Below are 72089 nucleotides of genomic sequence, written 5' to 3'. Positions count from 1 at the left end.
TCTTACTGAAACTAAAATAAATTAAGTGCATACATAAAAGTGAAGATACCAGTTTGCCTTTAAGAACAACAGTTCCTCACTCCTAACACTCAAATGATTTTTTTGTGGTTCTCATCTTGATACAATAAGGTCAGTCAGACATAAGGATCATCTTTTGCTTCCAGGCCCTAACATCTACAGCAGTGAAATAAAACCTGCAAATTCTCTTTTTATACAGGAGGTGAAACTAAATTACCATAATGGTGCCTTGAGGTCTTAATGTTTTTGAGTTGTGCACTGAGAGCTGTACTGGTGGATCAGTTGGCAGGATTTCTTGGGCATCCTTGTCCTTTATGGTGGAAATCTTTGTGTTTGCACAGTGGTGGGGGAACTGTCTGCTCTGTAGGGTGCATCCAGCTTTCCAGCAGTGTGCTCAAATATAGCCTCTGCAGCATGAGTACAATTCAAGAATGCATTTGCCAGGGCATAGGGGGAATAATAAAGACAGGAACAGGAGAGTACTGCCTGAACGGTTATCTGTTTTACCTGAACTTGAGCGTGACCAAGTGGTGGCAATTACCTAGAAGCTATTAATTGCTTTTAAATAGTTCTCTGTTGACAACTGGAGAGTGGGGGAGGATGTATACAACCACTCCTGTTAGGCATAGCTTGCTTACTGTATGAGAGTGAATCTAGGTCACAGACTGCAGTAAAGGCTAGATTTGTTGGGAGGGAGGATGCACTACAGCTGTGTCAGCCTTCCTTTCCCTACCTCTTTCCATTCATTTTAGGCTAATCCAAGTGTGGTCCCACATTGTCCTGTCTCATTAGGATCCTCATGCTCCTGGTAGCCAGGGAGATGGAAGACTTCCTCGCAGACACTTTGCATTAAAGTTTTGGCACTAGTTATTTAGTGCTGGAACATGGTGGTGCGTAATGGTCCAGCAGTTCTTGGACCTCTCTGCCCAGTGCTGAATCGCACCTGGAGATAAGTCTCAAGCGGTAAAACAGTTGGATGCTTCTAAAAAGCAAACTGTCTTCAAGTTAACCAACACCTGAGCCCTAATACAACAGGGGTGGATGGGGGAAGCTGAAGTATATTTTTAAAATAGAGTTAAAAGTAACTGGGAACAAAGGCTTAAATCTGAATTAATAACTCCCTAGCTGAGGTTGCATCACTCCCTTTTGGTTCCTTAGGGGGATACAATTTGAAAGAATCTTGAATATAGAATCCATTTACTTTGCTTTCAAGAGTGCTTGTGTTATGTGTTCTGACATTGGGTCTATCAGCTGCAATACATGTATTTCAACTATGTGTGTGAATCAAATAGAATAGCAGCACAAGCATTCCTGTTCTCTTTTAAAGAAAAAATGTCTAATGCAGCCTACAAAAAAAGTTAAGTGAAAAATTGCAATGAAGCATCAGAGAAGAACAGCTAGAGAAACAAGGACTATTCTTGCATAGGTTCTGTAGCTTTTATTTAGCTGGGTAAACAAGTGTGTATGTTGTCATGTATATAGTGATTCATAAATATGGATAAAGGCTACAAAACTAACACTACCATGAGGAAATAAAAAATAAATCCTATGAAATAGAGATTTCCTTTGAGAAAAGGAAACTAATAAAAAGCACAGTATTTGCTTTCATTAGTACATTCAGTTACAGTTGTGAACAGGAAAGAGATGGTATGCAGTTATAAACAAGCAACAGACAAGAAGAAATGGGACACTCAGCAATATATTTTCCTAGAAGATAAGGCAAATTAACTTGCAATAAATTCTAACAAAAGGTACAGCTTTGTAAAGCTTTCAAGCAAAGTCTTTTTAATAGAGTTTAAAAGTCAAGAAAAAGTCAGAAAGGAAGAGAAATAATCACACTGGAATGATACAGCATTTAAAAAAAAAATTATTCGGTCTTATTTGCCATGAGAAAAGAGCAAGGCATCTATGGGCTAAATAGAACAGTGTGAAAGCAGAAAATAAAGACTCTAACTGGAGTCGGTGTCAATTTCTAAGAGAAAAATAAGTTTCATGCTGTTTCTCTCATCACTTCAATGTTTTATTTCTTGAATACAGTGCAAAAACACTCGCAATAACAGTAAATTGGCTATGTAAATTAGAAGAAAAACGAATGCGTTGCTGTGCTACAAAAAATTTTTTTCCAAATATGAGACATCCCAGACATCTGTGCATAGGCTGATTTTTAAAAACAAAAATAAACCCCGAAAGGTAAGAGATGAGTTGAGAGGGGAGGGGGAAGCCTAGTATTGTATTTGTAGTGAAATTAAGTGATTGTTGTAAGGTAGATGTGAGGCTATCAACAGTTCACCTCAGCAAGGTTTTGCCATATTCATATATAAATAAGAGCATGAACAGAAGGCTATATAATTATAGTAAACTATAATCAAGTTATTGCTGGTGCAATCAGATCCTGGCACATGAATAGCCTTTCTTCCTCTGATACTTGTCATTTACGGAATTTTCTGACTACTGTAAGTAGTAGTCAGTAGAAAAGCAGTAGAAAAAAAAACTGAAAATCCATTCCTATTCATGGACCTTTTAGATGTAGTGCTTCAAGAATTGGATAAATAAGGCAGTAATCTTTTGTAGACTGTGCTTTTCACTACAGAAATGGAAAATACTGTTAATATATCATAGATGACCTTGTTAAGGTCTGCATTGATGATCTTTTTGCAGTGGTTAACATTAACAGGATCATTATTTTAGATTGGGTATTCAGATTTACTCTTATAATCATTTTGGAAGTTACTAAGACGTGGCAGGTTTTTTTTTTTTCCTCCTGCTCATATCCTAGTAATGCCTGGTGCAAAGAACAGTATCATTGGATTTAATTCCTAGATTCCCCCATCTTGGTAGGTAGCATTAATGATCAAGCTTATCATGTAGTACTATTAAAAGATTGGTTTTATCTAATTTTAAAATAAAATATGTTAAATTGGCAGTTGTAGTATTAAGGTTGCTGTCTATGTATTGATTAAGAAGTGAAACTCTGGTGATACCCTTTAACTGCCTACACCTAACCCTAAGTGATAGTAGTGCCCAAAGCTGAAATCTGTGTTCGAATCTTTAAAAATTGGTATTTTTGTGATTATCTTTCCAAATTGCTTAGTTCTCTTGAGCTGCCTGGGGGCTCTAAACAGAAAATCTGTCCCAGAGATAACAGAGAAGGGTCAGATTCATGTTACTGAGTTTGACATCAAATGCTGTTCAACTTCTAAATTTCGCCTCTTATAACAATTTCACAACTGGCATTTTATTTCAGTTGCATTAACTTCTAAGCATAGTAAGACTAAAAATGTCAAAGAATCTGCTCCTCCTTTGCACCTGTAGGAGGGAAGAGAGCACTATTCCTGCTTTTTAAAGTATGTTATTTGATTTAAAAAAAAAAAAAATCACTAAAGAATAAAACATTATAATTAGGAATATAGATTAAGCACATAAGTGATTTGAAGTGTTACCAGTGGAAATACCCTTTGAACATAAAAGTACATTTAACAAAGCTCAGTGTGGTAGTCCCCTGGCATGAAGTTAATTCCTCATCGTTTGGGAGTCTCTCTTCTATAATGAGAGCAGATAACGCATTACTGTTAAAGGGTATTCTTGAAGAACTATAGAGTATTTTGAGGTAGCTTCATTGCTCTGACATATCTCAGCTTCAAATGATTTCCAAGGCATTTCAAAGGAAACAAGTATGCAAATCTACTCCTGAATTATGATTGACTGAAAGATATCTTTGAAAAATACCCAGTGATTGTAATATTAATGGTTTACAGCAGTTGACTGGAATGGGTAGTGTTTAGCACTGAATAGAGCCAGGAAGTTGTTCAACCCGTGGGGTGGGATAATGGAAGAGTCCCACCCTCCATTTGAGTGTTTCCGTTAATGTCACGCTCTGATAGCATGGAGTCCCACCAGTGCCTAGCTAGCTGCTTTCTCTGGTCTTTGTTATATTATGCACTGTAAAAGAGGTGCAGACTACTTAGAGTTGCTCTGCCCTCCGCGATCATTCAGAAATGGATGTACATCTTGGAGTCAATGTGGAGGATGCATTCATATCACCAGGCCCACCAGCCTCCCCCTGCCCAGGGCCTGTGCCCCTGGCCAGGCACCATGGTGGGACATGGCCTGTATCTGCTGGGTGGTAGCTGGGTATGAGAGAGACAGGAGCTTGGGCAGGACCCTGTGCTCAGGAGCTGCCTCAGAGCCCTGGCCCTCAGCTTTGGCCCTGCCCTAAGCCTCACTGTGCCCTGGTACCAAGGGACACCATGTCGCCCGGACATTGTGGCCTCCCTGGGCCTGCACCAGACTCACTGGGGTGCAGTCAGTCAATGGCTGCTGCTGGTAGAACAGTCCTGTTGTAACACGCTTATGAGCTGCCTGATATAATGTCTGCCAAATATATTGCTGGCTCATAGAATTTATATGTAGAAAGTAGTAAATAATCAAATGGCTTAAGTAATGGAACCTTTCATATATATATATATATATATATATATATATATATAAATAAATAAATAAAAGGGGGGTTTAGTCTAAAGCCATCATCACTGTTTTCTTTGTAATTTCTCATTTGCTTGTTGTTTAGTCTGCCAAACCGATTTATAATTTTATTATCACTTAGTCCATGGTTTTTTGTCTTTTTTTTTTTTTTGTTATATAGGTCAATATAAGCTATGATAGTTTTTCATTTGTCTTCCTCATTTATTAATAACTTTGGAAAGGTTAAGGCTGAGCTTATCGTGGAACCCCACTATTTTCAGCACATCCCTGAAAGGGAAATTATCTCGTGTCCCTGTGACCTTCTCCTTAAAGTCATTGAGGCCACTGGAATTACTCACTTCCTTGTAATTAAGCATATGCTTAAACGCTTTGTTTGTGCAACTGTAGAACACATTTTTTTGCATTAATTTATATTGTTTTCTGTTGTGTAACTAATGTTTTCTACTTTTTACTGAAACTTTTTGCAGCTCTTTTTGAAAAACATTTTTGGTGGGAGTTCCTTACCTTAGGACTTGGCAGTATTTTTAGTGATGTAAAGTGATTCTAACACTATTTATTTATTTATTGGCAGGAAAGAACATAATTATTTGTTTCAAATACTTGAGGGTAAAATGCTCAAGAAAATTCTAAGTAGACCAAACAAGTTTATGCTTCAGAGTATGGAGTAATCCTGCTTTATTAAATAGAAAGTAAATCTGAAATCAAGTTTTCAGATATCATGTTATCCCCAGTGCTCTTCAGATAGCAATCAAGGAATAGAAACATTACTGAAGAATGCTTTCTATTCAAATGTACAGTTGCTTGCTGAGTAAGCATGTCACAATTAGAAGATTGCAGAGGGGCTGTGGTTGAATGGAATAAGAATACTTAGCTAATGTTCTTCTTAATAAAGATGTATTTGTGTACTTTTCCTTAAAGTCAAACTTATCTGTGAGGCATAACAATCTATCTTTGTCTCTGTTCCCCAATGTGTTAAAATTTCTAGTAGGTTTTGGTAACTTGTTCTTAAACATAGCACATACTTTGCTCAATTATTATGATGATAAACACCTTGTACTTAAAATCTGCCTGATGATCTACTGAGTGAGAGTGCAGTTATGAATCTCATGGTAAATAGGCAGGACCTTTGTCCGTTCCTCACAGAGCTGTCAATGAAACCATTAATGTGTTAGTGATATAGCACTGGAACAAGTCTGATGCTGCTGGCAGTAATGATATGCCCTAACTTTTTTTTTTTAATAATGGAATGAGATACCAGATAGATTGTAGCCAGTGAAATCAATAGCTTCTTATGCAAGGCATGAAAGGCCATTTTCTTAAATTTTCCTTTTATTGAGCATGGTCAGCAGAGAGTAGCTGAAATGTCTGTGATAAATGCCTTCATTTCTGCAGTTTTGGTATGGACAATCCCTTTATGCCTTGTTAGGAAAATAGCAGGTCTATTTTTTTTCCATTTCTGTTCTGTTTTTCTCTTACTTGGGAAAGGATTATACCTTGCATTAGCAAACTCTTGTGGTTTAGCCTTGGCAGGCAGCTCAACACCACTAATCTGCTTGCTCACTCTCCCCAGGTGGGATGGGGAAGAGAATCAGAAAGGTAGAAGTGCGAGAACTCATGGGTTGAGGTAAAGACAGTTGACTAGGTAAAGCAAAAGCTGTGTGTGCAAGCAAAGCAAAACAAGGGATCCATTTGCTACTTTCCACCAGCAGGCAGGTGTTCAGCTATAACCAAGAAAGCCAGGGCTCATTACATGTAATAGGACAAATGCAATCACTCTGACAGTGCCCACCCCCCCACCCCCCCTTTCCCCCAGCTGTTATTGCTGAACCTGACACCACAAGGTGTGGGACATCCCTCTGGCCAGCCTGGGCCAGCTGTCCTGGCTGTGTTGTCTCCCAGCTCCTGGGGCACCCCCAGTCCCCTCACTGGCAGGGCAGCATGAGAAGCAGGAAACTCCTTGGCTCTGTGCAAACACTGATCTGCAACAACTGAAACACTGGTGTGTTATCACCACTATTTTCATCAAAAATCCAAAAGTGTTGTATGCCTCTAAGAAGAAAATTAACTGTCTCGGCCAAAACCATGATACAAATAAGTGAATTACTGGTGGTTTTAACAGAATGAATACTTCCAAAGGTATACTTGATGAGAAATTCTGATAAGCAACTTTGGAGCTGTTATCCACAAAGTTGATCCAGAGGGCTGGAGCACTTGTGCTATGAAGAAAAGTTGAGAGAGCTGGGGATGTTCAGCCTGAAGAAGAGGTGGTTCTGGGGAGACCTAATTGCAGCTTTTCAATACTTGAAGGGGGCTTAAAAAAAGATGGAGAGCAACTTTTTATTTGATCAGGAAATGATATGGCAAGGGGGAATGGTTTTAAACTGAAAGAGGGTAGGTTTAGATTAGGTATAAGGAGGAAATTCTTCACTCAGAGGGTGGTGAGGCACTGGGAGCAGGTTGCCCAGGGAAGCTGTGGATGCCCCATCCATGGAGGTGTTCAAGGCCAGACTGGATGGGGCTTTGAGCAACCTCAAATGATTCTCATAAATCTCAAGTGATTCTGTGATATGATTCTATGATCCATAGAGAGCTCTGACAGATGTATGTGTGACTTAGGATGTGTTAAGGTAACTTAGGATAACTTCTAGTGTTCTTTTTTCTTGTCAGAGTTCTCTGCTTTCAAAATGATAATGTTATTAATGCAGTCCGAAAGCCTCAAACTAATTATTTGAAGGATCTTTGCAAACAGCTTGTGGTCTATCCTGTAGCTATTTAGCACTGTTAGTACTAGGATTTTACTGATATATTTCCTGATAACTAGGATTCATAGTCTGTATTTTTTACGCTATTCTGTGATGTGAGAATACTGTGACCTTTATAGCGTAAACCAAATGTCTAAATGCACTGATGTTACAAGACATGTCAAGAAAGATACCAAAGGTCTTTGGATTAGTGCCCTGATGTCATAAAGTAGTCATGCTCTGTGTTTAAATCCTTTTTAAATTAATTTCTATATCTATATCCTTCTACTGGTGCCCAGAGTTGCTCAGTTTTGAACAGCAACAGATTATGAACTCCTTCTTCTAAATACAATTATTTTATAAGAAACTTGATTTTCTAAGGCTGTTGCCCTATTCTGCTTACCTTTTTTTTGCCAACTACTTTTATCTGTCAGTCATATTTTCTGAACCCATTGGTTAATTCTGGACACATTTTAAAAGGGTATAGCTTTCAAAGATTCCTATATATTTTGTGTGAAGGATAGCTGAGTGTACAGCAGATAGATGAAAATAGTGTATTTCTACTGTTGGGGGAAAACAAATACAAATTATGCCTTTGTATACCTCAATAAGACTAAGCAGTGTGTGAGTAGCTTTAGTCTACTTGCAGTGCTTGTCTTTTTGCCTACTGGAGTTGTATTGGAGAATGGACTTGATTCCATTAGGAACTACAGAGGGAAGTTTAACCATTGAGTAGGACAACTAAGCACAGAAATACTTCTAACTGTTCACAGAATAGGAAAAATATTAAGCCTTAATTCAAATGTTCAAGTTTTTCTTTCACATGAAACCTTACTAAGTTGGTCAGGATAAAAGGATAGCACCTTACCGGCAATGCTCATTTTTGTTCTTTTCCATAATAAAGATGAGTTACAATGAAAAGTTTTCCACGTCTGCTGTTCCTGAAACTATGGTTAGAGTAATTTGTCTTCTGAGGCTTGTGACTAACTGCTTAAGCACAACAATTGCGAGCATGTATATCCATTTTACAGGTTTATAAAGGAACTAAATCTGTTCTCTGTAAACAAAGCAAGATGATTTTCACATCTATGATCTATGAATAAAAGTAAAAGAAGAAAAATGGAAAGAAAGCTAATACAATTGTCTTAGAGCTGTAGCACTTTCACTTTGAAAACAAGCATAGAATCTGAAACTTAGTTTGCCTCAGGGTATAGCACAGAATATCATGAGACAAATTCAGAAGTTGGAAGCCTTAATGCTGGGTCATTCTCCTACATGGAGGCACTCTAATATGGTAGTGGCGTTGTCTTTCCCAACCAAGAACACAAGGTTCATATTGAACATAAGGTACCTTGGAATGGTGTCTTTAAGACCCTTTAAGAGTTTACTTGGTGCTCTGTTATCTTCCTACACTGTAAAACAAATGAATAAAATTACATTTTGCCCTCAATAAAAATTAATTTTGGTTATCTTTTAATTAAACAAGAGCAAATGTCTTTATTTCTTCAAAATATAAGGCCTCCCATTTCCCACTATGAATATGTTTTAGGTTGTATCTTACTGATGGATGACAGTGCAATTTGAAATGAATATGTATAGTGGAAACTAGGATGTATTTTGAATAATAGAAACAATGGGTTCTGTCCTCAGATTAGCAAGTGCTAGACATTTGTGTGTGAAACCATAGGTAGAAAGAAACTATAGGTATAAACATCGTAGAGTTTGCTTGGTTTTGCTTCTGAACGGTCATAATACTGAAATCAAATATATCAATTGTGTTAATTATTAGTAGATGTTTAATGAATTTAAAGTGATTGATCTGCTGAAGTGTGAAAACTGCTTGGAGTGGAGCTGAAGTTGCATTTCACAAAGCTAACTTACAGAGTACCCGCTTTCTTAATGCATCATGGAGAGTTAGCAAAATACTTGATCTATCCACTTCTTTATACTGCATCACCAACCTTAATCTAACAGTTCTTTAGCAGAATAATAGCAATGGTTTAACCTTTGTTAGTGGAGAAGCTGAACAAGAAGATAATGCATCTTCTGTCCTCCTCAGAGAAAACTTCTGCACATTAATTCTAGTTGCGATTTCAGTCATAAACCATAATATAATTATATTTTGCAGTTATTTTCTTCACCCTATTAATAGCAAAGAGATCATTGGTGTGTTTTTTTAAAGACAAAAAGTGCATCTACTATTCTTTTGGGAGAAATGCAGTATTTTAACAAATGAATTCAGAATGAGAGCTGTAATAGTATGAGAAAATGGTGTGTGTGTGTATATATATTTTTTTTTTGATGCAGTGGGAGGAAATAATGTCTTGTTATTGTTCCTGACTAAAGGCTTGGTGGTTAAAAAGCAATTTTGTTTGATTTCTAGAGAGTTCATTATCAGCGCTTCACAATCTAAAATTAATCTTCATAACAGCCACACTGATAATCGTGGTTACAGTTCTCTGGGATGTGGGTGTAGATAAAATGAGGCACAAGTACTTGATCTGTCTTCTGTGGTGGTCAGAGCAATAATCTCCTTGTCTCCAGTATCTGATTCTCAGCATGTAAAAGTAAAACTGCATAACGGCGTGTTTTAAGGAGAATGTGGCTATATCTACTAATACTTAAAACCAGTGACAACAATAAAAGCCTACATGTGTTCCCTGAACACTGCTTGGAAAAGTTTGAAAGAAGACTTCAGTGGATACATCAATGTAACTGCAGAAGCAGTGCTCATTTATTGGCTTTGAGTGAATAAATATCAATTTGCATGCCCATTATGAGGTTTTGCGAGCATAATGTGTGCAGAAGCATTTATGTCGGGCACAATGAGTGTGCCTGTAAATCTTGAAAGTAAATGTTAAGAGCCAAGATGTTTGAAGTTTTGAGTATATGCGGAAATGGTTTGCTTAATAAGCAGCTCAGGGCTTGAATGCTTGTGAAATTATTTCCTTTAGGTTTTTGTACCGCTGCTGTCACAGTATTTGAAACTTTAACATGGTATCCTAAGTGAAATATCTGCCATTTTTAACTTAAGATCTGTTTTCCTTTTCTTTTATCCTCCTCTTGGAAGGAAAAGGTGGAATTTGCTGTTAATTTTACCATTTAAAACCTGAAAGTTCTACCTGTTACTGCCTGTGACCCAGCAAGTACCTCCATGATACAAGTGTTCTTTGTGGATATTCAACTTAGAGGTGTTTTATGATCTAGATGTTAAAAAAAACAACAACAACAACAAAAAAACGTAAGCACAAAATATTCCCCTCCCCCCATGCACACATCAAAAACAAACACCACAGCTGCTTAAATGTAGATTAGTTCCGTCTCACATAATGGCAGCTTCTACCACTATACAGATATATGAATATAACTGAGGGACGAGAAACTATGTGAACAAGCACCTGTTGTTGTCAGAGGATGTCACCTGTTTTTATTGTGAAATTAGTACGAAATTGTAGTCTTACAGAAGGAGTTACAAGAGGACTTTATATAACCTAGCTCTGTGGTGATTAAGATTATACATAAACAAGGAGATCTAATTCTCACTTTTTTTTTCAGTACAAGAATTGTGATAAGATTACTTTTCTTTGCATTAATACTTATTAATATCTACTTGGATGATTGATAGGGCTTGGCAACCACTGAACCTATATGGAAAGATGTATGAATGTAGCAATGTATAAATGGTATATGCAAGTAAAATAAAAATCTGGCAGTTGAATTCACTGCTGTCACTTCTATAAAGCTGAATTTGGCAGGTCATCCAAGAGGAAATTACAATGACCAATAAGCATTAATCAAAGCATGGGACAGGTTTAGTATAATATTCCAATTAAAAGCATACAGCAGAATTTCTATATTTCTAGGCTGAAAAGCTACTGGAAAAGGGAAAACATGGCACAAATCTTTGGGATAAGCATAGTGCAGGCTTTTAACAGATTTGCCCAGAGCATGGTGTAATTAAATTAAATTCCCTAGCATATGTAACCATAGTCATTCCAAGCAAGGAATAAACTTATGCATCATAAATCATTTGACAACTAGGTATGTTTAAAGTGTGAAAGTACTGCATAATCTTAGAAAGAGGTCTTATTATGATAGCTTCATCTGAATAAAGTTTTTACTAATTGGTAAGGAACTCTTGTGACAGAAATCAGAATTTGTAGCACTTTGAAACAAATAAACATGCTAACCAAAAGTTCTAAGTGTGAGATCATGTAAATATGCAATGACCTTCAATACACTGATGTATTTCACAAGTAAACATTGTGGAATTTGGAATATTAACCCTCCTAAAAACCTAAGAATTGATGGGAAAAGCTAATAAGTGATTATAAATAAATTTTCTTAAAAGTGGCATTTTGGGGGCTTAGAATTTGCAGGTTCGAGCAGACAAAGATGCGCAGTCAGAAGCTGGTGCATCACACCGGAGTCTGAAAATGTTTTATAGGGCAACTGTGGAAGCTTCTGATAAACCTGGTAAAGTCACTGGCCCATGTTGCTTCATCTGGAGGGATTTTATGGAGAAGCGGTGACCTGACAGGTGACGTATTCCAGCTTATCTCTTCTAGATCATATACTTGAATTCTCCATTGATTTGTTTTATTATTCCTTTCTGAACGCATTTTAAGTTATCACAAAAACGACAGGCTTCATTCAGCATATTCTCTCTTCATAAGTGGTCAGAGAAGTTAACATTTTCCTATTAAATATTATACCATAAGCATTTAATTTTGTCAGATTCTAGTGTACAGCTAATACTAGGTATTTTAAACTTTTCATATCAATCTTTCCCATCCCCCAACTCTTTTACTCTTGTATCAGAGAAATTGTAAAATACTGTGGAAAGCTATGTGAAAACACAAGTATATGACAGTAGAAGTGAAGAACTGCAATCACTGTTAAAAGTGTCAGTGCTGTGATGTGCAGCTCTGTGTCTTCCAGTCTGTTTGGGCTTGTGATATGCTTATACCAAGAATAAACACTTCCTCCCTAAAATGTTTCTGTCACTCTTGAAACCCCTGGTGGCATAATTCATACTGATTAAGAGCTCCCTTCTAATCTGAGAAATAGTTCGCAGGGGATATTTTTAAAGAAACTTAGAATATGTGAATGATACGGAAGAAGGGTCATCCCAGCATCTGGCCTCAGCTGGTCAGACAGCTAGGTCTATGCCACAGGAGGGGGGCAGTTGCTTTTTTTCTGATGATGGAAAGCAGAATGAAGGCAGAAGGCTGGCTCACTCCCCCACTCCTTTCCAAGCTTCTCAAGGTGCTGCAGGGGTGACCAAGGTGCTGCCATTGTCTCTCTTGAAACACCTTTCCACAGATCAGTGAATCTTATGGTCTTTCCATTTTGTGGGCCAGAAAGCTATTTTCGTCTGTTGAAACTGAACTCATAGTTGCAGGAATGTTCATATTTTGTAGCAAAAAAATGTTCTTCCTGTTGGTTTCAGTGCTCTGTTCCCTTCAAGGAGATGATAAATAGGCCAGTCCCAGAGGTACCGGAGACCAAGCTGCAAAACTATTTGTCAGGGGAAAACAGGGAGACTTGGGAGGGTTTTTTTTCCACATGGTACTTTCCTTACAAAAAAAGGTTGAACTGATCTGAGCCCTGTGGAGTAAGCCAGAGAAAGCCTGCCCCACAGCATTGATTATATTACAAGAGCTCTATAGTGCTTTTCTGAGTTCAGTAAAATGCCTGGTATCTGATAAGTCAAAAAGTGTGTGGCCAGTACTTCTCCCATTGCTGAGTTAAGAAAACTGGCTTGCTGCTTAAATCCGTCCATCCCTATGTTCACTTTTTCCTTCTGGGTATCTGATCAATAGAAGAAGGACTGTGACTTGAGAAAATCCATTTCTCTTGGATTTTCTCCAGAGCTGCATGTGAACTAGTACTGATTTTGTAATAGCTGTCTGTCGTGCTACATACGCAGCCCCAACCATTATCAAGTCAACAGCTTTCAAAGCACCCCATGACTGTCACAGGAAGAATAGAATCTGGTTTTGTAATCTTTATCTCATTTAAAAAACACCATGCCTTTTTTGTTGAAACTGAGACCCTTAGTACTTAAAATTGTTAAAGATCCCCTGTTATTTAATGTTGGATAAGAGATTGGTTATAGGATCTAGCCAAACTCCAGATCGATATAAACAACCAAAAAGTCTAAAACTGATCTGTAATATTGCAGCACTAAGTTAAACAGTGCATATTCATATGATTTTTTTTTTAGCGGAAAATAACATGACAGTTTAAGTATACCTGATTTTAAAAAGCTTCAAGGAGTTTCAAGGCAAAAGTGACCATATGTGCCCAAAATGCGATATAAAGGAAGGCAAGTACAAATTAAAAAAAAATAAAAAATTGACACAATCATGAGTCTAACTAAAGCCATTTCCTGTTTCTGATATACTACTGTGTTAGAATATCTTAAGTTGCTTTTCATTTTTTTTGTTCTGACTTTTAGTATAAATTGCAAAATCAGTCTCTCTGATTTGTAATTTCTTCTTAACTCTCTCATTTTAAACATTAATATTTGCATTTCTAAGAGTATTCATTATTATAAAGAAAACTATACTGCTCAAAGTAATGATTTGTTCCTGTTTTCCAAATTGTTTTTCCTATGACAAAATCATCATTTCTCTTGCCACTGTTGAATTGGTAATGTTGCTTTCTGTATAGCAACAAATTGTACTCGTGTGTCAGGAATATGCATCAGTGGCTTTTTCTCTTTGTACACAAAACGAGTTGTTTTCTCATTTTCTATTTATCATCTCTAAAAGCAAAACTACTTTCATGTTAGTGCCTTGATGCAGCCAGATAACCAGCAGTGAACCTTACAAACAGGATTTTCTAAGTACTTTCCTGACTCAGGGCCCTTAGGTCTGCAAAACCTTTTCCAAGCAGAGATAAAAGTAATTCTGTGGTTTCTACTGCCTTGGTGATGCTAAGGCTTTATGTTTTTGTTCAGTCCCTACTCTGAGAAAAAGAAATGGAAATTAAGTAGTAAAACCACAATGTAAATCAATGTTAGATACCTGACTTTTATTTATACCTTTCAGAAATTGTACCCCAGTTCTGCTCCTCCCGAATTAGAATTTCAATTTGTCACATTCCATAGAAACTTCATCTGAACTTTGATTTGACATAGTTACACAATTCATGTTTTCAGTGATTTTTAGTGTGAAATTAAATGCGACCTTAAAATCTGAGTAATAGTTCAGAGGAGTTGAATTATTTAAATCATATTTTCATACTCCCTTTGAAAACTGGAGTAAATAAATTTCCACATAGACCACAGGGATAGCTTAAGCCATGGTCAGCAATAATTGACTGACCTGTATTTCTTCAAGGGTGATGATAACGTAACTAATTTCAGTAAATGTCAAGTTTTTGATAGCTGCTTGGTAGCTTCCCAGTGAAGCAGGCTGGGAGATCTCAGTGGCAAACAGTTTGCGAAGATCAGTGATGTTTGGGGTGGCTCCTGGTGGAGGTTAAGGGGCTTTCTGTCTAAAGAAATTTAAACTTGATAGGCCCTGAGATGTGTCTGCTGGGAATTCCTGACTCGCTTATCTTGACATGGAGATCAAGAAATAGTTGTTCGCTCAGAGCTTCATCATTCACTTGAGGCAGATATGAGAATTCCCTATGCTTACTAGAATCTACAAAGCAGGACCATATTAGGGTGCAGAAGTCAGGATCACTGTTGCACTGGTGAACCACACTGTCAGGAGGAGCTGGAGGAAGGGAGGTTGAGGAGAAGGGTGGCTTAAGGAGTAAGTTGAGGGGAAGCTGAGACATGACACCACACTGCTACTCTCATCGCTGAGGGCTCTCAAGAGGGTGAACCCACTGAGCAGCCTTCTTTCTTTCTTGCCTATGCTGAACACCAGCTTTGAAGAGGCCTTTATTAGAGGGTGGTATTTTCTGTGTTACTGAAATTCTTGACTAAAAGTCAGATATTCATATCTGAACCTCCACTGTAGTCACACAGTGAAAAGTTGGGACAGTATGTTAACCACATATTTTCAGCCATGCTTTCTTTGAAATCCTGTGGTGATAAACTGCAAATTTATTATCTAGCTGCTATGCATGAAGTATACAATTACTTTTGATATGGGAATAGTAATAGAAGATAAGATTTATTGCTACTCTGAGAGGCTGATTGCATAGCTGTGAAGTGACTTCTGATCCTGGGAAGTAAAGGTTAAATGCAAAGCTACTGGACCAAACGTTGTCAGAAAGTTGGAGAAAAAGATATTGCTGCTGGGTTTAGTGGAAAGAAAATCATTATTTTTTAATTTGCTGTAAGTAATGAATGATAAATTTTACTTCTGAAATACTAGCTGTGTTTCGTGAATGAGGAAAAGAGAGGCTATAAAAATAACACAGCTAGCAGCTGAATGGAAAAAAAAAAAAAAGATTAGAAGCAGAATTTTTTCCCATTATGATGTCAGGCTCTCACTTCATGCAGAAAGCATCATCCAGTTGTGACCTCATGGACTGTAAGACTTAACTTGAAAGCACTGACCAAGCAGTCAGTGTTGTCACCTGAAATGGCAGTACGACATTACTCTTATCTGCTAAGGTATCGCTGCTATCTGAAATGAATGCATCTAGCTTATTTCCACACTACTCTGCACTGGTGTGGTCATGCCTTGAGAATGGTGTGCAGTATAGGCCCCACAATATAAGGACAGAAAAATATTAGCATCCAAAGAAGGACTACAAAGATGGCTAAAGGTCTGGAGGGGAAGGTGTATGAGGAGCTGCTGAGGTCCAGCCCAGAGCAGAGCAGGCTGAGGGGAGGCCTCATGGTGGCCTGTAGCTCCCTCACACGGGGAGTGGAGGGGCAGGCGCTGAGCTCCGCTCTCTGGGACAGCGACAGGACCCGAGGGAATGGCATGGAGCTGGGACAGGGGAGGGTCAGGCTGGGTGTTAGGAAAGGGTTCTTCACCCAGAGGGTGGTCGGGCACTGGGACAGGCTCCACAGGGAAGTGGTTGTGGCACTGAGCCTGACAGAGTTCAAGAAGCGTTTGGACAATGCTCTCAGATGCATGGTCTGATTTTTGTGTGGCCTTGTGTGGAGCCAGGAGTTGGACCTGATGATCCTTGTGGGTCCTTTCCAACTCAGGATATACCATGGTTCTATTCAGTGCTGTATTGTAAAATTTAAAAACCTCACAGTACAGGGCTTTCTGGTTATGTGATGCCTTGTCACAATTTAAATGCCAAAACCATTTTTGGTAGAATTCAGTTTTCCTCAAAGACTAATTTTGTACAAAATTTTTGCTTTCTGGTAAAAAAAAAAAAAAAGTTCTGCTGGAAAAAAATCCAAGCCTGAAAACAGATTTTTTTTCTTTTACATCTACAAATTTATAAATACCTGTAGCAGAAAGACTTTGCAGCTTAATAATGTCAACATGTGATGCTATTTCATTCCTTGTTCTCCGTAATCCAGCTTCCCTAGTCACTGTGAAACCTACATCTCCTTGCATTGCAACAGTGCAACACTGTTGGAATGTCTGTCTGCATGCACAAACACAGAAACCCATCATCTGTTATCGTTTTGGAAGCACTACTACTGGGAAGGGGGAAGTGGGGAGAAGGTCCAATAATTCCCATTTAAAAATTTTTTTTAGCCTTATTGATAAGGAGAATGTGAGAGGATATGGAAGAAGAAACTTCGTACAAATGTTCAGTGAACATGAAGTCTCTTGAAATTTAAAGAAATGGTTGGGTTTATTTTCCTGGTGATGGGTATCTTTTTGCTTTTGAAATTACTTACATCTCATTGGTAAACCTCAGAGCAAATGAGTTTGACTTGGTTTGCTGTCAGTTCAGTGACTTCAGTCATACTTTCAAGGCTTTACTATGACTGCACTGAACTGTACAGATGTTAATAGCAGCTTTCAAAAGCTGCGATAGGTTTGGTCTCAAGCTGTCACTTAGGACTGGAGTTCTTGTAAACAAGTTCAGCAGATGTCTGTGTCATCATTCATGTAATCCATTCTGCAGAAGCATTTGTTTCTGTTCAGGAAGGCTGAAAACATGGAGCATTTTTTTTTTTATGTGTAGGCATGCAATTGTGTAGTTCTTGCCCATGGAATACCACTACATTTGACACAGCATTTGGAACAAAACAGTATAGCCTTGACAATAAAATGAAGTTTAATATATAAATCATCTTACTGAAGTTAGTGATGTACTGACTTCCACATGCTTCAGTAAGGACACTTGTCAATTCATGGTGTAAGTATTCATTTAATTACTTACATATAACTTCACTAGCCATGTTTTGATCAGCTGAAATCAGAGTGAAGTAAGGTTTTATAACAAGTATCTTCTGATTAGTTTTGTATTTCTAGCAAAAGTACTTTTAACTGTGACAAAGTCAGTGAACCGGAGAAAGGAGAAGGTAAATAATTAAAAGATAGAAGAACTTAATGCTGCTGTGATTTTAGGGTTACAGTGTGCCAGACATTCATATTCCTTGGTACTACCAGTCCCTCTGAAGGAGAAAGTATCGGAGTAATATAATAAACCAGGACACTAGAGAATTTAGCTTTTCTGCTTGACACTGGTGTATTAGTGTAGCCTTCTTTTTGCTTCTCTATGCCTGCTTTTGAAATGCATGCGCAGTGGGCTCGTATACTGCTATGCCCAAGTGCACATGTTGGAACTGTTTCTGGCTATGAAATGGGAATTGTCTGAGAAAGAAGCTCCTTGAATTTTCATTGTCCATCCAAAATCTACAATGTAGACATAATTCACTATTTAACATTTTGCCTCTCTCTCTATATTTTTTTAATCCATGCATGCTGTCCCATCAAGGTAGCCCAATAGCTCTGGCCCAATAAGGGTAATTGGCATCAGATACAGTCCAGTGATCCCTAGACAAGTCCTTGGTGGGGCAGGGCTGAGGCTGGGCTGGGATGTCAGCATGGCATAATTGTTGCTGTTGTTCTGTTCTTTGGAATGATGAAAGCCTGTCATCTGAGTTTATCACTTTCTTCTATTCGTTGTGAACATTAGCACAAGGGAACAGACTGATAGCACTGATATAAAGTACATATGCACAAAAATTATCAGTATTGGGAGAATTCCTCCCAGCAACAGTTAATTATTCAGACACCGTTCAGCCTCTGAATGCGTGGTTCTAAGAGGATTTATCCATGGTAGTTTGAGACCTTATCCTCAGTCTGCATCTGTAAGTCTAGTTCTGACTTCAGCAAAACTGTAATGAAGTAGAGTGAAATTATTGAGTTACTGCAGGAGGTGGTCTGCTGAATTTAAATTGCATCTTGCCCTGTACCAAGTAAGGCTTTGTGGTATTCTGCTCAGCTATGGCTGTCCAAACAGTGGTAAGTCTAACAGCACAAGGCCCTTTATGATGTGGGGACAACTCTTCTGTCTGTGCTCAGTGCTTGGGCAGACTGCTGTGGTGCTCTGTGAGACAGCAGGAGGAAAAAAGAGTTGCTGGGATTACGAAAACTGTATAGAGAAACAGGGGATTTGGGCATTCAAGCATCCAGAGACCAGACAATGTGTTTGAAGAGAGAGTGAGTAGAAGCAAGAGGTAGTACAGCAGCAGGCTGAATGCCGCCGACTGGGAACAGCAGTGTGGATCACGGTTCTTTGAAAAAGTTGCATCTTTTTGATAATTAAATAGATTAAAAGTAAATGGAAACAATAAATATTAGATAAAATCAGCTTAAGTCTGAGGAAGTTGTGACGTAGTGAAATGGGACTTCAGGAAGTACATTGATAAAAATGTGTTCTATTGGCAGTCTTTCACTCAAGTCATCAGAGCCTCCCATTATTTTTCCACTGGAAACAAAGATGGTAAAGGCTCTGATTGTGCTGTTACAATGCTAATTAAATATCAAGGAAATCAACAGACTTGAAGAGGTGTGATCAGCCAAACCTAGAATCTGACAAATAACTTAGACAAACTGCTCAGTTCATTGGTAGTTCTAATTTTCATTGACTGTTGCTTATAAATATAAAGTGTGGATTTTTAATATTTCTTATTTCCTAAGGAAGGTTATTTATGTGCTAGCCTAAACTGTCAGCTTGCTTTGCATAAAAATAGCCTAGGTCTTTGTAAAACTGTCTTGAAAAATTTGTCTTCATGCCACTTTCCAGCATTGTGAATGCCAGGTTTTGACACTTTTCCTGACTGTTTTCTAACCGCCTTACTTCTCTTTGACTCCTTCATGCACTGGCCTGTTACCAGCACCAGGGCTGAAGTTCACACAGCAGGAGGCGGTTACCCCAAGGTGCACAGGAGAAAGAATTGTCCCAGCAGTTACCTTGGTTGCGCAGTATTTGGGAACAAACTGTGCCCTTGTGAGGAGGTAGGCAGCTAACAAAAGCCTCTAGAAATGATCTGGTTCTGCTGCCTTGACTGCAGGAGGTAGCTATTTCCCCTTCAGGAATAGCACCAGCTTGCTTCAGAGATGGTATCGAAAGGATATTGCTTTTGTAGCTGGACTGACTGGAATCAAAGTGTACTTTTGCTAAGGAAGCAGGAGGAGAGCCACGTGCGGGACCAGTGCATTGGCTGTGTTTGTGGCATGCTGTGACTCAGGCAGGTCATCTCTAAATGAAAATCACAAATTTGCTGTTTTGCTAAAGGAGAGTGAGGATAGCCAGTGAATGTTGTTAACATGCCTCTGCTTCAGGTTGTATGCAATCTTAGCTGCCCGATTACAGCGTGTTGTTGTGCTTGGAGCAATGTATCATAATTGTTTGGAGGTGAGCTGGAAAGGCAGCCGTTTAGTATGATGAGAGGTGAGATGAAGTTCTTCTGTGATAAAGACTTTTTCACCTGATAAAGGGCTTCCAGGAGATCTGAAATGACAAACATGTTCTGCCAATGAAATGCCCCATGTATCACTGGAAGAGACTCACGCTGGCTGATCCACCCTATCCCAAGTGTCTGACACCATATACAATTCCTTCTGGAGCTCTCCTCCTCACTTCACAGAAGTTATGCATTTAACAGTGGCTAAGGAAGAACTCATCAATAGATTATGGCTTGGAAATAAGGTGGAATGTTTGGTGATGGGGCAGGGGGAGGAATGTATGAAAACAATCTGTGTTGTTAAAATGCAGCTACGGATCCTGCTAATACATGGTTGTGAATCGTGTATGTGAATCTGCTTCAACAAGATTTTAGGGATTTCATACTGTTTTGGCAGCCTGATAGCTGTTTAACAGTGGATGTTGAAGCACATTCAGATGCTCAGCAATGTATTAGCAGGGCCCATAGCTGACACCATATGTTTTCATGGTATGAAAATTAGTTTTGGAGGGAAAAAAAAAAGACTGAGCAAACAGTAAGGAAAACCATCCTCACTTCCTAGATAGGAACAACAATGATGGGTTCCTTCAGATGAGTGTCTTCTGTGTGGGTAGGGTGGTCTCCAGTGCAGCTGCTGATGGTGATGAAGACATGGATGATGATTTCTCAGTGCTTTTTCCCTAGTACTTTATACTTTTCATTGGGACCTACTTATATTCCCTGTTGTTTGTTTGTGATGCTCTTAGCATTGTTTGGAGCCTGTTAATCAGGTATAAGTGTTGCATATTAATTGACTTTTTAATTCATATGCATGTCTAGTATTGGGTAATATTTATTAAGTATTTAAGAGACTTATCTCTGTTGTTGTGCACTACATTTAGTTTTCTCTAGCAAAAGCTAAAATCTTCGAAATGATGCAAAGGAAGGAGAGGGGATAAAGAGGGGCAAGTCGTGTGCCAGTGGTAGTTGCTTCCCTGGGAAGGTGCTGCAGCAGCACCGCTGGCTTTGCAGATGCCAGGCACGAGACCCACAGTCCTGCAACAGCTGCAGTAAAGGGGAGTTCTGCCATGGAGGCTCTGGGGGCACTGCCGGTGTGGTGTGGGCCGAAGGGCGAAGTGGTCCAAACAGCAGGCCCCCAAGGCGCTGCCCAACACAGCCCTGTAATGTCTTTTCTGACATGTAGACCTTACTGGGTCGTAGAGTTTGGGGCAGGACAGTATGTGGCCACAATGCTATTTGACCTCTCCTGACACTTATGGTCAGGGGCCTTAAATAAATGGAATATAGGAGGAGATGATTCCTCAGAAAAGCTTTGAGATATAGGTGGCTTCATGCTATCTGCTTCCTTCAGTACTTTATAAGGGTCACGTGGTATCTGATTTTGAGATGGCATTGTTATCTTGCCAACATCAAGACAAACAATGAACTATTTTTTGTGAAAAAAATTACTTAAGAACAACATGATAATTGGCTGGATAAATCAGCTAGTCTTCCTCTGACTTTTTGCTGAATTCTGGAAGCAACAGGATACAAACTGACTGGTATGCCTCTGCAATAGTTTCTTGTTTATCCTATTACCATATGCACTGCATTTTAATCAGTCTGATCTGTGCCCCACAGAAGTACTTGATGACAGGGCTCTGGGAAAGAGGGTCTTCTCTGAGGTACAGAACAAGAAAAAAAACTTATTCAAAAATATCAGTAGTGAGACGGTATTATTACCTCACCCTCTGCTGTGACTTGGAAAAGTGAGGTTTTCACTGAAGGTAGTTGTATGCTGCAGGTAGTGTCAGTGATACAAATGTAGATAAGAAATTAGTATCTGTAATAGTTGGAATAGACAATCCTGTTTGTTTCCCTTGTTTATAGCCAAATTTTTCACTCTTTTAGACTATAGTTAAACTTATTGAAGAAAAGGGAATCATGCACACACAAAGCACAATTCAAGTACTGTTGCTCTTTTTTTTTCAAGTTGGGTGTTTGGGGGGGATTTTTATCTTCTAGTTCTGTAGTTTCACACTCATAACAGTCAACTAAACTAAAAATGAAAAAAGACTTCTACAAGGAAAACAAGCACTCTAAAATTGATGTTTTTTGTTGCTGTTCTCAGAATATCTTCCCACAATGTTTTTTTCGAGTATTTTTGTTCTTATGCCTAGAAGAAAAAGTTTCTTGACAGCACTTTTTTGGGGCTTAACTCCTCTCTTCTGCTGCTTCCTGTCAGTTGCTCTTGTGAACTAGTCTTGAATTTTTCCTTAAAGCAAAGGAGAAATTTTCATTACAGAAAGTATAAAAGGGATACGGTGATCTGATTATGAAGGTTTTGTCACTTTTCACTCTTACTGCAATGTTTTTATTATTATTTTTAATTCAGTCAAGTCTAGTGCTTTGAGCCAGATTTTTCAAGGTATGTTGTGACTGGGAGACTGAAAGTTTTTGACTGGTGCTGAGGTTATTGCTCTTAAGAAGACACGGACTCATTAATTCCCTGTGAAGAGCACAACTTTTTCAGCTCTTGGAAAATGTCATCTTTTTCACCTTTTAACAAGAACAGTGTGGCAGTGGCAAAGAAGTTAGTGCACCTGTGTTTCTCTCTGACCAGCAGGAACTACTGCAGTATTCAGGAGTCTGTGTATCTCATCTTCTCAGTCTTGCTTAATTCTTTTGCGTGATCACATGCCCTTTTTCCATGAACTATAAAGATTACTAGCTGATACCAGCTTTTACTCACTGAAGTCCCCATACATACTGTCAATGTGAAGGTGAAAACTGTTTCCTACAATCAGTGGTCTTGAGCCTTAGAGTCTCTTGAGCTTCTCTTAGTGTTGACTGGTATGGGAAGAGTATCATAATTAAAACTGTCGGAATGATCTATGATGAATAATTTATCAAACAAATTCCTCAGTTTTGTCTCCTAGGAATACCTCTAAGTAAATTGACTTCTGTTTGTTTTTTGAAAGTAGCTCATTGTCCAAGGAAGTGTTTATCTTCCATAATTAATAGTCAATGCTGCCTTTCATCTGCTACTGTTCTGGCTGTTGCTTAGCCTTGATTGGTCTAAGTCACCCTGGGGTTTACCTTTCTGTTAGAATAAACAAACAATTCTTTTTTTACGTAATTGTTTTACAATGCTGTTACAAAATCTGTTTAAAGAAAAAAAAAACACAAAAAGAACTTGCTGTTAGTGACTGAAGCAAACCTCAATCTCATGTTTTTCATAAAAAAAACAAAAAACTTAAACCACTAATGGGAAATGATGTAGTTGGTATGATGGCTTCATTTACCAGAATGCATCTAAATCCCTAGATTTAGATGCATAGTGCATTTAGATGCATAGATGCATTTAGTGATTTTAGCTATCCTGCTTGTTTAAAGGGTCTCTCACGCAACATGCACAAATATCAATGAAAATTTTAAACTTACAGTTAATGCAATAAGAAATGGGTAGAAGTACTGCAGTTTTCATTTTTGGTTAAGCTTCAACTAATATTTCAGTCTTTAAAGAAGCATTATTACAATATTTCAATATTTTATTACTATTTTTAAAAGATTATTCTATAGTTTGGATCATACTAACTTTTTGTGGTTACTTTGAGATAAAAATGGTCACTTGGTAGTTAGTCTAGCTCTACATTAGTTACCTGGTAAGTTTGTTTCCCATGCAACGATCTTATCCTGCTTCTATTTGAAATGAGATTCTCAGATGATAAAACTGGTATGCGTCTACTCTCTACAGTGGAAGTATATGAGTTAATACAAACTGTGTGCTGACAGAGGCAGGCAGTTTATATGACCAACATTGTTACATTAGAAAATTATTACCCTTGGGAGGATTCATGGTGAACTAGTGTAGTAATGTTGGCTTTTTGACTCAAAAACCACCATCAAATCTGTTATCTGAGTAATATCGCAGTACATATAGTATTAGGGCTACCTATCTCTTACCATACCTAGAATAATATAGCTGTCTGAAATTCCTGATTCTCCATTGTACGTTAGGGCATAATTAGATCCACAGCTTTAACACTTTTATAAAATAGCATAGTTCAGTTGCAATCAAAGCTTTTTCCGAGCTCGCTATTCTGTTTATAGCACTGCCTGTAGTTGCTGGGATGCCTTTATTTTGTCAGATTTTCTGCTTTGGATTATAGTGTATAAAGTAGCTCAAGTATCATCATATCATCACAGTTGAAGAATCCGATCATCTACCTATCAGACAAAACAATTATCTATTGTTTATTACTGTCTATTGATTATCTATTATTATCTATTACTTTTCTACCAAGAAATAATCCCCAAATAAGCAAATAAATATTTTACAAATTCCGTTAAAGAACAGACATCTTCCTTGCCCCCATCAGAGCTGGAGAGTCTTATGTTATTAATATCAGTTTAATATATTCTGTGATGGAAAAACTGCTTCAAAAACACAGTGGCAACATTTGAGCATCTGAAGGTGTGCTTTTTGTTTTACTTTTTTTTCCCCTATTCCTGTTATGTAAGTCTTAAATACTCTATTAAATACTCTACTTAGAGGGAGCAGAAAGTCAGAGATGGTTTTGAGTTGAGAGCAGAGACAGTATAAAGAAACCGACTAAGTGGTAAACACTGTTACCTGTAGCATGCTTTAATTTCTAGGGATGGATGCAGAGAGATGCATGCATTTATCCCCTCCTTCCTATTGCCTTAAATTTAGAAAACCTGTTTTTATATTGTTTTGAATCATATGTGATAAGATGCAAGGAAATGATGAGAACATAGGAGAACTATAAATGCAGACTGGAACAGATGTTTCAAGTATGGCAAATGTTATTTTAGGATCATTATATTTTCCTTTTGTGTGAAATGTCAAAAAGTCACCTTGTGAAATGTCAAAAAAGTCTTTTCCTGATCCTTATGCAGGATCTCTATTGCTACAATTAAATTGATGAATTTTATAATCTTCCATATCTGTCTTATATTTCCAAACATTACAAAGATGTTTGAAATCATACTTCAGAAAAAGGGTTTATGGCATGCCTTCTGTATTTTAAAGAAGATGTATCACTTGTGACCTCTTGCTGTTCCTTATACATCAATCAGTTCATTTTCTACATACAAAGAACTTGATTTTCATGGAGCATTATGTATATGGACCAGTCACTTGCTCAAAGCCAACGTTGCTAGATCCAAGGCAGTGGTGAAGGATATTTGCTAGAAGCATCCTGAAAATCATGAAAACCATATGTAAATTGTTCCTGGAGGTTGTTCCCGCAGTCATTGCAGGGAATTTCTTATGATCAGGATTAGTGAATTATCCTGTCCCTATGCTAGTGTACAGGTAATATAGATTTGTAGTTTATATGTAAGTTCTCAGAAAAGTGTATGTTATACAGACCATGCTGATTAATATTTTTTCAAGTACATATGTATACAAACTTAACGTAGTATTTATGTCAGTCAGCAGTTGGATTTTATTATTTTACAGTAATGTGCCACCAATCTGTATGATACAGTTTGACTACATCAATATATGCTATAGTGAGGGGAAAAAAATTGCTGTATTACTGAAAACGAGGAGAAAAAGATTGTGGAAGGAACATTGATACATGTTTTAGCAAGTCAGTACAGTAGACAAACAAGAAGACAAGTAGACAAACTAGAAGATTTTAACTGAGAGAACACTACAGGAAATGGATTATGGATTGCCCATAAGCTAAAGTAATTATGGGTAATCACTTAGATGATATTAGCTATACGTACAAAATGCTGTACCTGTTTTTTCATCACTAACCTCTTACTGAGTACAGATTCAAACTTCCTAATCAAGATGGAGAGAGAATAAACTGTGCGGACTTCAGTAGGTACAATCAGACACCTACTCTCCAACAGGGACACAGAGTCATTCTAAAGCAAGTTTGGGAGCTTTCCCCTGTTGGGTGCATTTGAACATCACCCCAGTCAGTCATCTCTAAGCTATTTGAACGCAGCTTAGTGAATAGAGAAAGGAGCCAAGAACATTTCTTAAGACAGAAAACCTTCCTGCTACCTTGAGTTGTGTATTCGGAAAACACAAGTTAGTGATGCGTGGACAGAAGTGTCTGTCAGTCTTCCCTGTAAACAGTTGTCCCAGTGTAACATGTTGAATCTGAGATGGGTTCTTGAGAATCTTGAATCTTGAGAAGCGTTCTGAGATGGGGAGTTTGAGGTAGTGGTTCAGAAACAGTGACTTTAACTTTTTAGGGATCTGAGCTTCCTTGCATTGTGAAAGCCAAAACAGTACCAGAATTTGCTCTAGAGATGTCAGATTTGTTTGCAGTACACACTCTGGGAGACAAGCACCCTACTATTATCCCACTAGGTGGGATTCAGCAAAGCATTTTTACTTCAACCATGTACTGCAGAATGGATGGAGTTTCAGAGGCAAATGTTGGAAGGTAAAGCTTACCAACTGTATACGGTGTAGCTGGTGATAAGATCTCTGCTCTTCTAGAGCAACAGTGCCATCCAATAACCTGCTAGAATGAGAATCCAGAAACATTCTTGTTCAATTCAGAGTCTTCCTAGCCCAGTGTCTTCTCACCAAGATTGGCCATAAACAGATACCAATGGATAAATAAAAAAGTAAAATGTTACTATTTCCTCTGCTCCCTTTCTCAGTTTACCAACTTTCTATATCTGAGGGTGTCTTAAGGAAGGAAAAAAAAAAAGCCTTATTTTTTTCTTTTTATTTTTTCTAAGTCCTTCTCTTTCAAACACTTGTCTGGTTTCCCTTTGAAATTGTATCTTCAACATTATTTGACAAAGAGTTTACAGGTCCACTATCGGGGTTGAAAAAATTTGTTTTAGTGTTGGAAGAACTGATGAATTGTTGAACTGTCTTTATAAGATCTTTCCCTTAATCATGATTTTGTAGACCTCTTAGACTCTTTTCATGTTAGAGTCCTAACCCATACCATCAGTCTTTCAAGCACAGCCTTTTGAGGTAATTATTTGTTCCCCTTCTCAAAATATTTTTCCTGTTTTCCTTTTTGTTTTAATAAAGGGATCAGAGTTCAGTTAGTATTGATATGTATGTAAACCAAGGATTTATATGGTAGTATAGTTCCCAGTAATCTCTGGCACTGGATCGATTATTTTTTTAACCTATATTGAGCATTGAGCTCCTGTTTTCACAGAGTAAGCTGCCATAACCTAAGGTCTCGTTCATGAATGGTTTCGGTCACCTCAAAATCGACTGTTTGTATTGGGCCAAGAGCACTGATGGTACACGTTGGTAAGGCCTGCACCAGGTGCCTCAGGCTCCGGGCTGCCTTTCCCTTTGGAGAAGGGAGGTGAATATCAGACTGTGGATGCATGGGGAATGCTGTGCACACAGTTAACCAGGCACATTCATTCAGCTTTTCTTTTAGACTGCCTAGGAGTTTTTGTGTTGTTGCCTGATGAAAACCGCCCTGCTACCTGGACAGGCAGTGAGGGAACGCAGGAAGGCCGTGGCTCTGCCCAGGCATGGTGACTGTAAAATGGCCGCCGGTGCCACCATGCTCCATCTTAGCAGCTGTGGTGGGGTGCTGCTAGGGCAGGCTTGGCTGTGACTGGTTGCTTGGCAGATATGGGCCTCCGAGCCCAGGTGCAGATGTGCAGGAGCGGGCACTGGGTAGGCAAGAACTCATGTGGAGGCAAATAGTGCACCCGTGTGCTGTGGGCAGACATCCTGCTGCTGTTTCAGGTTGCGGACCTGTGGATTTTGCTGTGAAGACAAACAGTGAGTGGGATGCAGACAGTGGTTTAGCTTCAAAACGTGAGCTGTGCTTACAAGGAGTTTCACTTGCTTATATCAGCTAATACATGGCCTAGTATAGACACGTAGGAAGCAGATGAAGAACTCAAGGATACCTAAGGCCCTGAAAACTTTTTTTTTTTCTTTTGAAAGGCAGGCCTGGCTGTGTTTTTCTGCTTTTTCCAAAGCCAATTTATTTCTGTTCTCCCATGGCAGTGGAAGGGAGGTTGGGCCCCGTCTGCAGGAGGTAGCACAGCCCCCATAGTGACTCTGGCACGAAGGAGCCAGCATGCTTCTAATGCCCCTCATGCCCTTTTGGGTTTGTAAGGAGCACCTGGGCAGTAAAGTGATGCCACAGTCTTGTGTCATAAAGAGCTGACTGGAGCCAGTGGTGTAAATGTTTCCCGTAGTAAAGCCATGGCAGCATGGCATTGCCCCTTGAAGCATTTGCTTTTCCCAAATTCCGGTAGAGAATCTGGAAAACTTCCAGGAGGTTCAGCGGCAGTTTTGCATGTGGGTTGTGGCTCATTGCTGTGTTGCTGCTGGCCAGCTCAAAGCACCAGCAGGGCACACGCACTTCCACCTGGAATGTGCCATTTAAATGAGTGCTGTACTATGCTTCACTTAAGTGTTGTTTTTTTTTTTTTTTTGCCAGTCTGGCTTACATCACCTCAGTTATATATTCTCTGGACTGCTGATTATACACAAGATGCATTGGATAATTGTTTAGGAAGACCGTTTTGTTAATTTATTTTATTATGCTTTTTATCTAGAAGTTCAGTCTTCAGTAACTGCAGACTTGTATCAGTTCGAAGCAGGCTTACTTTCACTACTTTTAAGAGAACAAGTTCATTTTTTATAGTTTTATATTTTTCTTGGGGGTATTATTGGTATTACTGTTAGCTTGGTGCAGGAAGATAGATTTCTCCTTGCATGTGCTTTGCTGAATCCAGATGGAGAAAGTGATAGAGCAGACTAGAGCTGCTTTACCTTGATGCTTCAGCTGTGTGCTCAGCTTACCTGTGTACCTGTATCCTTCAGGCTTGGTGTAAAGGGGTGTTAACAGCTACGACTGTGCTGCACAGCTCCTTTGTACTTGTTAGTACTGTGCTATTTCATTGGGGTGTTATCTTCAAATGGGAAATAACATCCATACCCAGCAAAATGAGGGAAATTTGGTAGACTAGCAGAACTATAAGAAATACGGATGCATCCAGAGGAATATGGGAGAGGTATTGGCAACCTTTACCCAATCTAGGTTGGGAAGGGAGCCTGCACTACTATATGGGGCGCTCTATTCCATTTATTTCTTTAAAACCTTTATGAATGTTTTGTTTTCAGTTTACTAGAAACAGACTAGTAAAAACAGTCTGTAAAACAATATATTCTGAAATGGAGAGATGTTTGAATCTGGAAACAGGAAAAAATAGCATTTCATTTTGCTTTACATGTATCAACTGTAGAAAAATGTGATGAGATGTTTCCAGGTCTCTGATATTGGAGGAAAAAAAAAAAAAAAAAAGGAAAAGAAACATGAATTTTACTTTACCTGATACAGGCCATCAACTAGTTTGCCTTCAATACTTTGGAAAATATACTCAAGACTTTCAAATTGTCTGATTTTCCCTTAAAGACATAGAACTAGGTATTTCTGAAGAGTAAATGTCACTGTGGCTGTTTCTTTTTGTTATACACCCACACACACCCCTACCCACCTCTCAGATGTCCCTTCTAAAAGGAACACAATATAGAGCCAAAGGCTTTATATTTGCTAGTTTCCCCTGATACTGGAAGAATAGTTAGGTAGCTGGAAGAAGTTACTGCTTTTTCTTTTTGTTGTCATTCTCATCACAAGTCACAAGAAAACCTTTGCAGTCTATTGAACAGTTTTTGAGGTAGGTAAATAACAGTAGCTAGCTAATGATATACACAACTACTTTGAAATTTTTCTTATAACATTCAGGTCTTTAACATTTATTCAACCTAGGACATGCACAGAATAGAAGAAAACAGGTAACTCAAGATCAAAAATTTGCTGAGGTTAAATTTTTAACCCTCCCCCTCTTAAATTTTTTTTAGATCTTTTGTTGTTTGTTTTGCTTTTTTTTCCTTTGACATTATTGCAGAAATTATGTATACAAATGATTTTGGAATGTATGAGTTTTATATTGTTCCAGCAATTATGCCATATTGCAGAGCAGTTATGCTAATGCTGTGTTACTTTCGCATGCAAATAGTTGAAACGAGAACACAAATGCAGCTGCATTAAAACATAGATTTCCACTACTAGTCTTCCACTATTCAATGGATATGCATCTTCCCATGTAAATGATTTAGCTTCTCTTGTGTGTAACCACCTCTGTTTCACTTGTATGTTTTGCTGTAATTATGGTGTGAGCTGACTAGTGTGTATATATCTGCTTTTCTGGGCTTCTGTTTTTTTTGTTGTTTGTTTTTTCCTCTACAAGATTGTACGGATTAAAAGAAGCAGAAGAAACCAAAATGTCCTATAGGCATAGTTTTTCTTCTGTGTGCATGCAAATTCCACAAACTCTGAAAAATCTAGCATTCACGTTAAATGTACAAAGCTGAAGGAATTACTTGATATATGCTCAATATTAAAAAAAAAAAAAAGTAACCAAATATGCAGAACCTTCCTTGAAAATACATTGTAGCTATGGTGTAAAAGTAAATAAATAAATTCTAAAAATAACTTATTTCAGCTTCTACAAAGTCCTAGTAGAAGTCCTATCAAAAAGCCATATTAATATTTTTATATAATGTTACTGATTAAATATGTTATTACTTTATCACAGTCTTATGCATTATATTAGCAATTATAATATTGTAGTATCCTTACATTATATAATTTATCTACTAATGCCTTTACCACTGGCTTAACACCTGCTATTGGAGAGGGTGCATGAGCTTTCTGATGATGATTAAGTATTATTTGGCCACAAAAAAGAATGGTGGTGATTATTTTTTTTGCTGACTAGGACACTTGCCTGGCATGGGAAGTCCTACGCTTTAGATTATGATATGACGAGTTCTTAAGGCAGGTAAAACGGTGTTTCAGATCTTCTCTGGTAAACCGCATTCAGGGTGATGACAAGTGTGCTGTTAGATGAAACTGCCAGCATCGCCTCCTCTGGCTGTTCTCTGATAGGAGAGAAGCATCTGTTCATGTTTCTTAAAATGTGCCTTTCTCTGGGTGATGATTATTGAGAGATGGGGCTCAAAGGTGAAGAGCAAACAGCACCATGTGCCTGATCCTTCCTGAAAGGCAGAAGGCTTAAAAGCCCTGTTGGGGATGCTCTGAGTCACTTGGGGTATCTCTTTTTCTACACCGCAGCTTTTGAAGATTGTATTCCTGCTTCTCTACATTTTGTAAAAGGAGATAATGGAGAAGTTGTAAATTGTCTCTGAAACCATATCAACTGCCGATATAAACTGAGATTTCGTAAAATTTATTTCTACAAATTTTACCATCTATAAATGTGGGTGATTCCAATACTGGTAGGAAGAATACATTAAAGTTGTTGTATGCTTCACTGCTGGGTTTAAGATGTATCATAGATTGAATCCATGGAAAGTGAATTTATAAATTTTGAAATTTAATTTTTCTTCTGGCTGTGGCAGTCTTTGCTGACTCTCATCCTAAGTCATAATCTTACAAACATTTTTGTGATAATGTAAGGAGATAATGGTAGTGTTTCAAAGAATAGAAAATCTTGCTATAACAGAAATGTCAATTTGTAATAACCTGACACAGTGATATCTGACTATTCCACAGTGATCTTGGATCACTGTGTATGTAGATACAATAAGTAATGAAAACATATTTCGCAGTATATTCATAGTACTAGGATGAGGTTGTATCATGCATTAAACAAATGATTTTTCTTTGTTTCTTTTACCTTTTATGATTTAAGACTGAAGTAGATTATAGTGCAGCAATAGCAACAATAAATTTCGTTGAAAATGTTGTCTATAGATGTGATCAAAGCATAAAACAAAGAATTGGAAACCCTGACATTCTTTTTCTAGATAAGCAACTTCTCTGTTTCTTCCATGTATCACCTGGGGAGGATGATTCTTACAAGCCTCACTAGGTTGTTGTCATCATTAATTATAATCTTTGTAAAGTGCTTTGAAGATTAAAAAAGTGCTAGGCAAGTGCGAAGTAGTAGTATTATTCCACTGGAGTCACACTACTGGCAAAGAGAATGCCAGTTTCAAAAACTGTCAGACCTAGAGTGCTCATAGGATGGATAGAAGTTATTTAATTTTATCTGCACATAATGAAATTATAATAGTCAATATATTAATTTCTTCAGTCCAAATAGTACTGAAATGCTTGTGTTTTGGATAGCAATTTAATACAAATTTAATACAGAATCAATTTTTGGATGTGTGGTTATTACAAAAAGGGTGGAGTTCCAAAACCTGCTAACTAGAGCCTGTATTAAATAGTACCCAAGACACATGCTGGAGGGAAAGCAACTGCTGCTTAAGTGTAAAAGAAATAATATTTTTTTTTTTTTTTTTGGGGGCGGGGGGGCAGGGGAGAATATCAAAGGAGCAGCTCTTACAACTGTTTTGAAGAAAAGTGAGGAAAGTAGACAGCGGAAGAGGAAATTTGAAGTAGATGTCAACTAGGTCAGGATCCATGTTTTGTAAACATACAAACCCACAGAACTTCCAGTCAGAGACTATTAGTGTTTAGACTTCCTATTAAAACCACTATAATTGTATGATCTAGTGAGGAACCTAATATGCCCCCCTTACAAATTTGAAAAAACTATCTTTCATTTTTACTTGATAATAGTAATGGCTGTCATTTTAGTTCCACTAGAGGTTCTTGGTTTTGTTTGGTTTGTTTTAAATTCATACAAGTTTGTTAAAAGAAAACCTTTCTCTTATCACCTTGAAACTGACTCGGAACTGAGAAAATGTAGTTGGGGCTTATGGACTTTACATATTTTGACGTTTCTACAAGCTTGAGCTCTCATATCTTGCTTACCTAATGTTTTTCACAAGTGATCTCCATCAGGTTGAGAAGCAATTCTGAAACCTTGGCACCAAAAATCCTGACCCCTCAGATTTTAAAGCACCTCAACCTTTAAGGGCATTCAAGTCTGCATTTGAGACAAGTAATTGTGTTTTAAGAACCAATTTTTTCGTCAAATAAACTACTTCATTTGTAAATGCAGCTTTACTGCTATTATGTAGCCCCAGTCTATCTTTTTTCTCTTTTCCTCATAGTATTGTTTTTCAGACGTTAAAGCAGTTAAAGCATTGGATTTAGCATTTAAGTCTGAGCAGTACAACCCCCTAGTTTTCTTTATTGACTTGCACTGGAGATGAGAGGTCTCATGTCAAACGTAAATATAAAAGGAAACTATGTAATTAGTAATTGGAGTAAGGCACAGTTCATGAGTAAAAAGCATCCTAGGGAACACGTTTGCAATGCCAGCTATTGCTGGAGCCAGACTGTTGATTTCGCTGTATTTTCACTGCTAGATTCATGAACATGATTTGTCTTTGTTAAGATTTGTTTAGGAGCTGAATTTACAAGTAAAGAGTGTAATAGAATACTGTAAAAGAAAAACATAAGTGTGGTCATCAGTAGGAATTGGAGGCTGTTCAAAGAAATGCTCAGCCTTGTGAGAAACTTGAAATCAGAAGGGTAGATGTAAGAGAATTATCCAGCCCATTGACTGCTGACAACCTGAGAGCAGTTCGAGCTCAGTTCTCCTGCCACAGCTATTCATTTGATCCAAGCAGTGGATGTGCATCTGCAAAGGCTGCCGAGGGTTCTTAATCCATGCTTGTAGGAGGAGACAAGACTGTGGATGCTGCCAAGTCTGACCTTGATGGGAGGCTTGGATGCACAACCAGCCTCAGTGTCTAATAGAGCAGTGAGATTTGTAATTTATGGGGAGGAAATGAGTAGTTTGAGTTCTGCCTGGACCTGGCATTCAGTCCTATACATTACAAATAGGGGATTTTGAGGGTGTCCCCAGTATGAAGGTCTGACCGTACAGCTCTGTGCAGGAATGACTGACTGTAGCTATCTTTGTGTTCTAGCCATGCATTTAACTGTCCACATTTGTGTTTACGCACTGATAATGATTTACTTTCAATCCATAGAAATTCTTCCTAACTACTCCTCAGGATGTAAACCTCCATCATATGCTTCAAAACAGTAGAAAGTCAGTTTTAATGTGTAAATTGAGTAGGAATAGGTACCTTCATCACTAAACTTTTGATCAATAGTTGTATGAAATCCATGGACTGTTTGTGGAGAACTGGCAAGAAAATGCCTACAGTTACAATTAAATTTTGCTACTTTGCATGCAGCAAAGTACTTTGAATGAAGTGCATTTGGGATGGTGGTATTAAAGTGCTGTCAGATAAATCCTCTGTATAACCCTTTGTTTTAGTAAGCTAACTTCTGCTCTGAGCTTTCCTGCAATACTAAAACTAAAGTATTTCTCATGACTATCAGTTTAGTATCAGACATAGTAGAAGGTCTGCCTTGTGACAACTACTACCTCTTATATATAGCAAAGGTAATTTACTAAATGGGTCTTCGGTGAAGTTTGCATTTAGCCACTGTTTTTTTTCCTGTAGGGGAGTCCCTGGGTTTAGCTTCCCTCATCTCATGATTGTAATCTTAATTCCCTTGGTTGGGAAAGAATTATCAAGGGTCATCTTTCAGAAGTCAGGTTCCAGCTAGTAGTATCAGCTCCTCACTGGGTCTCTTTTCATCCTGCCAAAAGGAGACCGTTTCCCTGCTGTATGCCAGCAGCAGCTAGTTCTGAGGCAGATCTGTTCAACACCTTCCCCCATGTGCTCTTTTATTCTTTACTGCACCCTGTCTCCTTTGGTCAGAACCTGTCTTAAACTCAAGCGGTTCAGCTTTGAGAGTTACAAGTTGCTTGTGTTCTGTAAATAGATGCGTCACCTAGACAGGTTGCTGTCTTTCCTCTTGCCTTAAGCTCCCTGCACAGAAGTAGTTTTCTGTTGATACTCAATCTGCATAGGGAATTAATGTTTTTATACTTTGAATTCTTATATGCAACATTTTTTAGAAGAAGCTTCTTTTTAAACAATGTTGTATTTTCCCTCCCTTCTTAATAACTTTATTTTCTATTTAATTCAAAACTTCTGGTATACTTTCTTCATTTCTCAGTAACGTCAAATTTCATGGCTTACAAGTCTGTTCCTTCCCACCTTCTCCCTCCCCACAAGTTTTAGAAAGACTTACTTTGGATCCTGCTATATACACAGAACTGAAAATATAGTGAATTGTGGAGAGGGGTATTTGTATCTGAAAAGCATTCACTCTGATTCACCAAAGCCTATTTTAACCCTGTATATTGCTTCCTAACCTGTTGGAGTAAGAGGAATCATTGAGTTAACCCACTGATACATATATTGCTAAGATTGTAAACTGGACTTTGCATTAGACTTGATTTCATTCTTATATCTCAGATAGAGCCCCCCTAAGTTAGAAGCCCAGGTTCATGCTCTTCACTGTTTGAATTTCCTTGTTTCCTGCAACTGAGAGACTGGGTTTGAGTAATAATCCAAATGTTTCGTGAACTCTGAACATGATGGTACAAGCAAACTTGGGGATTTTTGGTTGTCTGAACACTGTCACAGGCAGATGTGACCTTTCTGTGCATAGTGTTTGTCAGAAGGCACAAAATAATACTCGTACCATTTTCTTTCATGAACACAGGGCAGTTAGATTTGCAGTGTCACAGGAGGACAACATACTTGATCTAATCATCCAAGATTGACAGAAGTACACATACAAAGTGTGTTTTGGATACAATCCTCCCCTTATTACACTTTCACTGAGCCTTGCGAGTACATAGATGTTCCCTTCAGCCATTCTCTCTTGTATTTCTAGCTAACAGAAGCAGAAGGTCTTGCTTACAGCGTGGTCCTGCTCACGGTCTGGGCTCTGCATTTCCTGCAGGCAGTGGTAGGCACTAGTAAATCTTGCCCATGCTCAGAGCAAATACCAGCTGTCCTTGCTTGCTCTCTGGACCAGCTGGATGCAAGCCAGCTCCGAAGTGGAAGCCATGTAGCTGTGTTAGCACGGCACTGAGCCTGAGTGCCATATGAGCCTAAAAGCCTTGTCTCTCAGCAAGGCTTATTAGCTCAAACTCAGTGCCATGTTAATTGTACCTCAGCATCTTCTGGTCTGCTGCTGGCTTACATCCAGCAGGGCTGGAGAGCAGACAAAGCTAGTTGGAGATGCCTGTAAAATACCGTGAAGATGCATACCATGTTTCTTTTTACAGTAGTTAGCCTTCCTGTGCTTAAACCTTCTTTAAAATTGCAGTATATGGTAGTAGCCTTTTGCTTAGAGGCTTAACCCTCTAAGGAATAGGAAGGTGGCTCTTAAAATGTCTGGAGACAGCTAGGGGAGTATTCTTTTATATTTTCAATAAATAACCCCAATTGTTTCTTGAGAAATTCATATTTGTCATTGCCTTTCTTTTTTGGTGCTGAAACTTCCTCCAGTCATTTAAATTTGGGTGAAAAAACATAGCCTTAGCATATGTAACTTGAAAAATGCACAGTACAAACTCAAACTCCACTCTATGTTTAAGCTTCTTTCCCTTCCACAGGTATATTTTAAACTGACTGCTGAGGTACTTCAAAACATATTATGTCTTTCTACATTTTACTGGTTTAACATTTCTTAATTAATTGCTGTGTTGAAGAAGATCTCATAACAGCAATTTTCAGGTATTGTGTATTTTATTGTAGCTATAACATTTATTATCGGTGTATTAAAAGAAGGCAGGAGGCTTAACTAATAGCTGCTTTAAGGGGATCTTTTAACTGCGATATTACAAAAATTGTTCAAATAAAAAGTCTGTTCTGAACTTGAACTTCAATTTGCTTTGAAAACTCCTCTGCATGCTGAGTGAACTCATAATTCTAAATCTTTGCTTCTGCATTTCAAACAGCATATCTTACTATACTGATGAAGTAGCCACAAGGTAATTTTTACATTTCAGCAGTGGATATCTTATCATAATATCCAAAAGGCACATACTGTGTTGCCATCTGCTTATTTTTTTCATATTAAACTGAGTGAGAAACCAAACTTTTAAAACCATATTATTAAAAAATATTTGTCAACACTGAGTGTATGTGCATGGTAAATACGTATTTATTTTTAGCTTTAAAAACATTTTTGTGAAAAACATTTTTATGATAATTGTTTTGTACCCATACTCTTAACCCTTAAACAAGACATGCTTTGCTTTTTGATTTAAACTGATCTATTTACCAGAAATGAGGAGTGCATATTTGAAAGTGGGGAAAAAACAAACCAACCTTATAACCAAAATCAAATGTCAAGCTGAAAATAAATTAAGGCTCATAAGACAGGGAGAGAAAAAGAGAAAAGTTGTACAACCTAGGATAGAGTAACACCTTCATTCATCAGTAGACTAGTAGAAAAAGAAGGGTTGAATATTTATAAATATGACTATAGAGCAAGACAAACCTCTGTGGTTTCAAATCATGTCTGTGGAGATCAGTGTTTCAGAACTTAAAAGTAGCATTTTATCTTCCAAACCTTCCAGCAATATCACTGGATTTTCTTGAGGCTGTGTTATTTTTTTTGTTATTTAATGAATACCTCCAAAACTATATCTTCTCCCTCACCCTCCAAATGGATATTTTCTACTTCACCTCCCTTTCTCTTACAAGGTTATTTTAATCCTTATGAAAAAGCAAACTTTTGATTTACTGTCTTGTCAACTCCTTGAACAAGAAACAGATCTCTTTTATTGGATAGCTAGTGACTCAGTACAGAAGTGTAGCTGTTCCCAAGAGTTGATTTTGTGACTTACTACTGGGAACTACAGTTTGGACTCATTACAGCTTTGAGGTTTGTTCTGCCTTTTGTACAGATCTCCCACAAAAACAACAACAAAAAAAAGGTAACTTGAACATTAATAAGCAAAGCATCTGGCTGCACTTTGAAGTGAGACCAAGACTATCCATTTCTCAAAGAAGTCTGGTTATAATGTGTATCCAAAAAAAAAAAAAATCCATAATGGTATGGTGCAATATGGGCACTTCATAAGACATACAAAGCATTCATACATACTTGATATTGTCTCTTTTGTTCATGTAAACCAATAGAATTCTATTCCTAAACCTATAACATAGAGGCATAGAGAATAAAGGACACTTCTGTTAAAAACAAAGAAACAAAAGAACAATACAAACAACACTTAGGGATTTTCAAAAGCATCCAGTTCTGGCCAATCCCCCCCCCCAAAAAAAAAAAAAAAACTTTTTGTAAGTGTTTAAGGAGTGTTTTTTTTCCCCAAGGTAGCTGTGTCTGTTTATTTCCAATGTCAGTAGTAAAACTTTCCTGTAGTTTCTTATTATGTGTATCTTGAAATGAAAAAGCAAACAAGTTCATGGTGACACTTTGAAGTACTAGCCAATTGAGTAGTCTACTTATGCATAGTGGAAACCAGGAGTGTAGTAAGTGCACACTTCTATGTTCCATTCTTCTGTGGTGGCTCTTCAGACAGCTAAAATGGTCTGTCTTCTGCTCTTTCCAGGTCTTCAATTTCCAAGTCTGAGCTTGGAGCCACAAGCTGTCATTACAAATTGCAGTAGCTCAAATGGATGCACCTGTTTTAAAACTACTCTCCCGGTGAGTTAAAATGCTGAAAAACTGACATGATGCCCTTCATCACTGTCCTAATAAAGCAGCTGGATTTTTTGTGCAGAAACATGTTTCTGCATTACATACCCCCCCCCCCCACGCGCGCGCACACAAAAAAAGGTCTACTACTAATTTTAGTAGATACCAGACAATTTTAAAGCCAGGAAAGAGACCATTCCTCCTAGTTTCTTCCCTTGCTCAATGATACAGCTCTGTTTCTTTCCTCTCAGTTCATCTCTTTTACTACTTCTACTCTTAGCAAGTCTGGACTTGTTTTTCTTCTGTAGTTTGACCTGCTTCCAATTAACAGTGACTATGATAGTTGCTTTGCACCTTACACTTGCGGAATTTTTATCGCTACTTGTTTCTTTCTTTTTTTTTTTTGTGACAAGCTAATACAGCATATGCTGGGAGGAATTACTAAGGTTCTTCACTTATTCCAGCCTCCCCATCGTGGGGACTGGATGATTTCTTGTTTATGAGCCAGCTCTTTGGCAATCTGTGCTAGGGATCTTCAGCCACAGAAGATCACCGATGTGGCTACTCAGACGGAGGGCTCGGGGAAACACACTGCTGTCCAGGTCTTGGGCTGCAGGGCGTGCCCGAGTCTTCTGTCGGTATCCAACAGCAGCAGTGAGGGGTATGCCTGTGGGAGGTATGCCCAGATTGAAGAGCTGCTCAACCAGGTAGCGGAGCTTCGGGAGGAGGTGAGCAGGCTCAGGAGCATCAGGGAGTCAGAGAGGGAAATTGACTGGTGGAGGTGTACTCTACCCTCTCTGAGAGACTCACGAGCCTGCCACAGCACAAGTGTATCCTGCTATGCAGAAGACAAAAGTTCCCTCATCCCACCAGGCAGTAGGAGGAGACCTAGGCCAAGGGGGTAATGGAGGCAGATTCCTGCTCGGCGTGATAGGCGAGCCCTCTCCCTGCCCACCTCACCTTCCCATCTACCCTTACATAACAGGTATGAGGCTCTAGAACACAACAGTCAGGACGAAATGGACAAAAGCCTGTCCCAGTTGGAGAGGGTTCCTAAGGCAAGGCAACCTACCCCCTGCATTGCTACATCTTCTGTCAAAAAAGAAAGAAGGGTTATTGTCATGGGGGACTCCCTTCTGAAAGGGACAGAGGGACCAATATGCTATCCAGACCCAACCCACAGGGAAGTCTGCTGCCTCCCTGGGGCTCGGGTGAGAGACTTCACTAAGAAAGTCACTCGCCTGGTACGGCCCACTGACTACTACCCGCTACTGGTCTTTCAGGCTGGTAATGATGAGGTAGTAACGAGAAGTCCGAGAGTGATCAAAAGGGGCTTTAGGGTGACTACTTAAAGGACCAGGGGCACAGGTTGTGTTTGCCTCTGTCCTTCCACTAGGGAGGATTGATGCTGACAAGCAGACTCATCACATTAATACGTAGCTTTGAGACTAGTGCAACTGGCAGAACTTTGGGTTTGTTGATCCTGGGAAGGTCTATGCGACCCCAGGCCTGCTGGCACCAGATGGGATGTGCCTCTCTCAGAGAGGGGTAAGGATTTTTGCTCAGGAGTTGGCGGGGCTGATAGATAGGGCTTTAAACTGGAGTTGAAGGGGGAAAGGGATAAAACCAGGCATGCTGGTGATGAGCTAAGGGATAGTGTGCTAGAATCAGAGGGACTGTGTGCTAGTGAGGTCCTTCGGTCGGATACACAAGGTGCTGCATGTAGGGAGGCGCATTTGAAGTGCTTCTACACAAACGCACGCAGTATGAGGAATAAAATGGATGAGCTAGAAGTCTTGGCCCAGTCCCACAGCTACAACATCATCAGCGTAAGCGAAACCTGGTGGGATGAGTCCTGTGGCTGGTGTGTTGCAATAGATGGTTACAGGCTCTTCAAGAGGGACAGGTGGGGTGGCGGGGTGGCGATGTATGTGAAGCAGGGGCTGGACTGTGTGGAACTTCAGGTTGGTGATGGCAAAGTTGAGAGCCTCTGGGTAAGGATTAAGGGACAAACAAATAAAGGGGATGTCGTTGTGGGAGTCTATTACAGACCACCTGGCCAGGACGACAATGCTGATGAATTACTCTTTGAGGAACTAAGAGATGCCTCGAGATCAACTCCCCTTGTCCTTATGGGGGATTTCAGCTTGCCAGATATCAACTGGGATCACCACACGGCCGACACGAGCAAGTCCAGGAGGTTCATAAAGCGCCTAGATGATAACTTCTTGGTGCAGGTGCTAATGGAGCCAACTAGGAAAGGTGCCCTCCCAGATCTGTTGCTGGAGAACAGAGAGGGTCTTGTGGGAGACGTGGCAATTGGTGGCCGTCTCGGTCATAGTGACCATGAAGTGGTTGAGTTTAGAATTTATGGTGACAGAAGGAAAACTGCCACCAAAACTTCAGCCCTGCATATGGGGAAAGCAGACTTCAGGCTGCTCAGGGAACTAGTCAGCAAGGTCCCCTGGGAAACTGCTTTTGAAGGCATTGGCATCCATCCGTCAGTGTTGGTCTGTCTTTAAGCACTGCCTCCTAGAAGCAGAAGATCAGGCAATTCCAAAATATCGGAAGTCAAGCAGGAGGGGCAGAAGGCCAGCTTGGCTGACCAGGCATCTTCTGATGGAGCTTAGGCGAAAAAAGGAAGTGTATGGCTGCTGGAAGGAGGGGCAGGCGACGAGGAAGGAATACAGGGATGCTGTTTGTGTTTGTAGGGAGAAAATTCGTGTGGCCAAAGCCCAACTAGAGTTGAAGCTGGCCATGTCTGTGGGAGACAATAAAAAAGTTTTTTTTAGATATGTGAACAGAAAAAGTAGAACCAAAGAAAACATAGGTCTGCTACTTGATGGGGAAGGTCTCCTCACAGACAATGACATAGGCAAAGCAGAGACGTTTAACGCCTTCTTCACCTCTGTCTTCAACAGTGATGATGGGCTTCAGGACCCAGGGTACCCTGAGCTGGAGGGCCGTGATGGTGGGAACGACCAACTCCCAACCGACCCTGAATGTGTGCGGGATTTGTTGCTCCACTTGGATCCATACAAGTCCATGGGTCCAGATGGGATTCATCCCAGGGTGCTTAGAGAACTGGCAGACGTCATCGCGGGACCTCTCTCAATTATTTTTCAACGATCTTGGAAATCTGGAGAGGTCCCAGTAGACTGGAAGCTGGCAAATGTTGTGCCAATTTTCAAGAAGGGTAAGAAAGAAGACCCCAGGAATTACAGGCCTGTCAGTCTCACGTCAGTGCCTGGTAAAATTATGGAGAGGATGATCCTTGAAGTTATTGAAGCGCACCTGGGGGACAATGCAGTCATTGGTCCCAGCCAACATGGGTTCATGAGGGGTAGTTCCTGCCTAACAAATTTGATTTCCTTTTATGATAAGACCACCCATTTAGTCGATCAAGGGAAACCAACTGATGTGATCTTTTTGGACTTCAGCAAGGCTTTTGACACGGTTTCCCATAGGATCCTACTGGACAAAATGTCTAGCATACAGATAAACAAAAACATCTTACGATGGGTGAGCAGTTGGTTAACGGGTAGGGCTCAAAGGGTTGTGGTAAATGGGGCCACATCAGGCTGGCGGATGGTCACTAGTGGGGTCCCTCAAGGCTCCATTTTAGGGCCAGTCCTCTTCAATGTTTTTATAAGCGATTTGGATGTAGGACTAGAAGGTGTTTTGAGCAAATTTGCTGGCGACACCAAAGTTGGAGGAGTTGTAGACTCTGCTGAGGGTGGAAAAGCCTTGCAGAGAGATCTGGACAGATTGGAGAGCTGTGCGATCACCAACCGCATGAAGTTTAACAAGAGCAAGTGCCGGGTCCTGCACCTGGGACGGGGCAACCCTGGCTATACGTACAGACTGGGCAATGAGACGCTGGAGACCAGCCCCGCAGAGAGGGATCTGGGGGTTGTGGTTGACAGCAAGTGGAATATGAGCCAGCAGTGTGCCCTGGCAGCCAGGAGGGCCAACCGCATCCTGGGATGCATCAAGCACGGCATCGCTAGTCGGTCGAGGGAAGTGATTGTCCCGCTCTACTCTGCGCTGGTGCAGCCTCACCTCGAGTACTGTGTGCAGTTCTGGGCACCACAGTACAAAAAGGATGTAAAACTGTTGGAGAGTGTCCAGAGGAGGATGACGAAGATGGTGAAGGGCCTATAGGGGAACTCGTATGAGGAGCGGCTGAGGTCACTTGGCCTGTTCAGCCTGGAGAAGAGGAGGCTGAGGGGGGACCTCATCGCAGTCTACAACTTCCTTGCGAGGGGGAGTGGAGAGGCAGGTGACCTATTCTCCTTAATCACCAGTGATAGGACCTGCAGGAATGGTGTCAAGCTGAGGCAGAGAAGGTTTAGGGTGGACATCAGGAAGAGGTTCTTCACCAAGAGGGTTGTCGTACACTGGAACAGGCTCCCCAGTGAAGTAGTCACTGCACCAAGCCTGTCTGAATTTAAGAAGCGTTTGGACTGTGCGCTTAGTCACATGGTCTAAAATTTTGGGTAGACCTGTGTGGTGCCAGGAGTTGGACTTGATGATCCTTATGGGTCCCTTCCAACTTGGGATATTCTATGATTCTGTCTCATGAGTTCTTCAGACCCCATTACATTCCCTTGGACAGATATTTGAGAGGAAATAATATCCTAATTCTGTGGGAGATAAATTGATGGACTAATCTTTTAGGGATCTAATACTTGCAAAACTATCAAAAAGGCAAGAAATGTGGCTTCCTTAGGCAGCCTTGAAGGTGTCAACCTTAATACCTTCTTCTCCAGTTAAGTCATTTCATCCTAATTGTTTCTAATCAGTTCTTCCTCTAAATTCCCAAACTGACTCCACGGTTCTAAATCTACACCAGTACTGAAGCGCTCGGTAGCACTCAGTAAGTAACGAAGCACTTAGTAAAAGCTCACAAAACACTTAATTTACTTCCTTCTTTGGTTTTAACATTTTTCTTTTTGAAGTGTGATGACAATAAGAATGTTTCTTAAGACTTCATGCTCAGCTCTTTAACTCCCATCTTGGGCTTAGGTGTCTGAAATAATAAAGCTACCAAGTATTGCTTCCATTCTTATTTCTTGAGTACTCTATAATTATGGCACAGTAGAAACAATATCATTGACTTCTTAGTAAGTAGGTCAGCACCGGGGGAAGGTTGTATGGTATGTGAGTAAACTGTTGATAATATATTTTTACACTTATCGTAGAATGATTTGGGCTGGAAGAGACCTTAAAGATCACCTAGTTCCAACCTCCCTGCCCTGGGCAGGGATGCCTTCCACTGGTCTGGGTGCGGTGGTTTTACCTTGCTGGGCAGCTGAGCTCCACCATGGTCCTGTCTACACTGGAGCAGGGGCACAGAGTGACTGTGACGGAGTGGCAGAGACAAAGTGTTCGGGACTGACTGCAGCCCCCATTCTCCTGCACTACTTTGGGCGGGGGGGGGGGAGGTGGAAGTAAGTGGATGCCAGGAAGGTGTTTTTGCTTTGCTTCCTTTGTTAAGGGTGGATTTGAGTTTGCTGTGATGTGTTCTTGATAAATCTAATGGAGCTTCATAAAATTTGGAGGGAATCTAAAGCTGTATCAAACACTTCAAAGTGGGAAGTAAAATGCAAGAAAATGGTGCTGTAAGAGAAAGATATTAAATGTAGCATTAGATGGGTTGAGAGAAAAAATGGAATGCTGCTGTGATGATATGTTCAGCATAATGATTGCTGTGTAGCTAATTAGCAGTCACCAGACAGCTGGGAGCTCTGGAGATTGCCTTGTCTACCCCCCTCATACTATAAGGTTAAAGTTATCTGAGACCTGAAAATGAAAAATTGTCATCTTGTTGGTCTGTATCATTTAGAACATGAAAAGCTACTGTTCAGCATCTAAGATGGTTGTTTATTTTATTTTGTTTTTTATTCTGAGTGTTATGAATTTAGTTCATGTTGCCAGATATCTCGTGCCCTTCAAGGTGATCAACCTCAGCAAAACCCGAGCCTCTGAAACAAGTGTGGAATTAAAGCACAGGGCAATACGATCTGCTGCTGTTGGCAAAAAGATAGAAACTCATCTCTGTAATTACCTGCATGCAGTTTGGTAACAGTTTTTATGTTAGACATAGCTATATTGATCTGGGGGGATTAGCAAGAAAGATTTAGCTGAGGGGAGACTGAAAATAGGTGATCCAGGCATTAACTGAATGAATGCTTGCTGATTTTTTGTGGCATGAAGAATACTAAGAGTCTTTTGCCCCTTTCGGAATATCAAAACATCCCCATTTTTCTTTTGATAAAAGCGAAGGAAAGTATTTGTTGTGAAGCTATACCGAATTTCAGTTGCTGTGTACAGGATGAAGGGGAAGGGAAAGTTCTTTCTGCAGAGATGAGGAAGGGGGACGTGAGCTGGTTTACTAGGTAAATGAACATACCGTGCTTAACAGCATTGTGCAAATAGGAGGAAATGAGTTGGGGAAATGATGCAGGGAATTATACAATGAGGCAACTCGTTTTAGGAGTTCTCCAACTTCTCTGCCAAATTCTTCCCACCATATTTTATTTAACCATTACTTGTTTAGAAGACACTAGCACACTAATAGTCTTTCTGAAGTAATAGGGATTTCGGATAAGTCAGTTTTGATTGGTGTTGTTCCATTATTTTGGGGGTAGGGATGGGGCTGGGAACAGGCTGTATAGATGCATCGTATTTCACTTGGTTTTGTGCTCTTCCTTGGTTATGTAATCTAAGCTGTGGTTTTAGCTGGAAGCGGTGCTCTTATTTGTGCCTTCATCTTAACTTCAGCAACCTCCTTTCCTCACGCAAGCTTTCAGGGGCTAACAACATAGACGTTAATTTGTTGTTTTTCTTCGTTCTCAGGATTTTTTAAAAATCCTGATTCAACTCATTTTGGAGTTCATATCTTTTGAAGGGCCAAAAAATGGCAAGGAGAAGTAGTTCAAGTCTGCTGTTAGACTCTCCCTCCAAGAAGTCTGTTTTGTGTCCCTCCAAATCCCATTAGTTTGGATCAACAGTCCCACATGCAGTCTTCTCCCTGCTACTACAACTGGTTCCTGTTTTCTTGCATTATCTGCCTACTCTTATTCTTGAATGTTAGCCTTCAGTATGAAACCATTTTTAAAAAGTCTAAACATTGTGTCAAATCATGATGCATCCTCTTATGCTGTACTTCTGAAATAAAGAAGGGAAACACTTCAGTCATTTGTGGTATTGTAGTGTGCTTATCGTTCATAAGGACACTAAGACAACAGGCTGAATATCAGCCATATCCGTACTAGCAAGTCAAATCATAAGGAAATTGAATGTTCTTAGCATGGGTTTGCACTTTAGAAATTAAGTTTTAGCATGAGTTAGTTTACTGAAACTAATGGTTTTGGGAAGTATGATGAAACACCCAGCTATATCTACATATGAGGTAAGCATATTTACATTTTATAATGTGATTTTAAGTGGAGGTTCTGTTATAGGAATCCTTTGTTCAAAAGATTCATATTTAGATCTCCAACCCACACAGCTAACTTCAGAACTACTAATTCTAAATTTCTAAGTACTTGAAGTTATCAATGGAATGTAGATATCAGCAGTTTGGCCCAGGAGTGCTGGGCTCCTGCTGTTCTTTTAGTTTTGTTAACTGCAAGTGGTTTACCCTGGTCAGATTAATGGAAGAATGACTTGTGAAGGCCTGTGAGTTCTGAAATCGCCATCTCTGATTCAGAACTTTTCTGAGTCAGATCTTTAGAACTGGGGAAGCTTTAGTAGGAAGGTATCACTATATGACTTTTTAACTTTTCTTATACCATTTCCTAGACATTCACTTTTGTTCACTCTTAAAGATGGGACACGAGGCTAAATGGGCATTTTTTTCTATCTAGTACAGCAGGTTTTTCTAAACATGTGGACTTTTAAGACTAACTGACCTTTAAATACTAAGGACTTCTCAATCTTAATTCTGCCCCAATGGGCATTTTGTCATAACATTGTTTTCATTCTGCTGAAATCCATGGGAAAGAAATTGCTTCACTGCTGTATACCACTTGGAATCCTCATAAATAAATGATACGTTTGGCAGTGAGCACTTCCTTAATCTGTCACTGGCACTAAAATAAGACTTGGTCTGCAATCATGAAGATATTTTTAGTTAAAAGAATTGCTGCATGAAGTGTGGTGTTCAGCACTATAGTGTCAGAAGCAAGTCCTTATTGATTCTGACCTCTTCCCATTATACATCTTGCTGATTAACTCTCCTCTACAGTGCTGCTCTGTCAGGCTGTGAAGCATGCCAGAGCAGGTTTCCACCATGACAGGATCAAAGGCCTGTGAGTCATTCTAAATTTTTTTTCACTAAAAAGAATCCTCTTAGTGTCTGTTCAGTTTTGCAAAAGTAAGTTAAACATCCTGCTGTGCAGCAGTATTTCACTTTTACTTGTTGCATAATGTTTTCACTGATGCATCCTTGATGCATCCTTCATCATTCTCTGGAAACATCCATTTTAGTCCTTTAAAACACCTGTTAAATTGACGTACTACTTTAGAAAAAGATGCTTTCTTTGCTAGTTTTATAGTGTCCGTAGTGACCGATCTGAGAGCTCTATCAATTAAAATTTGTGAATTTTGAATAACTGGGTTCTTATGATTCTGTTCTTAAAACAAATGTGGCCTCGCTTTTTCTTTTATCTCTGAAGAGAGATTTGGGATTCAAGCCTCTTCAGGACCATCTTGCATTTAAGACGTGTGAAAGTTATTCATAATATCATCCCTTTTCAGAACAGTCTGGATTAATTCATTTGGTGCCTGAGACAATAGGGCTTTCTTAAGCCAAGCACGGCTTTTAATTAATGTCATCTATGTCTCTGCAGGCTGCGTTGCTGGTTTGTAGTCTTTAGTGTCTGATCTAGCTGAAAAACGTATGTGCTCTAAACAAAGGAAAGACATATGCATAGTGTGAAAGTGAAGAGATGAAAATGAGAATAATTATAGAATTAAAACAGTGGTAACAGTTTTCTTTTGTTTTCTTCATACTCCCATTGATAAAGTGAAAACTGGTCCTTTGCACGCCTGTCTATCATTTGTTGTACTTCTGTGTAGTGCTGAGAGAGACGATTACGCTTTGTCTTTTAAGAGTTTTCCTTAAGGTTTTGAGGGGCCCTCTGTTCCCTTGCTTAACTTGTTCTGAAAGAGATTGTGTCAGCATCTGGTGTGCATACCCAGAATATTTCCATTGTTTGCTTCATTGTGTGCAGCAGGCAAATTGGATTTTTTTTCTTTGATTGCCTTGTCAGTCTTCATAGAGAGTGTCTAGAGGGTTGTTTCTGTGGTTCTTAATTTACATTTAGCATGTTTTGATCATGCAAAAATTTCCTTTAAATGTATTGCTGTCCCATCTTACTAAGATGGGCAAAGAAGTGTGATGGTTACTTTTACCTGATTTTTTTTTTTTTATTTTCGCTATCAGTAGTTATTCTGTATGCTGTAGTTTGGTTCACTGTAGAAAAAGGTATTTTCTCTGGTATGACATTATGATATGATGTCTTGGGATGGTGAAGGCATTCAAGAAGCAGATAGTTTAGTGGAGTATGCTAAGGGGGGCATGCAGCGCTGCTCCAGTTTACAGCCTTAAGGACTGTTAGTCACTCTAGGTCATAGCAGTCTAAATTGAGAGTACCGTTTCGATCTCTCCTGAGTTATGTTTTCTGTGCTGTGCTTCCCAGCACCACTATTGTAAAGACGCATTTAGAGTACTCTGGAAGATAGATATTAATCAGGCCCCAAATGCTCAGCTTATTTCGAAAACTTATCTCTGAATGGAGTAGGGGAGAAACTGCCCATGGATGTCAGCAGCTCTGGTCTTGGAGTAGAGGAAGGAATCTGAGCTATTTCTAAATAAAGCGAATAATCCCTCCCTAAACATAAAATTTGAAGAGTACTTCCAAGCATAGTGATAATCGTGATCCTGGATGCCACAAAATCCATGGCGGTTGGGGAGTTGAAAGATGTAGTGTAGCTTGGAATGTGACGGTAATGTGGCACAGTTGAGAGCCTCCTAAGCCACAGGGAGGGGTGTAAGCTTTTGCTTTTACTCACTTTTCTAGTAGAATGCAGTAAACAGGCAGCTGAAAATAATACCCAGTACAGCACGTACTAAATATGCCTTTACTCCTGTGTTCCTGTGAATTTATATGAGCACAGCATTCTGTTTAATTAAAAAAAAAAAAAAAAAAAAAAAGAAAATCCTAGAGAGAATTTCTGTCTTTGATAGGTCCGTGTTCTGTCTGTGCTTGCTTACTTCTTTCTTTCTTTGGGAAAAATAGCGGATTCTATTAGTTGAAGCTTTTAACTGCACTCCACTCACCCTGCTCTGGTGAAGCCATGCATTTCCATACAGGAGGGGCTTTCCCTCTTTATTACTTGCTCAGATGTGAGCAGCAGCCCAAGGAAAGGACTAGAGTGAACCATATAACATCATTACTATTAATGGGCTCAGAAAGCACAGTCCATGAAAATACACTAGTTGAGCTTAAAAAAAAAAAGTAGAAGTTTTACCACACCTCATTCAAATGATGAATGAAAATGCTGAACCATTTCTACAAGACAGATGAACACTCTGAGCTGAAGAAGGTTGTTCAAGCACACTGCAGCAGTGAAACCTCTGGTTATGAAAGATGACTGCGGTATCTTTCTGTATCAGTATTAATGATGCTTAAAATGCATTCCTGAATATACACATCTGCTTACAGATATAGATAGATTTGCAGGCATGTCATGCATTGTGGCTTTTTTCTTTAACTAATAGATTAGTGCAAGTGGCTGCCATAGTTCAGCTTCATAACTTCGCTAATGTAAATTGAAAAAGTTTGGTTATAGTTTGACAAATGTTCCTGTCTACATCAAATCCTCTGAACCGTAATAATTTTTATCCAGAGATATGCCTAAGTACTTGAGAATAATTTGGGCAGCTGGCGAACTGTTACCCACTAGTTTACAGACAGAACTTTCGCCTCTTCCCTTCTTTCCAATTCGGTGAACTTGCCTAGGAAATTGTGAGTATATTGATGGTGACTTTGCTTCCCTAAAAGATTTTATTTACCTTTTAACATGGTGTTTTATTGTAGCCGTGTGTGTGCTGCCTTATCATACAGTATGCTGTTGAACTGCTGAGATGATGGTAGAATACCGCAAAATAAACAACATTACTTCTGATTAAACTGGTGATGAAGTGATCTATGTGAACTTTTTGTTAGTAGATCACTTGGAATCAGATAATCATTTAAGTTGAAAGAAACTTTCAAGATCACCAAGTCCAGCCATCAACCTGACCTGCTGGCTTCTGGGTGACTTTTTGAATGGTAGAGATTATTGACTAATAAGTAGCAGAAATACTATGAAAAACTGACAGTTTGGGAAGCAAACGAGATGCAATAAAACATTTCCCATTCCATGTCCTACTGGTGTTCACAAACTTTGACCCAAAATAATTACTGCTGTTACTAATTCATGGTAATTCAGTCTCAATTTAAAGTATTTCTAGTTTCTGAAATTGTCTTCTAGTGACTTGCTGCTTATTGCAGTTTGTAGAAAATGTGTTGCAGCACCTATTTAGTTTTATAAGAGTAATAAGGCATTATTAACCTGTGCAGGAAATACTTTAGCTTGTCAGGATAGTTTAAGGAAGAGTTGGGTATGGGTACCTATATTATAGTGTTGAGAGCATACATAATTTTGTCATACATGAAAGAACACTTCTGCTTTGCTTTAAAAACAGACAAATTGTAAGGACTACTATAAAAGCAATTAAGAAATTTAGCATTTATGTAGAAATGAGTCTAGTACAAGAACGCTCGGCTGCGCTGTGCCCTCTGCAATGTGTAGGCTAAAGAATGCTTCATATTTGAGTCTAATCAGTGCCTCACCAGCCTAGTCATGGTACTGCAAACAGTTATCACTATTATGAATAAAATGATACTAACATGTAATACTACAGCTAATTCCCAATAATGATTCAGTTTAAACTGCTGTAAACAGGATTTCCTGTATCCACTACATTGAGTGCTATGCTCACCCTTCTGTGGTGTTCTTGAGGAAAGTTGTGAGCATTCCAGTTCTGTTTTTTGGGGAGGAGAATATTGATGGTGGGGAGTTTTCCTCCTCCTCAAACCTGTTCCACTGGAGGTAGCTTTTGTATGATTACTGTTCATTGCTAACACTTTTTTTGTTACCTGTCCACAGGTTTAATTATGCAAAGGTTGCTTAGTTTTATTATACCTTTATCATATGCAGTTTAATTTCTTTTAGAGGTAAATCCATGTGATTTCAGAAAGCTAAGCTAAAGCAAGTTGTTTGCTGCAGCATCGGGCAATATGCTGTTACAGCTAAAACGGGCTCAGATGAAGACAATTCTGAATATATGGGAATGTAATACTTGGTAAGTCATTCTGTGGCTCTTTTATCCAAAAATAACTTCTGGTTTGCACTGCTGTAGTGGGTCAACTGTTCTAAAACAGCAGAATGTCCTCTTCTTAAAGCTTCTCGTTCCCCACCTACTCTTTCTTCCAGGCTGGGGTGAAAGAAATTAGGAGGTTCTGGGTATTTCCTCCCATCCTTCTGCTGTAAAAAGCTGCAGTTATCAATCCAAAAATTTTAAGTAACAACAAAAGTTCGTGTGGTGCTCTGTGACTTGAGAAGATGTTATTTGGAAGGAAAGTGAGGGCTCTTTCTTCCTTGCTTTACTACAGTTAAAGAGTGCCATTCATGTCCTTTCTGATGGGGTTGGGGCCTCTAAACAGCAAGATTTACATAGCAAACCATAAATTCATACTGTTCTCAGCTTGGAGTCTTAATCTCTTTACTTCGTTGTGCTGCAACTTCCAGCATAGCTTGTGGTGGAGTACTGTGTTTATTAGGTACAGCTGTGCATGCAAGTTCATATATACACCCTCCATGCATGTTTCCTCACCACATGTAGTCTCCTGACCTAATAGTACCTATTATCAGATTGCTTTTAATACAGAAAGAAAAAAATAGCTACATGTTAAAGAAAAATATGAAATAGTAAGTCCTATGAACAAAAATCCAAAGAACTTCTTAACTTCATGAGTGCAAAAATGCTAAGTAAAGAATATATCCCTCTTTCAGTTGGCATGAGATATAATGGCAAACATTTTGCTTCACTCTGTAAGAGTTCGACATCTGGCAAAATCAGAAGAAGGACATCCCAGCACAATTCAAGAGTGGTGGTTCCTGCTGCTTTGGAAGTAGCTGTCCAGGCTTGAAAGACCAAAACTGTGTATATATGTGTATATATATATATTTTATTTTTTTTCTCGTATAGAGAAAACAAACACAGACATTGACCTGAAAACATAATTGTGATAGCATAGAATGACTTCTATACAGGTATGTGTGAAGAAGGATCTTAGCTGAAATTACTCTTTCAGTTGAAACGTGGTTATTGCAGTTAACTAGAGATATTTATATTGTCAATATGAACTAAGTAAGTTTGTCTTCAGCTACCTTAATGCTAAGCTTTATTTTTAATAGTTTTTTTTTTAAGTCTGACTCTTTGATTTCACTGTAATAGAACAGGAGTTTGAATATGGTAAGGGATCACCCAAGATCTAGTAACTTAGTACATTAGTAGAAGGCAAAAAGAATAAATAAATAAATGGAAAGCTTGGAGAGTAAAATTTAATTGACGTGACCTGAGAAATGTATAGGGCTTCCAAAAGCCTTGAAAGTTGAAGTTGCTTGACAATATTTTAATGAAATATTACTTTGATTAAATATTTCCTTGATTAAATTAGTGTATTAAGTCCTCCTATGAAAGGGGATGGGAGGAGAGAGTTGGCAACAGAACCTGACAAATTGAGTTAAAAACAGAGGAAAAAATCTGGAAGGGTAAAATCTCAAGCTTTGGGGGACTTTTAATGAAAACTGTAGCCTCCTGGTAAACTGTGAGATGGTAGCTGCCTTCCAGAGAAGCATTTCCTGGTGAGCTTTGTTGAACATGTTCAACAAGACTCACTGAACATTGAACACTTGTAGGGCCATGATATCCTAGCATGGTTAGGAAAGAGAATCTACCCTAATGATAGAAAAAGTATTCAAAAGTTACGTAGAGAGTACTATAAAATTACACTGTATTGGATACCATCTGGTGATTTCTTAGTTAAAAATATTAACAGTCAATGGATCAATGAAAATTCTTCTCCTGTCCTGTATTATCAGGCTAGAGTAGTTGTGTTGTGATTGAGATTTCCAGCTGAGTAACAATACATTTAAATTTAGAAAATAGCAAGAAAGTATGTTCTAGTTGTCAGTGATTTCACAAACCATTTGGGGTTGAAATCTTTTGAGGTAAATTCTGACAGACTCATGTTGTGGAAACAATTGTTGAAATGTCCTATCAGCTTTGCAAAATCATCATAATTTTGAAGAATATTTATTAAATGAAGTTTGTTTTGGAAGTAACCAAAAAACTAGGCAAGGAGTTGCATGAAGAAGTCTGTAGAGTAAATGATGCTGGTACTGTCCACCCCTTGAGCAAAATATGTCAGGCTCAAGCGGATAAAATGATCTAACCTTAGAACAGATTGAGAGTAATTCTTCATGGATGGTGAACAGAACCAGCACAGATTCTTCCAAGTATAAAATTTTATTGTGACTACACAGATGAAATTGCTGCATATGATGGGATTCTTTACAAGGACACTACTTCAAAGTATCATATAACACAAATTGCTTTGCTGAAAAATGCTAAGTGCAAGCAGCAGTGACTATAAATTGAGAGCAATTTGAAATGTTTTATGATGTCCAGGCACGATGTTGGATCTCGAAGTAGAATCTGTTGTACCCAGGAAGTAAAATGCAAACCCAGAGAAGCCCATGAGATTTCCTATTGAACTGGGACCAAATCCGCCACAGAGTTTAAACAGGAAATGTTATACAGACAATTGAAACAGCTCCAATTTTTAAACATGTAAGACTTAATAGTTGTCACTAAAAAGGAGCAATACTAAACACAGGGAAAAAATTTTGTATACTATGAAATTCCAGATGAATTATATAGTACATAACAGCTCACTGTTTAGCAAGGATTCATTTCAAAAGGTCTCTTTGGTATGTCATTCAGGTATTCCTGGTTAACCGCTTACTCTGTATAGACAAATGAACTAAAACAGACTAAATACAACACTTGAAAATAACTTAAATTAGTGAAGTCAACTGGCAGCTTTTATGCAATAGAATTTCTTAGATGACTTTATCTAATTTGTCAGGCTTCACTGCAGTTGCCCATTCATAAAAGCATGCATTTTAGAGCTACAGTGAACAAATACCAGTCTAGTCCAAATTCTATACCTGGAACATTTTATTTCATCCAACCATTTGTAGTGATAATATGTCTCAGTTGAAAAATGTAAAATGGTGGTGAAGTCACGACATTCCATGATTTTTTTTTGCATTAGTCAACTCATCTTAAAAATGTGTTTTTATCTATTCTTGCAATTATGTTCTGTCTAAACAGATGGTGTCACTTTAAAATAGGTGATTATCTTCTTGTATCAGTGTGACCGACCAGTACTTCTATTAACTTTACATGTCTTTGAAAATAAATAGATGGATCTCCTTGTATCCCATGTTCTATGATAACCAAGTTAGACAATAAAACATAATTGGTAGTTAAACTATTGTTGATGAGTCTCTGTCTCAACACTTCTCTGCCTGAAATCTCCCAGAGCTTCATTCCTGTAGGAAATGAGAACAAGCTCATTGACCCCTTTATTCTTTGACTGAAGAAGTCTTAATGCCGTATTTTCTATGGTGCATATATACTTCCTTCACTGTTTGTCTTCAGTAAAAAGAGAATAAATAGCTTATAGTTCGTATGTATCGTGTGCAAATTCATCCTATTATAAGGGATTTCTTCGTGTTTTATTTTTCAACTAGAAAAAATTGTTTCCCATTATAAAGAGACATATTTTTCCAGGATTACACCCTCCAGCCACTTCATGATTAACATCAACGTGAGATCTGTGTGTGGAACAGCTTCAGGCCACCGCCTGAATTATATCTTAATTTTTCTTCCCAGATCTCTTGTGTACAGAATGCTTATATTATTTCTGTGTGTTGTTATCCTATCCCTGTCACTGCTACACAGATTCACAAAAAGAATCAAAGCTCATTTTTAGGTTGTGTAATAAGTTTACTGGACTATTGGAGTACTATGCATTGTTTTTTTGAAGTATTCAAAGACTGTGGTGGGTTGACCTGGGCTTGCTGCCAGAGGCCCACCCAGCTGCTCTACCACAGCTCCTCCTCAGCAGGAACAAGGTGAGGAAAATAAGATGGAATAGCTCATGGGCTGAGATAAGGACAGGGACAGTATTTATCAATTACCGTTAGAAACAAAACAGACTGTAATTGGAGCAAGTTAATTTATTGCCAATTAAAAATAGTGGTACAAACTAAAACCCCTTATTACAAACTAAAACCTGTCCTTTTTCTCATGCCCAGTCCCACCCTTCCGTCCCCCACCCTTCCACTTCTTGCCCCTGAGTGGGCACAGGGCTGGGGTCAGTCCCTGAGAGCCCCTCTCTGCTGCCCCTTCCTCCTCACGCTGTGCCCTGCTCCAGTGTGGGGCCTGCCCAGGGGCTGAGGGAGGGAAATCCCTGCTCCAGCGCTGCTCCCTGCCGCAGGGGGATCTCTGCTCCGGTGCCTGGAGCCCCTCCTGCGCTCCTCATCCTCTCCCACAGGTGCCGGCAGGGCTGTTTCTCCCCTTTTCTTCCTTTCTTTCTGCCGGCTGCTGGGCAGTGCTGTGCCCTCTGTTCTTCCCCAGGCTGTCCCTGAGGCAAGGTGCCGCCATCTTGGCTGCTGGGCCCAGCTGTGTCCTGCCATGGGGCTGTTGGGGCCAGCACGGGGCAGCCCTGGCATCACCACGCGCAGCAACAATGCAGACACACACCTGCACCCGCAGGTGCCCACACCCCCTATGGAGGCATGAAATCAGGAAAGAATCATAGAATCATTAAGGTTGGAAAAGACCTCCAAGGCCATTTGGTCCAACCATTCCCCTACCACCGATGTCACCCATTAAACCAAAACCATGTCCCGAAGCACCACGTCCAACCTTTCCTTGAACACCTCCAGGGACGGTGACTCCACCACCTCCCTGGGCAACCCATTCCAATGCCTGACTCCTCTTTTTGAGAAGAAATGTCTTCTAATTTCCAACTGAAACCTCACCTTCCACCAACTATTCCCTTTTCTTCAAGTTTTTCTTAAAGTTTGTGTTGTGTTACCTCTCCATTGTAGTGCATGTGTAGATACAGATTGGAAAGTAGAATGGATGTGCCTTAGATAACTTTACTTTTTTATGGCAAGAAAAGGAGGAACTATTAATACATTTAAGTTTGCTCTAAAGGAGTCTAATATGAACTAGAATAAAAATAAGATTGAGGTATAATGAGCTGTATATTGAACTGTTGAGAAGTTGATCGGCTAAGGATTTTTTTTGTGAATTTATGCTTCTATTTCACCTTGATTGCAGGCTATTAATCTCATGAGTTCAAATGTTAAGGAGTTGACAGCTGAAGAAACAGAATTATACTATTTGGCATTGTTGTTGTTTATGCTGATTAAATATTTAAGTTGCCTAAAGACAAAATAAAAAAAAGAACTGGAGGTGGAAAGCAAAGCAAAAACAAAGAATATTAGTTCATGGAAAGCCCGAGTTTTAATTCATTTCACAAAGAGACTACATATTGCTCTTAGAAACTTCAAGTGGACAATCTTACCTGCTATCATAGTGCCCAAGCGTGACAGAGTGCTGGCAAGTTCAGTATTAAATTACCTGTGCTTGCCTTTGCTAATTAATGGTCCAAAGAAAGTTTTGCAAATAAAAGCACATACCTATAAAATGCTGTTATAATACTGAAGGCTGAAGCATGGATAAGGGTGTATGATTTCTCAAATATTATTTGGGTAATAGTATGTAACCCTTGAATAAAAAGTAAGAGATACACAAATAAGTACTTTGATCTGTAAGATGATTTCTCCTGTTCTAAACATAGGTCACCATTTTGGAAATGCTGCTGTGCAACTAAGACTGTAGTCAGGTTACCTAGATGCTTACCTCTCCACCTCTCTGTATCAGGCTTTTGCATGTATGTGATGATATCTATTAAAAAGCTGTTAAGATGGGCATCACTTATAGCTGAAAATGTCTGTGTTTTGCTCTGGAAATGTCTCTATTTATTTTAAAAAGTATACTTGCTGCTTTTCGTTATGCTTTCTTTATTGTTTTTTGGGGGTAATTTTTTAAATGGAGGCAAAAACATGGCTTGTTTTACAGAGAACAAATGTACATCTTGCAACGTGTTTAATACAGTTGAGAATATATTAGTATAGAGAATATGCAATACATGAATTGAAAAGCTTACTTTAATTTCATAGGTGAATTTTGCACTGTGCAGTCTCACCCCCATTATAATTTGTCTGCCACTGAAGTTTAGACCCAAGGACTAACTGTGCTGCTACTTGTAACCAAATGGCACATCATTGTGTGGAGAGTTACAAAGGCTTCAGCACACTGTTCTTGGCCTGATTTTCCTGTTTTCCTGAGACTAGACTGTTATTTTGGTATGTCTTTTTCAGTTCATTGTGTCTGAGGGAGTGTGAGACTTGTGTTACTGCCCGCCAGAGTGCTGTTTTTGTAAAAACACTTGATATTGTGCTATAAGCCTGAGATGTGGTATGAAGATACGCAAAGGTTTTGAAGGCAAAGACTTGGTTACACTGGAGGACTGCACCAGCTAAAAGGAATCAAAACTGTTGCAGTCTCATCTATTTTGTTTATTGAATGGTATCTCTCCAGTGGACTGTCTCTGGAACCATGCCCAGAAACTATCTGTGGGTGAGGTTCAGAACACAGCTAAGGAGCAAGCTGTCAGTTAAGCAACGGGTGATCAGGAGTCCTGTGTGTGGTCTGAAGTCTTTGGACTTCTTTTATTTGGAGGTACAGATGTATACAGTGGATCTCTGAACTGATTTACTTCATCATGAATATCTCTGAAGTCTTTTGTGGATTAAATTCTGTATCGTTTGGCACGCATTTTCCACTGATTAGCTCAGCTTTTTCATTTTTCTCAATTTTAAGTTTGAGTCTACTATTCTGATTCTTTTTCTTTATAATAAGCTGAAGAGTGAAGGCTTGCCACTTTGGTATCAGGTCATAACATCCTTAGAGAAAATATCTATCTTGGGTATCTATTTTGTGGTTATATGTGCTTTACAGTTAACATTGCATCACAGAATATTCCAAGTTGGACCATCAAGAATCATGGAATCCAACTCCTGGCTCCACACAGGACCATGCAAAAACCAGACCCTATGTCTGAGAGCATTGTCCAAATGGTTCTTGGACTCTGGCAGCTTGGGGCCATGACCACTGCCCTGGGAAGCCTGTCCCAGTGCCTGACCACCCTCTTGGTGAAGAACCCTTTCCTAACACCCAGTCTGAATGTCCCATCGCAGCTCCATGCCATTCCCTTGGGTCCTGTCGCTGTCCCCAGAGAGCAGAGCTCAGCGCCTGCCCTTCTACTGCCCTTGAGAGGAAGCTGCAGGCTGCCATGAGGCCTCCCCTCAGCCTGCTCTGCTCTGGGCTGAACAAATCACATGACTTCAGCCACTTCTCATTCCTCTTGTCCTCTAGAACTTTCACCATCTTTGTTGCCTCTTTTGGACATTTGCTAATAGTTTTCATAGAATCACAGAACGGTTTGGGTTGGAAAGGATCTTAATGATCATCTAGTTACACCCTTCTGCCATGGGCTTGGGTGCCACCCCCTAGATCAGATTGCCCAGGGTCCCGTCCAACCTGAACTTGAACACTTACAGGGATGGAGCATCCACAACTTCTCCTGGCGACCTGCTTCAGTGCCTCACTACCCTTATAGTAAAGAATTTCTTCCTAATATCTAATCTAAATCTCCCCTCTTTGAGTTGAGAACCATTCCCCATGTCCTATCACTATCTGCCCATGTAAAAAGTCACATTCCATCTTTTTATACGTCTCCTTTAGGTACTGAAAGGCCACAACGAGGTCTCCGCAGAGCCTTCTCTTCTGTAGGCTGAACATCCCCAGCTCTCTCATGTGCTCCAGTCTTCTTGCCATCTTCATGGCCCTCCTCTGGATCTGCTCTAACAGGTCCATGTCTTTCATGTGCTGGGGCCCCAGAGCTGAATGCAGTGCTCCAGGTGGGGTCTCACAAGGGCAGAGCAGAGGGGGACAATCAGCTCTCTCAATCAGCTGGCCTCACCTCTGTTGATGCAGCCCAGGATGCAGTTGGCCTTCGGGGCTGCAAGTGCATACTGCTGGTTTATGTTGAGCTTTTTGTTCACCAGAAACCCCAAGTCATCCTCTGCAGGGCTGCTCTCAAGTTCTTCTTCTCCCAGTCTCTCCTCATGTCTGGGATTGTGCCCAGGTGCAGCACCTTGCACTTGGATTTGTTGAACCTCATTATGTTCACATGGGGCCACTTTTCTAGCTTGTCCCAGGTCTTTTTGGATGTCATTCCTTCCTTCTGTTGTATTGACCGCACCACTCAACTTGGTGTCATTTGCAGACTTGCTGAGAGTGCCCTTTATTTCCCTGTCTATGTCATTAATAATGATATTAAACAGCACCAGTGGCAAGACAGACCCTGGTCTCCACCTCTCCACTCACCACAGCTCTCTGGCTGTGGCCATCCAGCCGATTCCTTATCTACAAAATAGTCCACCCTTCAAATCCATGTCTATACCATTTAGAGATCAGGATGTCATGTGGGACCATGTCAAAGGTTCTACAGGAGTCCTGGTAGATGACCTCAGTCATCACCCCCGTGCTTCCTTCCCTGCCTCTCTCTTCTGAAAAGTTTATAGCCCTTGATTCCAGTGTTTCAGCTGTGTGATTTGTCCCACCACGATTCTATGATAGCAATTAATCATATTTTTCTGATTGCTCTGTGGTTTTCAACTCTCTTGATGTTTTGACCCTTGTTGAACTTCATGCAGTTGGTGGTTGCCCAGCCCTCTGAATTGTCAAGATCTTGGCAAGATCATCTCTAACCTCAAGGGAGTCGACAGCTATGTGTTCAAGTCTTCTGTCCAGATCATTTCTAAAAACATCAGAGACCCACTACTGGTGTAGTGGGTTTACGTGGCAAGGTTTTGGTAGCAGGGGGCCATAGGGGTGGCTTCTGTGAGAAGAATCTAGAAGCTGCCCCATGTTAGGTAAGGGCCCTGCTGCTGGCCAGAGTCGAGCCAATAAGCAATGTTGTTTGCATCTCTGTGAGAGCATATTTAAGAAAAGGAGGAAAAGACAAAACACCACCAACAACACAAAAAAAATGCTGCCACACAGCAGCTGGGAGAGTGAGAGGAGTGAGGAACAGCCTTGCAGGTGCCAAGGTCAGTGAAGAAGGAGGGGAAGAGGTGCTCCAGGTGCTGGAGCAGAAGTCCCCTGCGGCCTGTGGTGAGGACCATGGTGAAGCAGGCTGTCCCCCTGCAGCCCATGGAGTACCACGGTGGAGCAAGGTTCCACGCTGCAGTCTGTGGAGGAGACCGCGGTGGAGCAGGTGGACCTGCACTGACGGAGGCTGCGGCCTGTGGAGGACCCCAGCCAGAGCAGATTCCAGGCCAGACCTGTAGCCTGTGGAGAGGAGCCCACAGAGGAGCAGGTGACCTGGCAGGAGCTGCTGCCTGTGGGGGACCTGTGCTGGAGCAGTTTGCTCCTGAGGGATGGACCCCGTGATACGGACCCATATCTGGAGCAGTTCTTGAAGAGCTGCTGCCTGTGGGCAGCCCATGCCAGATCAGTTCAGCAAGGACTGCATCCTGTGGGAGGGACCCCACAGCACAGGGGATGAAAGTGACCGAGGAGTGGTGGAGATGAAACGCTATAGACTGATCGTAACCCCTGTTTCCCTGCGCCACTCAGGGGGAGGAGGTGGAAGAGGGTGGATGGAGGGAAGGCGTTTTTGTTTTTTTTTCCTTTGTTTCTCACTTCTCTAGCTTGTTAGTAATAGGCCATAAATCTTACTATCTCCCTATGCTGAGTCTGTTTTCCCTGTCACGATAATTGTTGAGTGATCTCCCCATCCTTATCTCAACCCTTGAGCTCCTTGTGTGATATTTTCTCTCCCTCTCCCTTTGAGGAGGGGGAGTGAGAGAGTGGTTGTGGTGGAACTCAGCTGCCCACCTGAGTAAAACCACCACAACTGGCCCTAAAATGGAGCCCTGTGAAACCCCACCAGTGACTGGCTGCCAGACTGATGTAACCCCATTTGCTATAATACTTTGAGTCTGACCCATCAGACAATAGTTTGCTCATCACATTATGTACTTGTCTAGTTGTACGTTGGACACTTTGTCTGGAAGGATGCTGTGAGGATGGTGAAGGATATTGTCTTATGTCTACAAATGCTTTGTCTTTTGAAAATCATGGTTTATTTTTATTGGTATATAAAAGGGATTTACAGTAGCCCTGTTTTACATGTTGCTTTTACTTAATCATGTACAGTCATTCCTGTATGCCTACAGAACTATGTAGCAGAAAGTAACATCTTATTAAGAAAACTGACCTGAAATTTTATTGTGACAACAAAGCAAGGAAATATGTTTTCAGGTTTTGAACGAATGCTCAGAATAGTGGTTTTCTGAGGTAATTGGCACGGGGTGGATTCACAGTTGTGTTTAAAATCATACTTTTTGCAAAACGTTTTGGGTTATGATCTAATTATGGTCAACTGTCTCTCAGTACTGCAGCTCCTGTACTCTTGCAGTTCTATTTCTGGATAGCAGGTGTAGTAATTATAGGAAAATATACATTAGTTCTTAACCAATTGATCCAAGGATCCAAAGTTGCTGCAAGTACTAGAGCAAGCTGTATCTCAGTTTTGATACTTTATGTTTCCTGGTCTTCTTCCTATTGTAAGCTTCTATGTAAAGTAACTATAATGCACTTGTTGGCATAATAAGTGCTCTAATGTATCTGATTCACTATCCCTTGCTTTAAAGTTTTAGGAAGGGCCAGTTGGAATGCCTTGAATCACAGAATCCGAGAGTGGTTTGGGTTGGAAGGGGCCTCAAAGATCACTTAGTTCCATTGTCCTTCCCCACCCCACATAATGTATCCTCCCAGTCTACCTCGACTGTGTCTGGTGGGTATGCAGAAGTGTTTTCTTGTATATTTTTTAGCATACCAGGAGCTGTATGAGACATTCCACTTCTGAAATTACTGCAGTCGTATCATTTCTGTAGTTTCTTCCATCTTTTAAATCAATTTGTCTTTGAGGCTTTCCATTGCCAGCATTTTCTAGATGCCTCTGTGACAGGACAATAGAATTCTGTCAACTTTATTTTATATTCTGTTGATGGCTTCCTTGTACTAATAAAGACATCTCAGAATCAATCTTTAACGTATCACTGTCTTTCTATGTGAATGCTCCCTAAATCACAATTAGTATTTGACATGTTTTTGATTCACTCTAAGCAATCCATTTCCTGCAAAAATTACACACTTCAGCATGTTAAGCTTTGACTTCACCTTTGCATCACTCACATACACTGTAGTAGTACCCATCATGTGAGCTAAAGCTTTTCCTGTGTACTTTGGGGTACATACTGTAATGGAACTTCATCTGTCATATTGATTTGTAGTGCCTGGTCTTGTAATCTTCAGTTACCCAGAGTTCAATTCTGTTGAATGTATTAAGAATGTACTTTTCTCTGAAAGATTTCTTGTGATGTTTTTCTGATTCTCCACTGTGTGCTATTTCTATGTTATGTTTCTTTTTAAGCTCTTTTAGTGCTTTTCTGTGTGCTTACTCAAAATTGTTTTAACCCTTGAAAAACATGGTCCTATCTCCAAGGCCAAACACCGCTCATCTGTTAAATTTCATATGTGCGTTGTTTCCTGAAAATGTAGTCTGTCTCCATTTTGAAGAACCTATGGAAGCGATCACCTATTTCCTTTGCCCCTGTGTATCACTGTGGATCTTTGTATTTCTATCCGATTCCAGTTTGTTTGCTTGTCTTCCAAATGTGTAGTACAATGCAGTAGTGCTCTGCAGCTTGTAAAATTGTAACTTGTTCAAATTACATAAGATCTTCCAGCAGTTGTTGTTTCAGTCTCTGATCCCATTTATGATCTGATCATAAGTTAGGGATTTCAGAAACTCTGTTCATAAATATTTGATTAGATGATCCAAATGCTGATATGAATAGCTGTGAAGTTTGTTGTCCCTTTCAAAATGACATACAAAATAGTATACACCAAAAGTGTGATTTGTTCTTCAAATCTCAGCCTGGGACAGCCTGAAAGTTGTAGTCTTTTTAACTGGGCTTTGATTTTCTTATTCAGGAAAAAGTGAGGAGGAGACAATAAGGTACTGTGTTTCCAGACAAGGTAGCCTGACAGTTGCCTTAGATAATCTCAATTCCTTGTGTTTGAGACATTTAACTGTAGTATGCTAAAGCTATGCCAGAAAACCAGTAATGTGCTTTTCCCCTAGTAACAGCTTTTTGCTGAGTTTAGTTTTTACTGGCTCCAAACATCTGCAGGAAAAGATTCAATTCTTAAATCTTTTCTAGTCATTTCCAGTGGCAACTGAGTTTTGCTCTTCTGTTTGGTTGCCTGCAGTTTTGTTTCTTTTATTTCATGAAAAACTGTTCTTTTTCCACATGAACTTAACGTGACTTGCAGATACATCCTGAGATGGATTTAATAGGGAGTTTGTGTTGGACCTCATAACTACTGTGAGTACTTTATCTCAAAACCAGCAGTTTGAGAAACAGGAAGGGATCAAGAACTACATGTTTCTCTTTAGGTGCTGACAGAATTTGCTTAAGTGAAATGACTATATCCAAAGTTTTCCGTGACTTGCATTTTACCTTAATGCATGCAGGACTCAGCCTTGCTGACTCAGGAGTAACTGCCACTGTGATTCAGTGCAGACACAATGAAGTCTAAGAATGTATAAACGCAGCCTGTTGTTGTAGGTATTTCAGTGAAAAGTAGTGTTTAGCTCTTGCTAAAAGCTGATGTGATTATACAAAAACCTGTAACAGCCAGACATGTTTTCATGAATCAGCCATTTATGTTAAAAAGGTGTTCTGGTAGAATGCTGTTGACAAGATCCTTTCAGCTGGGTGAAGATAAAAGGTTGCTTTTACTGGCTGAACAACGGTATATCATGATAAAATAAATCCACGAGCAGCAGGATGCTAGCAACTAACCCTACTTTGGCTTTTTCTCAGTCATTAAGTGGTTTTGCATAAGCTTTATTTTCAACACTTTGATTTGGAAAGAGCATAAGACGTGATGCCAGCTGGGTCAGAAGTCTCAGCGTTTATCTGAAAGTATAACTGGATGGAGTTGCTTGTGATAGGAGAGAGCAGGGAATAGTGATGCATGAATTTCAGGAACAGGATCATAAGCTGTCAGCAAATGATATCAGTGTGCAACATTAATATATGCATCTCACATGGGAAGGTGATAAAATCGGACAGCCCTGTGACAGATTGCATAGGCATGTAATAAATAAGTTTACCACATAACTTTGCAATTTATCAGATGCCTTTTGCCATTACCTGCCCACTAATCCATCTCTCAGGGCTGTATTTTTGCAATCCAAATCCTCAGCAGCTTGAAACATCCTGCTTCCTTTAAAGTTCAGTATGCCAAAAAAAAATACTTCACCTGTTCTCCCTACAGTCTGCTAGAAGCACCTAATGAGTGAACCTGGGCTGTTGAGCATCATCAGCTCTGTTGTATGTGAAGATGGCCTCACACTTATACATTAATTTTCAGCACAAGAAATGGGTGACTGCAAACCATAGTTCCCCTGCTTTATAATGGGCCATATAACGCTTTCTTCTATTAAAGTCTGTTATGTGTATTATTTGAAACTGTTTTGCTTTTCTGTTTTTTCTTTCCTAGTGCAGTTAGCTATGTGCTGCTTTAGGGGTCACTTTGTAGTTGTAAGAATAAGCGCAATAATCCACTTGTTGAGAAATGGGACCAATTAATTTTGCCTGCTAAATCAATCTCCTCCCTAAGTTTATTAACACACCCACCCACCCCAGTAAGTCTGAAACAGCAACTGTTTCTAAAAATAAGGCATGCTCTCATCTTTCACTGTGCTTCCTCTTCACTGAAGAATTGCTTCTGGAAAATTGCAAGTGCCGTCGGCCAAAAGTCACAAGTCTGAATGGATTACTGATTTCAGATGTCTTACCTCACAATTATTACAAGTGAACATTGTTTCACGAGGAGGGAAGCATTTGAACAAGAGCTGATTTAAAAATGCTTAGGCAAATTATCCTTTTTTTCCTAAGTGATGTGATTTTGTGGATATAGCCTCTATCACAAAATTGTAGGTCTTTTTAAAACATTTTTTTCAATCATTTATGAGATCTCTCAAAATCTGGATGTATTTTATTTTCCATTTTGAATCTCTCTATCACTGGGACAGGAGGTTACTCTAGCTCTTGTTTGGCAGTGTTTACAATATATAGGCATTTAGCAGCACAGTATTAAAAGGTCATGAAATGCATGAAGTTAGTATGGGATAGGGAGGGAATTAATAACTTATCTGAGGATGGATTATTCCTGATTTCTTTGTTATATGCAGGCTAAAGTTTGGCATGATCACCCATACTGTTCTTGTCTTCCATTTAGCTATGGTGCTGTGCTGTAGGCATTTTTTTTTTTGGCTCATACTGGTAGCAAAATAGCTTCTTCTGGCAAGATACAAAATAAATAGAACCAGGTGTGATCTAAAGTAACTCTTCCAGAGGTTTTCTTGGGATGCTTGCACATTACCATTTAATTTGTAACATCTAGAATTGGTATGCTCATTCCAGTTCACTTGAATGAGTAATGGGCTCCAACTAGCAGTTGAAGCTTAGGCTAAATGGGGTTCCAGGTGTGTAGAATTCATAATCCATGAGATTAAGCTGTTGTAATAGCACTCTTCATAAAGATTTGTGAACATTCATATAGGTGTGTGCTGTGTATGATCTGCAGGCCTACCCCCTTTGTGAACTCTGGGACTCCTGGCTTCTCTCCTACCTCACACATGGACTTCCTCCTTTGAAATCAATGTGTGGGAGGGAGGAGATGGATTTTGTTCATATGTAGTATAGGAAACAGGTGAGTCGTGCTCAGGGAACACAGAAGCGCTGTTGTGTCCTTGATTCAGTTTAGCCAAAAGACCAAGCGAGTTGCCTAACAGTTTGTTAGAGGGAGGAATAGTATGGGGAGGATCAGAAAACCAAATGTAATCTCCTTGTGTCCCAGGCTGTAATAACTGGTATACCATCCTCTGTCTGTGTATCGTCAGTTGTGGATTCTGAAAGCTTTGTGACCCTAGATACAGCTTGGGTTTCTCTCTGTTTCTTAAGTTTTGTACATACCAGGGTAGGTTTATATGTTGAGGGAAAATTTAAATAATAAGAAACATGATCTTGAAAGCAGCTTATAGATTTCCTTTAGAGCAACTTGTGAGAGAGGAAAGTAATGTCTTTTTCTTAGTGTGCCATTTATCAGCAAGCACAGTGGCTCAGAGCAATTTTGTTCTCTTCCCATGTCCCAGGTGTCCTCATATAGATTTTCACTTCTGCCAGCAGGATAGAACCCTGAAATGCAACCTGATGCTTTCTCCTGATGAACGCTATTTATTGACTGCATAGTTATTTTTTTTTTACACTACAAGGCTGAAGAGAAAGCCACGTCCTACACAGAAATCCTTAATTTTTCTCATTTCTTACAATATCCCATAAGCAGAAGTTAAAACGTTGTGTTTAAGAGCATTTTATTGTTTGTTGAGTCAACTTCAACAGTTCAGGCCTTAGCAGTTTAGAGTGTGCTGAGCCCTTTTGATTCCTGAGGACCCTCAATGGTAGCAGAGAGAAGTTTCTTGCACACTCTGAAAGCATTAGCCAAATCAGAAAGAGGTGAGCTTCAGCAGATAGCTTCTAGATTAATAAAATAATTGGTACGGAGAAGAATAGTTTGTGGCAAGCAGAGGAAAATATGAAGGACATTTATATTCAGACCCATCAGGTTGTAATATCTGTGGTATTCTGTAAAATCTTATTAGTGGTATTTCAAAACATGTCAGATGTCAGAGGCATCAGAACCTATTGCTTTGTATTTGTCAAGGATGGCACCAGTATGTTCTGTTTGCCTTTTTTTTTTTTTTGAGATTTCAGAAGTCAATAATTTATCATGCACTTATATTAGTTTTTCTGTTATTTGCAGATATTGGAAGGGGCACGAACTGGGTGGGATTGAAATATGTTTAGTTCATTTAGCTGCTGTAAGCATGAGAGATCAGTAGATCAACAAAGCAATGACCCCTTATATTTTGATCTTCACTTTAAGCTACCATTATATGGAGTAGAACACAAAAAGTTCTAAATACTAGATATGTCATTCTTATTTTCTCGTTATTCCTGCTGAGTTGGCCAAGATTCACTAATAGCAATATACTTATAATAAGGGAAAAACTCAAAATTATTTTAAATGAGATTTTCCACTTTGCACTAAAATGTTAGAATACTTTGTATATAACATATAATAGCAGAAAACATTTTACAGTTATACAAGCTCAAACTTGGAGCATTTTCATTCAAATTTTGTCACTATCTTTGTAACAGATCTTGTTCTTGTTCTTGCAGTTTTCTCTGAAAAAGTAGTGCACCTGATTCACCGAATAATATATGAACATCTGCAGTGTACGACTCATAATTTTTTCTGATTTGGATTTTGGAGCATAAATTATTTATTTCCAAGCTTCTGAATTAATTTAGATTCACAGAGGATTTGGATTTTTATGAGAAAATATTTGAATCCTATTTTTTTTCCTGTTGCTATCTTTTACATTTGTTCAAACATAAAACTGTTAACAACAGATTTCATGTTTTCCTGTTTTGTTAGTAGTATTGTAATAGCGATACAAAGAGAATAATTTTGATGTCTTCTGAAAGTAACTAAAAGGTAACAAAGAGTTCTGGAAAATGGAAATCAGTGTCTGAGTCTTTACCCATTTAAGTGCTGTTTGTATGCTTTACATGTTACTAATACTGCATATGAAATATAAAAAATCTTATTTTGCTGCCAGGGAGCATGGAATCAGATGTAGCATTTATTTAAGCTACACTTCACTCTTATGACTTTGGGGAAAAATAATGCTTATGGGCATGAAAACTTTTTTTTTTTTCTTTTGAGGGGTGAGACTGCAGATTGTTCAGCTCACTTATGAACATGAATCATCTCTTTAGCTCTATAAAATTATTATTTTTCCTATTCAGTAGAAAAGAAGATTCTGAGGATAACTTACAGTGATCTTACAGTAACTAAAGGGGCCTTACAACAAACCAGGGGAGGGATTTTTATCAGGGCGTATAGTGATAAGATAAGGGGGAATGGCTTTAATCTGAAAGAGTGGAGATTTAAATTAGCTATTCAGAAGAAACTCTTTACTCAGAGGGTGATGAGGCACTGGAACAGGTTGCCCAGAGAAGCTGTGGATGCCCCATGCCTGGAAGTGTTCAAGGCCAGGCTGGATGGGCTTTGGGCAACCTGGTGTGGTGGGAGGTGTCCCTGCCCATGGCTGGGGGTTGGAACTAGGTCACCTTTAACATCCCTTCCAACCCAACCCAATCTGTTCTGTGATTCTGTGTGTAGAAGTTTCATTTGTAGTGGAGAACAGAAAAAGATGATAGCTTGTGAAGGAACACAGTGACTCACTAACATGTCCTTTCTTCTTCTACTAGTAAAATGGCTCTTTGTAGTTGAGATTAGTGTGGTGTTGAAGGCCTTCTTTGGGTGATAACAGGAGATACAATCACCGTAGTAACCCTATTTAACAGCTCATGGGGTAAAGTAATGGTTCAGTCACTGTCACTCCACATACATAACTAGAAAGACTTATTTTCACAGAAGAAGAGATTGATGGCAGCATGTGCTGCTGTAAAGTTGTGAAGATGATGTTGGCAGTGAGTTAAAATGATTGTACTGCTTTGAAACTGATCTTTATAGGTATTGGCACATCCATTTGAATCTGGAAAGCAGGAACTACAAATTACTCACGTTTCCCTGTGAAGGATTTGCAGCTGATTGCCGCATTCTCCCACAAGGAAAAAAAAAATCCAAAGAGGCAGTATGGTGGCTCTGTACTAAAATGACATTAAGAATCATGTAGGTAAGAAGGTAAGTGAATTTAAAGCAAGATATTTGTGAAAATGAGTTAACTGGAAGAAGAAAGTACATGACAAGGTTTGTTGAAATCTTTATCTTGCTAATTGGTGATGGAGAAAATACCTCAGCACACTATAGCAATCTTTTTTATATTTTTGTATATAAAAGCAAAGTACAATCTCTTCTCCTATAGGAGTACATCTTTCACTTTTGACTGAGACATCATTTAAATTCTATAGCTTTAATTATTACAGGAACTTGGCATATGATCTCTTCAGCAGCTATTCAGGAGATCATATGGCCATATAGTTTAGAATATCCCTTTGGTGAGTTCAGGTCATCTGCCTGGCTGTGTCCCTTCCCAACTTCTTGCAGATTCTCAGTCTGTTCACTGTAGGGCCCAGAGTGACAAACAGAGGTGGCCTTGACACTGTGCAAGGACTTTTCAACTACAGCTAACAAGTTTGCGTGTTGTCAGCATTGTTGTGCTCACAAACCTAAGATGCAGCACCATGCAAGCTGATATGAAGAAAATTATTTCCATCCCAGCCAAAAACAGCACAAGGACTTGCATAGTATTTTCCTTATGCAGCATTGTCACACTGCCAGGAAATACGTCCTCAAAGATATCTTTGATTTACAAAATTTGTTTTTCTGTTGAAATGTTGACAAGCTAAATAAATTAATCCTTGACTATAGAGATCATAGTCTGAAAAAAATAGAGCATGATGAGTGAGTGGATTGTGGTGTTAATTTTGAGAGCAAGCTTCAGTACATACTGTAACAAAACACCCAAAGTTCCTCATAATTAGTACAGAGAGGTCATTCCAGATATGTCCAAAAAATCTGCCACTTGGTCCTTTTCGTTAGTCTATTCCTTAAGGTTGCTATGTTGATGGTGGGGAGGGAGGAAGAGAAAACATGGAAAACATAAAGAATCCCTACATGGCAAATAAGAGAGACATTATCATCTTTATTTCACTGAAGGACTGCTTTTCTTTTTTTACTCCAAAAAGTGAGAAGAGAATTTTTAAGTTGCCCTAGTTTCCAGTTATCTTCCACTTGCAAAGAAATGCAGTTGTATTTATAGACACTCAGATCTGTTCAAGAAATGCACAATTTTCACATAAGGGTTTACTCAGAGTTTGCATTATTTACTTAAGACATGCAAATATTTTACAGTTATCTGATCTCCAGAATTAAAGGCTTTGAACACAACTAGCTCCTTTAAGCATTATTATATTGTATGCTAGTTTTCCATAATATGAGATGTGAATTAATATCTTTGCCAATCTCATATATTGACTCATTGTTCTATCTACCTTATAATATTTAATTCATCGTGTAATTACTGACTTAGTGGATTTTAAAAACTTGGTAGTCTCATGATCAGCAGTCACAACAAGTAGCTGATTTTGTGAGGCCTTTGCTTAATATTTCTCTGTGCAGTTGTCAATATGTAAAACATTTTAGATGTTGCATCTACTAATTTTTGCAAGTTTGAATTTTATAAGCAGACCCTTGTGGTAAGATTCATAAACTTTTATGAATACTGAAAAGTAGTAAGGGATAAAAGTAGCTGGTATTTGAAATCAGGAGAGGTAAAAAGGTAGCATAAATTGTCTGTAGGGTAGAATCAAAGACTTCTGGGTGTTCATTGTATGGGCTGTATTTGCTTACTAAAGCAGAAGAGTGTGCAACATCCTAATGCGATGTTTTACATATGATAAGTTGTTCTCCCTTGTTAGGGTACAAAGAACATTATGCTGGGAAATGTGCTGGCTCCTGGTGCAAAAGCTGTAGAGAAATGTCAGCATGGTATGCAGTCCTGGCTAATTAGAAATGGTTGATAATAGTACAGCTTCCTTCAGAAGGAACAGAGAAAATAGTTTGGAATGTACTTCATTAGGTAATAACAAAGGGTTATTGAATTTGTATGCTTATACTTTCTCAAACTTCAGATTTGGTTAAAATAGCTCAATCTGGTACTTCTGTTGTTTTTGGAAGGTCTCCCCTTCTCTCAATTATTTCTGAAAAATGATTTTATATTTCTTAATATTTATTTTTCTTCATTTTTGTTGTTGTTGTTAGTGGATTGTCATGAATATTATTTGTATCATTTACTTAGTAAACTGCAGATGTGTTTTATTTTGGTTACAGACATTTGGATGATGCTTTGAACTGAGGGCTTTGGATAATAATGAGCAGGAACTCCAGCCATGTCTTAAGGAACAGTGCAATGAGGATAAAGCCTTCTGTATCGTTAACATGAATGATATTTTATTGTGGTACTTTTAGGCTAGTCATAATACTGCTGCAAACCTAGTAAGGCATGGAAAGAAAACATAACTGTACTAAGTCGCATATCCACTCTGGGCAGAGTGGCCCTTCATAGGACTATTTTCCATTGCTTCAGAATATCGTTTTGTTGCATAGAGATTGAGTTTGGAACTGAATAAAGAAAAGTTCAGATTTAGACTTCTGTCTCCATATCTTGAAGTCTTTGGTGTGATTTCCTTGTTGAATTTCTCCTTAGGTTGTGTCTTAAGCAAATCACAGCTCTCCAGCTTCCTACAGAATTTGGCTATTAGGATTATTCTTTGTAGAGACTGCTTTGTCCATATATTTTGTTAGCTTTTCTTTGGCCCCAGTTGGATAAATATCCCATGCCTTAAAAGTTTAAAAGTCAGATTAGATTCCTGCAGCATATTTTAATGCTGTACTCTTTTTAACATCGTGAAAACAACTTAAACTGACCTAAATACTCATGTAAGGTGTGTGTTTGTTATAACCTGAAAAGAACCACATTCTAACCATTAGAGAGGTCGTTTAGTCCATTTCCCTTCCCCAGAGTTTGAACAGCTATACATAAGCTGTTTGACAGGCCGTGGTTTAATCTATTTCAAAGGTTCTTCATTTAATTGCTTTACACTATGTGTGGGTTTCTTCAGAGCAGTTTTCATTTCTGACAGTACATCTGGAAGGGTTTGTTTTCCTTTTTCATTTGATTACTTCTTTTTCTATTGTTAAAGGCAAATTTGAATGTCCCTTAAAAAAAACAGCCAGTAGAGGAAGTATTAATTGTTTAATTTCTTTAGAAAACATCCACTGAGCAAAATGATAGTTCAATCACGTAGTTCAAATTCTCTGAGTAAGAAGAAATGGTATATAAACGTGAGGGAACCTTTCCTTGGAACACTATCGATATACTATTACCTGTATTTCAAAACGATTCATGTAATTCTTAGCTTTAAACTTAGACCATTCAGTCAACCATGCTTTTCTTTGAAAAGTTGTTTCAGATGTTATAGTTCTTTGTGTTTAAACCAAGGGAACTC

At 39.2% G+C, this 72089-nt stretch overlaps 1 long non-coding RNA gene across 3 annotated transcripts; it reads left to right on the top strand.

Annotated features, from left to right (window-relative positions):
- Nucleotides 1-15748: 15748 nt before the first annotated feature.
- On the top strand, nucleotides 15749-54394 carry LOC121065875. 3 transcript variants are annotated; one of them, XR_005817368.1, is made up of 4 exons: nucleotides 15749-15825; nucleotides 19477-19597; nucleotides 50856-50931; nucleotides 51642-54394. It is a non-coding gene; the product is annotated as an uncharacterized LOC121065875 (long non-coding RNA). The 3 variants fall into 3 exon arrangements; XR_005817369.1 differs by lacking the exon at nucleotides 19477-19597; XR_005817367.1 differs by lacking the exon at nucleotides 15749-15825 and having other exon boundaries at nucleotides 18533-19597.
- The last annotated feature ends 17695 nt before the right edge of the window (nucleotides 54395-72089 follow it).

This window comes from Cygnus olor, chromosome 2 (assembly GCF_009769625.2).
Source record: "Cygnus olor isolate bCygOlo1 chromosome 2, bCygOlo1.pri.v2, whole genome shotgun sequence".
Classification (NCBI taxonomy): domain Eukaryota; kingdom Metazoa; phylum Chordata; class Aves; order Anseriformes; family Anatidae; genus Cygnus; species Cygnus olor.
The sequence above is the reverse complement of the archived record's forward strand: the minus strand, read 5'-3'. Positions and strand labels throughout refer to the sequence as shown.